This window comes from Schistosoma haematobium, chromosome ZW (genome assembly GCF_000699445.3).
Source record: "Schistosoma haematobium chromosome ZW, whole genome shotgun sequence".
NCBI classification, from domain to species: domain Eukaryota; kingdom Metazoa; phylum Platyhelminthes; class Trematoda; order Strigeidida; family Schistosomatidae; genus Schistosoma; species Schistosoma haematobium.
This window is the reverse complement of record NC_067195.1, coordinates 27113103-27174050: the sequence shown is the minus strand read 5'-3', so window position 1 is coordinate 27174050 and position 60948 is coordinate 27113103. Positions and strand designations below refer to the sequence as shown.

General features: G+C 33.9%; 2 protein-coding genes across 2 annotated transcripts; one reads left to right on the top strand and one right to left on the bottom strand.

The window, feature by feature from the left end:
- Positions 1-1345: 1345 nt before the first annotated feature.
- On the bottom strand, positions 1346-18585 carry MS3_00003155 (uncharacterized protein; the record flags this gene model as incomplete). Its single annotated transcript, XM_012942226.1, has 5 exons — positions 1346-1481; positions 3306-3400; positions 7179-7242; positions 11094-11133; positions 18537-18585. The coding sequence occupies 5 exons, from the start codon at positions 18583-18585 to the stop codon at positions 1346-1348; spliced, it is 384 nt and encodes a 127-aa protein (XP_012797680.1).
- Positions 7301-22464, top strand: RASD1 (Dexamethasone-induced Ras- protein 1). Its single transcript, XM_012942227.3, has 3 exons — positions 7301-9722; positions 13243-13835; positions 21002-22464. The coding sequence occupies exon 3, from the start codon at positions 21033-21035 to the stop codon at positions 22128-22130; it is 1098 nt and encodes a 365-aa protein (XP_012797681.1). The 5' UTR covers positions 7301-9722; positions 13243-13835; positions 21002-21032; the 3' UTR covers positions 22131-22464.
- Positions 22465-60948: the final 38484 nt, after the last annotated feature.

Sequence of the window (60948 nt, the reverse complement as noted above, 5' to 3'; positions counted from 1 at the left end):
ATACAAGCTCCACAAAGATAAAATTACAAAATATGGGTTTTGGGGATCTAACTTCCGCAACAATAGGTCTTAGGACCCTTAAACTTTCGTGTGTTTTTAGTTGTTAACTAGGGTAGCTACTCTGAGATGTTTTGTGTAATGTAGAGAAATCTATAATAAGAAGAGGTAACAGTGCAAATTTCAGTCCGAAGTGAAACTACTAATTATGCTTACTTTTAATTTCGAGCAGAAGTTTAATAACTCATTTAAGACTGCTTTTCTGACTACTATAAGTGACCTTGCGAAATTATACTAAGGTATTAACCTTTCAGAATATGCTGAAAGTAAATATAATGTAGAAAACTTAAGAAAGTGTCAGGTTTAGTTCTAGATTCGATGGATGCATTATAAGCATGAAGATGAATACTTGGGCAGTTCTTCGTTTCCTGACCTAAAGAACCTCTAATGTGCCTTGGGATGTTTACAAATCATATTAAAACATTATAAACATTTCAGTTCTGTTTTCTTTCTGTTGCTTCTCCTTTGAGAAGCTAATGACTTCCTTAAGTTCATTCTGTAACCGTTAAGATTTTCCTGTTACTTAGGCTTGTCATGTTTATCGACTTCAATTGCTCTCATAAGTGATTGGATATAAGCTATATGCCAACGTGTTTTGAATTTTACACGAAATCCCAAAACCCATTTTCTTGACTCCGATTCGTTCGTCAGTTTGACTTGAAAATTCACCATTATTTGTGCAAAATTACTATCATTTGTATCCACAGTTCAAGCATTACAGCTAAATATCTGCTGACGATACCACTCACCATTAACGCCTATTTGTGACTATAATATCGTCAAATAACACATTTAATGTGAGCATTTATGTTGTGAATTGTGCCATCACTGTCATTTAAAAATAGCCTGATCGGAATCCAGTCTTTTAGTCAGTAAGGTCTTATTTTGAAAAAACGTTTTGCTAGAAAGAAACAATAGAAATGTTTAAATTTGGGAAACGTTTGCTTCATAGTGTTTTTATATTATTCCGATTGTCAGCTTTCATTCGACTCACTAACTGCTGAGCAATCCTCTCCCTTTCATAAGTTACAATTAATCAACTATGAATTATCTTTGTATCACAAATGCCTTAGATATGTATCGACTTCGATCTATTACTCTATGGTTTTCGATTTACTAATCTATTGACTTAACTAATACAAGGTTTATAGGATAATTCGCCTGTCTTTTTAGTGTCTTGATTGGTAGATTAGGGAAACGTGAATTTCGACAGCCTAAACAGTAATTGAGTAGTGGACACATTTTTAGTGGGCGTAGGTAAAGTTCTCAACAATTTATTCAGTTACTGTCATGTATTAATAATCATTGTGAACCTAGATGTTCGATAATCTTTCCCATTTAAACTTTTGTGTTTTTGAATACAAATATTTGAAGATGTCATATTTTTCGGTGGGTGATCAGCGAATGTTGTAGGAGTCACTGGACTAGAAAGACATTTAAAATACATATTGAAAAGCAGTGGTAAGTTAAATAGCAAATAAAAATACATGTCTCATATTAGCAAGTAAGATTTCCAGAGTGTTGTTAACCACGTTATTCAATCACTGTTAATTCTAACATTTGCATCTATTAAGTGACAGTAATTGTGAATAAACCGGATATCAACTTCACCTACACACTATTTCTTAACATGCTTAAATTGAACGTCAACGAAGCCATCAGTCGCGTGAATTTTATTTATTTACTGTGAAATATATGCAAATTAAACCAAATGATTTATGTAATGAGACATCAAATTCTTATCGGATCTTAGTTTCACATTTTTTGAAATTGAATGAAAACATTGTTCTAATGATGAACATATAGGATTACGGATATTGATTTTTTAATTTGAAAATGAGAAATAACGTTGTACTGTAAGAAATAGGATTTCAGGTATCGTTTCAAAATGGTTGAATGAGAACGGTAAAAGCCAGCAATAATTGCTTTGAATGCATTTAGAGATACTAACATGACAAGGGGACATGGTTGTTTATTTGCTGTATATTCAAAACTGTAATTTCACTAATACTGGTAGGTCGACATTTTTTAATGATCATATTACTATTTTCGGTTTTAGTGTGTTGGGAACTGATGGGGTATCTTGAAATGACGGATTCGTTTTTCTTCCAAATATTGCCTTATCCAAAAATAAAAATACTCTTAGAGCTGTGTTGAACGAAATTGTGGTCAGAATAATGTCGGCGTAATGAACCACGTAGCTTGAAATACAGTAAAAGATTTATTTGATACAATCACAAGTTAATCAGTTCAAGATTGTTTTTAATTATGAAAACTTACTTAAATAATAACATATCTAAGTTCCGATTTCTTTAGACTAGGTACTTGGGTGTTCATATCATCTAAATATATTATCGATGGTTAGTGAAAACTAAATGATATTGTTATTTAGTGGTCAAGTATCATCTACGTTCCGTATATTTTAGCTAGTTAATCGGAATTTCAAGTAGTTCGCTAATATTACGTCTCATTACATCACGCGTAATCTTTACTAACCAACTAACAAGAATGATATAAAATCTAAGAAAACTAAGGTGTTAATAACATTTTTTCCGACACAAAAAGATTAAAATATGGGACTTTAACGAAAATGTCCTATGCAGCTCCGCAGTGGTAAATTCTGAAGCTAATATGGCGGTGATGTTTGATATAAAAATTCGACTACTGTAGCAAATCAGGATGGCGATCATTTCCTTCAGTTCAGTTGTTATGTGCTTTCATAGTAGAAACGGTAGTATTCAAATATTTGCGAATTTTCCATTTTCATGCACTTGGTTTACAAAATATTTTTCTGTATGAAATTCTGTTGTAAGATATATATTCGAATAAATCTTAAGATAATTCGAATTTTTGTTCGAGTAGGTGAAAAAAGTAAGAATATGAGGAAAGACCTTCAATTTTTAGTAAAATTAAAACTGCACAGATTAATAGAGTTTTGTTTTCCTAAAGAAAAGTGGTTATGAATTTATGTGATAATTGAATACCTAATATTCAGATGACCTTAAAATAAAATGATAATAAAAGATGACCATATTCTTTCATAATTGGCAATTATATATTGATGGACAACTTTTAAACTCATATGTCTAAAGTTATTTTAAGAAATTTCAATCATATCTTTTTTATGTGTTATATTAAATTCATTTCCAAATGAAAATTGGTCTTGGGTAAGAACATTCAGTATCGATATTCATTCATAATATTAGCAATATTTGTGTACAGTTACATACGTTCTCATACATACACACCTTTTACCTGGTGACCATAATATTAAAAGCAATGAGTTATTTCTTAATGAAATAGAATTTTTATCATTGCATTTCCATTCAGTTTGATTGGTTGTCTTTATTGTATCTGATAATAAACAAATGAGTCTTTTCGCCGAGTATGGACATGAAGTACTGACATGAAGCTTTTTCTAATACAAATGTTTAAGACTGTTATTGAACTCGAAAATTAAAATGAAAGCTACACTTTATGACACGATTTTTATGCCAGGCTTTTCACCACAGCGTTGATTTTCACCAGTTTCAAAGCTCTACCATTTTGATCTGTTATGTCCCGATATGAATAATGAATGGTAACTTAGGCGTCGCATTTATGGACCAATACTATACGTATATTTTTGTCGTATAATTGTTAAGTGTCTAAGCTATTCATATTCATGTTCCTCACTTGTTATATCCCAATGAGAATAAATGAGTGGTAACTGTTGGGGTCTATTTATGAAATAACATTATACATATATTTTTATCGTATAAATGTTAAATAACTAAGCCATTCATATTCGTATTCTTCTTATCATAAGCTTTATTTTGACGTATGAACTATTATTATACGATTTACTATTCTTAAGGTATACCCAGTCTATCAATTACTACCACCAACATTAACAGCCACTTTTGGCTAAATCTTGTACAAATGTTGTTTCCTATTTCATGGTACAATGTGGTCTACCTGGTTGGTATATAAATTCAGTATGTTTGAAATACATGATTCGTATTGCAGAGGCTGAGATTGGTGTTCTGGACTTAACAGACTGGGCTAGGTAGGAAGCAAGACCGACAAGTACTCTAGACTGCTCGCACGTGTTTTATGCGTCATTGCTTCGATCGAAAAATTACTGTTCTCTAATTGGCGGTATTATCACGTTATACATTGACAGCGCACACAGACCACAAGTTATAACACTTCTTTACTTTGAATCCCAAATATTATCTAATGAAGTTGACAAATTTCCGCAAAACCCTATGAACACAAGAGGAATAACGCTTTTGTACATGAAAAGACTAGTTTTTAGAAGCAATTGTACCTTCTGGTTTTTCGTTATAAGCTCTATGATTTGTAAAGGATTGTCTAATAGTATCCTAAAGTGTTTCTCATAATGATCTACACTTGTTGTTTGTTAATTTTTGTGCAATATCGAACTCAGGGGCTATCATGATCATATCTCATACATTGCAGTAAAATAACCAAGAAAAAAAAACTCGGTTGAAAGGTGCATGACTTTTTAATTAAGTATATAATAATTCTAATAGTAAAACTCTTATAACATACATAGCTTTTCCTTGTAAACCTGGTATCAAATAAACTGGAAAAAGAAAGTAACTACTGCTGTTTTGAAATTCTAGGCTTATGTAATAAACTATTTTTTTAGTATTAAATAACACCAGGTCCATTAAGTGTTAAAGTATACAATTTCCCTCTAAATCTCAATAACTTTAAAGACAGTAATTTGTAAAATCACTTAACGACTTTGTTTTGCAAACTCAGTTGATTGATAGCTTATAGATATTAGATCGAAAATCTAAAAATGCACCTGTTTATAGTACGATTTTATCGATATTTTTCAACTTAGACTGGTGAATATCCACCTCAATCTAGGTTTACGATGAATCGCATTCAGGTAGCATCAGTAACCTAGTGTCAACGAAATGCGATTTCTGTTTCTATTTAAGTGGAAAATGAACGATTTAAAAATTTTGATGGCAGTCGGTTTTATAAGGGATAAGTCCGTTTACTTTCAAATGAAGTCCATAGAGCGTTTTGGATAATAAACTAGATCGAATCCAGTAAGTTGTGACATCCATTTCTCCATGAATATCACTTTCAGTTATTAAATTACATCAAACAATATGCAAAATAATCACTCAATTATTGACATTAATAACTGGTGGTATCAGTGGGAATACATCATAGCTTTAAAAATTTTTTTCGATAAAGGTTGGCTATTATGACCAACTGAAGACATTAATAAATTACTGTTTTGAGCAATAAGTTTGTTCCAACGAAACTTCATATTGGTATGACGATAATGAAAACACAAAAAGACATACTGCAACTGTAATGCTACTCAAATAGTATTCATTGTAGAAAAAAGACGTAAGATACATGAGTATTTATGTGGTGAAAACTTAATGATTGATTTTCTTTTGCTTCAGTTAAGTGAGATCACTCAGTTGGAGACAACGAATTGTGTCACTTTCCAATGTATCCAATAAATATGGGGAATCGTGCTTCGTATTCAGTGATTTGTTGTGATTCATTAATTTATAAACGAATCTGAGACGAAAGTGGTACTATTCTAAATACAAATCACAAAATCTGAAGCTTGTACATTTTGGAAGTAAGTAAAAACATACAAAATGACTGGGTAATTTTCATATGGACAGTGTGTCAAATGTCGACTAGATTAGTTGATTAGAGTGACATTCATAAATATAAATGATATTTATCGACACAAAAATGAAGATGAGAACTAATGACAGATGGAAATTTGTTTTGCAGATATACCTACGTTGGCTGTTCATCAACAAAGTTTACACTGAGTTGGCACAAGCAAATGTTTCATTGAATTAAGGCATAGCCTCGCGCTTGACCCCTTTCTAACAGCGGTGAAAACTTATAGATTTTCTGAAGCCGATATTAATGTCGCGTACTTTATTAAACGTTCATTGGTTTTTGTGCTATACTATAAGTGTGATAGCGTTATTTAAAAACTTTTGATTTCCTTGGACACCGATGAATGTGCTAGCTCAACACTGAAGTATGGTAACTAGGTTTGTTTAGATTAGATATCATACCATATATTTCCGTTATTTTGTTTACACAGATAAAATACTTTTGATATTGCTAAAATGCGAAGGAAGAGTTAGGTCGTTAATGTTACGTCCTTGATATGTCTGCCCAGGGGAGATCTTGTCTCGATCCAGGTTCAGGCCTCGACACAGTAGGCTAAATGATTTAACCTTGGGCCTAGAAATTCATGAATCCGAATTCAAACTTATAGGCTTAGACAGAGAGATGAAAACACTACTCGATTTGTTTCTGATTCAACTTATTGTGAGATATATGAATAAATAGATGACTTACACGATCACAGTACACAAACTATTAGAAAAATGCAGTTGTGTGCAAACTGAGCATCAGAGTAGGAAAAATGGAGTACAAAAAGTTACTTCTAAATTACAATACCTTTGGAATAAAAAAGAGTATTTCAGTGAATGATGCATCGAATGAAAGCTTATGGTTTATAAAATAAACTAGGGACAAAACTAAGTGTTAGTTTCTTTTATATAATTTGAATTGAGTGAAATAATGCCCCCAAAACAGCTCATATTGTTCATCATGATTTCTTTATTCAAATCAGTTATTTAATATTACGTGTTGTCAAAGTTAATCTTTCACTTTGCACGACTAGAAAGCTGTTAACAATGGTTATGTGAATAAATCTTGATATAGATATCTCGAAACGACATAGTGACCAAAGTATTCTTCTCCAAACGATTAAAGAACTGAAGTTAATTTTATAGAGGCGAATTTTACTGAATTAAGAGAAGATAGAATTATTGTCGTTTGGTCTTATTTACACTATTGTAAGTTTTGTATGTGCGTATCGAGAATAAAAGCTATAAAAATTACCAACTAGATTTAAACCGACTTTAATTTAAAGTTTTTTTATACAAGGGGAAAATTCATACTGTTTTTTTGTTTCATACCAATATATGTAAAACAAATACCATGATCTTTCTCCGTTTGTATCCAACTCTTTCATAAGTGAAATGTTTTGAGTTACTGCATATGAATATCGTCAAGCACAAACTATTTTGGATATATATTACTGTTTTATTTTGTGATTGTTGTACATCACTGGTGGATTTTTTACATGGAATATAATTAATCAGCCTAAATTTTAAAAACGAAAAAAATTAATGACCGTAGAAATTATGCTGGAACACGCTTGGTCTTATACTGTAAATTCTTGAAGTTCTTCAGAGTTGTTATGATCCATTGATGTAAATCTTGACTTCCAAAAAACCTGTTTAATTTAAAAATAGTTTTAATCATTAAATGATGTCACAGGCAAAATGTCGTTTATAGGCAGTTATTTAGGTGATTTATTATGAGTAAATATTATGTAACAGACAACGATGTAACCAATGTTTTAACTAACTGACTTCCTGAAGATTATCAACATTGGAAAGTGGTCAAATTAAAAGTGATATAAGTGAAATGTTATTTCCGAAAGGTTTCTTAATTAAAGAGGGTTAAATGTGCAACTAGTTTCCCCAACGTAATATTTACAAAAAATAGCATACTTATTAACTAAGCAAAATTCGATTAGATTGTAAAGAAATCTAAAAGCTTAATTTTGTTTTGACTTAATTCGGTACCTGGATATCAAGGTTATTGAGATTGCTGATCGAAAATTTTTCATCTGTGTATGTAATATCGTTTATTAATCTTAGTTTTTTTTACTTCGTTTCCCTTAGTTTCAGTTTGTACAAGAAATTTCTTGTTTAGTAAAATCGATGTGAGTTAACATTAATATAACTATGATCACTTGGGTTGATGAGTTTGAGGTTCACTAAAAATATAAATAGCTCAAAACTTCACGTAAGCGTAGATGAAGTGAAATTGCCAAGGTGATTTTACTGGATATATTACAAATATATGACAATTATTCTTATACTACCATGATTGTATGTTCGTGTAATTATTCCGTTTACTAGTTGGATAGATACGATTGACATATTTTCAATGAAAGTATCACAAAGAGTACACTAAATATTCACATAATTTCCCAGATGTTACATCAATCGAAAGTCTGAGAACTTTTAAGTAATGTATATTGTTAGTTTTAATTAATTCTAATCAAATAATTTATTCCGATGATGAAGTTCACCAGAACTATGCGATATGTTGATGCAATCTATTTCGAACAATGTTATCACATTCTCACTTGTCAAGTTATTTGTATTTAAAAAATAACGGTTAAACTAGACAAATCGGGATATAACAGACAATCAAGTAACTATTAATCCAACTAATACTTTATTAACAATCAAAAACGTATAAACTCAATAAGACAAGAATCGTAGCTATATCGGGTTTGTATTCACATCACCAAGCAGATCCCTATGCAATGAATTAATAAATTGTGAAGGAACAAAATAAAATGTGTATTGAAATAAATAATAAATGTGTTTCCTGAATAGTTATTGTCCAGAGAATTAGCGTAATAAGATACTCCGATAGGCGTAAAAACAGTCACAGATATATAGATAAGACTTTGCATTTAAAACTGACTGACCTTTGTTAGACCATGACTGAAAGCTAAAAAACACTGAATAGACATTTCGCCTTAGTATGGGACTCCCCAGGAATCACGAACGCAAAGAGGACTCCAATCCTTATCTAAGTTCTATGATGTAAATTACAAAATTCAGGTCCCCACAAAGCTCCTATACTAATTATATAGCTAGGAATGTAGAACTAGTCGTACGAATGTGTACAAAGTATCCGACAGAACTACATCAGTTAGAGGTAAGAGGTCTGTAGAGAAGGGAACAAAAGAGAAGCAGATGGCTGTGATGGAAGTAAAGAACGGAAAAGTTACAAGTGATTAAGACTAGTAGAAGGAGAGGTTTACCAGTTTTTGTATATATAATTTGGTTCCTTCAAAAGCATATCAAGTGTTTCAGCAATATTAAGAAGACGGAAGATAACTGTCTTTGACAGCCTTCTACTTACGTTGTAGATAATTTAAAACCCTGAATGCGTTTTGATCGAATGGTCTTTGTTCACAAAGTGTTCGATTAATGAACTGCTTTTTGATTTAGATCATGAACAGATGAATGATAGACCACTGTTGAGAACCTGGAAGCACTAGATGTCCGTTTCGTCCTATTGTGGGACTCCTCAGCAGGGCTCATCCACGATCCAGCATGCAGGATTCAAATCTAGGACCTTCAGTCTCGCGCGCGAACTCTAGACCACAGTGTTAATGTCTGACTTCATCCAATCTAGGAAATTGCGCGACCATCTTACATTGTGTGAGGTAGTTACCTATCTCTACCTGTCACGGATTAGCTACATTGTTCACGGCTTCTCACTAGAATTCCGACAATTCCCTCATGAAGCTAGTCACTAGTGAATACATGGTGTTCTAACATTCATCCGTTCATTATCTTAATCAAAACTTAACAATCTCCACAACCCTTATTATTAAGCTATTTCAGCAGTTTTCCAGCCAAACTGAATAGTGTTTATCTTCTATCTTCTTAGCATTATTGAAGCACTTGCTATACATTGGAAAGAACCAGAAATATGTATGCAAAAAGAAACTCGTACAGTCTCTTCTTCTACTACAGTCTTAATCACTGGTAAGTCTTCTTACACAGTATATATTTGCGGTTGTACAGCTTTGAAAATAAAGTCAACGAAAAAAAGAGATCTCTGAACCAATCTTTCTCCCCAGTAATTACCATACTCAGTTTATTTCACAGAAAAAAAAATTGTGACACTAATCGTAATTAACTATATTGAAATCGATTTTCTTACGCAGTTCGCCAACAACATCCCCACAAAAACCACCAGATATTTCTTATTTAATAGCGGTCTGTTTTATTTATAAATCAGTTATTTACTGCTAATTACGAAATCTATTTGTTTCCTGAATGTATTTTCAATACACATCTTGTTTAAAAAAATTTGTTTGATTCTGCGTAATAAAAAATAATGAAAAATAATCAATTATCATGTTCGACATTATGTGAATATTGTTTTACGAAACTCTCGTTTAGTTTCACAGTTAAATGAGTTTCTTTTCTTACAGTTGTTTATTAAAACAAAATTTATCATGGAACTAGGTTAAATAACTTATAATCCAAAGGCTCAGACTGATAATTTAGAACCCTGTTTCGTTCATTCAGTATCCTGTTAATCCTATTCTGTTTTTTATGATATCATTCTGAAAGCTAGCAGCATTGATGCGTATCAGACAAAGAGGCTCAAGCTCAAAAGAACTTTGAGCTAATGAGAGTAACTGATTCAGTTTTATAAATCAAATAACAGATTAGTGTTTTTAATAAACAATAATGTATTACGGCAAGTCGCACTTTGTGCAAAATATTTTATGAAATGGCAATTCTTTATAATAATTTCTCTTTTACTACTCAATTTAACTCACTTTCAAAGTTGCTTCCAAATTCTATTTAAACCGTAGAAAAACTCACCACTGTATTTACTGATGGGCAATATGTGGTCATATTTTGTAACGGCTTAAATGAAAAGTCTGACATGTTATTGTACATAAGACCTAGAATAGTTATATTTGATCGTGTTATTATTTGTAGAGAAAATATAGTTAAATCAAATTGTTGAAAAGATTAACCCTCAACAGAATTTGAAAGGGATTCTTACTTATGAGTCTATATGATTCTTACGTACTTTTATAAAGACTTCATGGAAGCGAGCATCGAAAGCTATGTGCGATTAACATCTTTAAAGTCAGATGATTCAAAGTACTATTCAGATTATATAGGTATATAAAGATGAATCATACATAAATATCGTATTTGAGTTTGATCGAAAGTGCATGTGAATTGATGAAAACGGTAGAAGTTAACGCCTCTTTTATCTACTTAATACTTTACGGAAGAAAACTTGTTAAGTTTTTATTAACATTATATAATTAACTAATTGATATTCGGGAAGGTGACTATTCATTTGATATTTATCATCTGTTGACTTACTTGTAATAAAAAGCTAATGAAATTCGAGCAATTTTATTAACTAAAATGGGTGAAATTTGAAGTATCCATCAGCTGTCCAAATGAGAATTTGAGTTTTTGAAATTTTCTGTCGACGTTATCTCGAACATCTTGAAACGATCATGTATCTCAATATCACTTCCAATCAGATCAACGTATAGAAGTCTTTTCATGACTATCGTAGTGCTAATATCAATCAATAAGCACGTTGGCACTGTTACGTATAAAATTGCTCTCTGAATAACGAATCTCTTGCATTTTGTGACTATGATTCAGTTTATATTGCATCTGATAATATAATTCATAACCATTTGTACTCGTTAATAGAATACGCCTGCCATCATAATTTGGTTAATTTTAGCCCAAAACTCTAAACGAATGTCAAAGTACTTTTCTAATAGATGCTGCAACTAAGCATTTAGCTCCGCAACCGGTATTTTTGAAGGGGTAGATTGATTTCATAAGCCCAATACGAACTATTTAGTAATGTTAGACTGTCTTTTAAAATTATTAATAATACTGTTAATTTATTATCCTACAATACTGTTATTTTTAAGAAAACCCATTTGGAAAACGGTCAAGTTGTATACAATCGGGATCTTATAAGGTTTTTCGTTTTAAAAAGCTTTACAAAGTAAAAAGTGCTTGCCCTTTACACACATAGGTAAACAACCAAATAATAAGGACCACTTTTTGTCAGAAACTATGAGTTTTTAATTATTGTTACATTACAAGCATAGGTTGACAGGAAGATATTTGCAACGTTCCTCAAAACTTATTATTTTTCAGAGGATGCATTTGATTCATATTCAATATAACTTATAAACACATCAAGAATAGTAGGAAATAGTTTTATAGAAATTTAATATAGACTGTATATTAATTAGCCATGAGTTCAGTGAGAAATACCAATGCTGTAAAATATGAAAATATCCTTCAGCATTCACCACTATAAATAGAGTTGTACAGTTGGAGTAAATGATTTGTAACTGATCTACATGTAAAATAATTCAATTTCGTCAAAATAACGCATTTTAAATGTTTATATCAATACTCATATATATGATGACTGAGCAATGATTATTCAAATATACAAATATAATTTTCATTTTAAACGTATTCACAGTTTAACTGATTTTGCCTCCAAATGCTCTGGTATGGCAGAAAGTGGGGAGAGTCAGCTCTCCTTCAGCAAATGCTCTCACATGATCAATCTCATACAGCTATTACCAGGGAAGTGCTACTCACTGCCTTCTCGCGGCGGGAGTGTTGTTTACGAAATTGAGAGAACGAAAGGTGAGTGTCCGACGCTTTAACCGGCTTGGTGGACATGAAGGGTCCATCTAGAGGAGCTGGAAAACCCTTATTCTGAAACAATGGTGCACATGGGTTTCAGAATCCTTAGATAACCATTGGCGTATGAACCAGTTGTTGGTCACCGGCTACCATGGGACTGCATCTCCTGACGTTGCTCAACTGCCATGAGGATTAGACCTTTTTAGTCAAAGGCTTTGGGTGTGGCCCCCTAAGAAAACCATCTGCTTCGATCTGGGCAAGCGGGTAGTATCCTAACTCTCGCACAAATCGAATGATTTATGTGACTCATATATATTTTTGTGTCTCCTTGTAGCAATGTGTATGTGATCAAGGTAATAAATAAACGAAATTGACTGATTTTGTTTATGAGTTATTGTTTGTCATTCCACTCCTGACCTCACAATTAAATAAATGCCTTAAAAAGTACGTTTTTTTAAATGTAGTATGAGGAACTATCGTGTCTAACTCAGGCGTTACTAGTAAATACAAACAATTTTTGTTCGATGACTATCACATAGGTAGTATTTACAGAGTATATCGTACACCTTATGCTGATTTTACTTGAAAATGAATGTGAAACTTAATGACAGAGATGGTTCATAGGCTTTTAAGTTATTTTTTGTCACGCAATATGGAAGAAATATACACCTGAATGAGTCATAGCATTCATAATGCAAACTAGTTAAATATATCTTAATAAAGTTTAGTCCCCAAAATATTTCGTTTGTTTATGTAAATATTGTATGTTAAAATTAATATTTAAACAGTCTGGGTAGTGTTATTTATTATGTCCTTCATTTCACTGTTTTTCTAGGATTAAGAAAACGGAGCAAAAGCAGTGAGTCAGAAAACCCCTAAATAATCCCACATTTACAGTTCAAATTTAGGAAATATTAAACACTTTATTACATGCTAATTCATTGTAAAATAAAGAGAAGAAACCCTGAAGTATTCCAACTCATAGGACTCGTTCCATTTGGTGTTCCGAACGATAACTAACGTCTACAACCAACAATGCTATATTAGATGCTATTTCATTTCGATGAGAATGAAAACTATGTACACTAATCTTACTCGGATTCCGTTCTCTGTTGTGACTATTTCTTGGGGAAAATTAGCTATGAATAAATCCTTTTATGTTTGCAATAATTCTGTTGATGTGTTGTATGAAATGTCTGCATTAAATAACAGGACTCATATGATCGTAATAATATTGACAGAAGTGTAACATGATTGGCCGAATGTTGCTCAAATTTTCATTGGTCATATTGAAATATGTAATACAGACAACAGATATTTGCAGTATATATTTCACATTTTCTGCTTGAAAATACGTTCTTCAAACTGACTACGCTTTGTATTGTCAAAGCTGGATTAAATTAGGTGGAATTACAGCATGAATTCTAGGTTAGTTTTCAAAATGTTCTCACTACTATTCAGTTTTTTATCTTTTGTGAATTTATAAAACGCCCATTATTGAAAATAAACTGATTAGAACAATAGATAAGTTTAGAAAGTAACTAGTTGTATAGAAAATAGACTTTAAGTCATGAGTTGTTGATTTATCTTCGGTTGATTGACGCTAGCTGAGTGAAATATCTTAATAGCCATCCAACCTATTTTTTTCAATAGAACTAATAATATCACCGTACCATGTGTGTGTAAATAAGATATTTTTCCTTTCTCTAAAATATTCTGATGATAATGTGTAGAAGTAAGCATGCTTTTCGTTTGTTTCGTCGTAAACTGTTTCAACAAGCTGTTAATAACGATGACTTTTGATTAAGTAATTCATAGGGTCATAAGAAGTGCTTGTTCGAGAATTCATCGAGAGTGAGCAGTATGATTACATAGAGATTTTTGTTTACTGCATGTGACTTAGCGTTTTATATGTTCTGAAAAAGGTGTTCTTCTCAATCACCAATTTTACTGATTTTCAAAAAAAAATACTGGATGATTTTACTGATAAGCTACAGGCTAGGGGAAAATAAAGATCGAAATTGACTTTCATTTTTTAGATAAATCGGATTAATTTAGCACTGACGTTCCTGTTTCTTGAGACATGGTCACACAATGTAGGCTATTAGTATTTACTCATAATTATTATCAGCAAATGACCATGATATACTGGTCTCACAATTAACCATTAATAATATAAGTGTATAACACTGCTATTAATTATATCGTTACGGTTTACGATACTTCTTATTTGCTGATGTCTTCGATAATTAGTTCAGTAATCCTGTAATTGCTGCATTTTTTATTGAGATATCATTTTGATATGTGTCAGCTGGCAATTCATCAATGACTAGTATTTGTTTATTTATATTCAACGGTATATTAGGTAAAATCTCCTGAAGTTCTCAAGTCAGATCAACATGCATTTACCCTAATTTTTTCTAATTTCAATTTATTCACATCTCCTAACTTTAAATACAACACATTTTGCTATATGGTTAGTGTTAAACAAATTCTACCATTCAAATTAGCTGTGCGGTTACTAGGGTAAGTATTTTGTCTTCATGTCGAATAATAAACTGATGAAGGTAGCATCAGCAGTTAGATGGGATTTCCTACTTGCTATTGTTTAAAACATACAATTTATATACTCAGCTTGACAGATATTCTTTGGGTGACTAACTGATTATCATGTGATTTACACTTTTATATAACTTCATTATTTTTAGAACATAAGTCCACATGTGTTATAAATCATACGGATGTATCTTGAGTTTACAGTCTGGGAGTTCTGAAAATAAAATTTATACTAATTTGTCCTTAGTTAAGTGTGTTTAGATGGAATAAGAATAATTTATCCATGATATTTGAAATATATAGTGGTCAATACTAATTACTTATAGTTCGTGAAGTTTTATCGAAGACTGCGGCAATTGTAGTCGTACCATTCAAAACGTTTATAGAAATGCACTATCTACACGTTGTGTTTATAATGAATTTCATTTTTGTTATGGTGAAATTCACTTTTAAAGTTTAATAAATATCTATTCAGTGAAAATCAACAGATTAGAAAATAAAAAATATATTTATAATTTATCAAAGAAACGATATTATATCGAGCACTACAATCGGTTGTTGCAGTTGTTGAACAAACTCTTAGGCACATAAACCACAATTTATGTCATAGTTCCGACGTTTACAAACTAATGATAATTAAGATATGAAACTAATTGAATTCCGAAAATCGCTTTCACCTTTTGAAAGCAAAATGTCTTTTAAAATCCGATTTGTTCTGTACATCAGTTTGAAAGAAATTTTGTTTTATACCTGAAGTATGCTGAAACGGTAGCTTGTATTCGATAAGTTAAAAAATATATACGGGTCCCTTAATAATTATTTGTAGATATTTACCATATAGCGAAATTTTAGCATATCTTGATTGAACTGATAGCAGGGCTTCATCATCATAACTCAAAATTTAAATTTTCAGTGGCAATGCAGAAAAGGGAGTATTATAGTAACCATAAAACAAAGCTAGTAGCTAATATGAAGTATGACAGCAATTAAATTAATAAAATAAAGCATTTAATTAAACTATATTACGTCGCATTAAATTGCATGACAAGCGTTGACAAAATAAATTAATGAGCTTTTTTAATTAACTGTATCATATACAAAGTAAATGAAATTAATTTAAAATAACACTTATCAACAAATGGTACAATGTATTCAATTCATTGTAGTTTAAGGCTTAAAATGTAGACAATATTTATTATTTCAACAAATGGTTAATAGAAAGGTTCTAATATTTATGCATAAGAATATCGAATTTAGTTTTTTAAAGAACTGAATTCTTTATTTTTATTTACAAAAACAAACATGAAATAAGCAGCAATAAAAATAAAATTATTCCTTGTTTATACTGTAAAACTTATCATTAGTTGACATTATTCAGTATTTTTAATTTATACACATTGTGAAAAACAGAAAATTCTAATTGCATTGTTGTTACATAAAGGGAAATTAATAATCCGTTTGTTTTAAGTACTGTGATATTGAACTATGAATTAACCAGAAAAAATGTAGAAGAACAGAGATCAGTGTTATCTCTTCATCAATGCCAGATGAACTACATCCACTGCATAGTGATGTAGTGACTATGTAAATTACTTGATAATTTAGCAGTTCCTGTAAGTTAAACATAAGTAGCCATTATCAAATGATATGGTCCTTTACAATCTACCACATAATGTCGTTGCATAAATTTAAATTCTATGGACACCTATTGATTATCTTTCAGTTCATTCAGTTATGTCACATGAACTTACACCATAGATGATTAAAAAAGTCAGTTAATTTGAAAATTCAAAAAAACCTACAATTTTATTCATTTTTGAGTTCAGTTTTCTGTCAAACTGTAATTTATCAAGTGAATAAATGTATTAGTAAACTGCTTTAACTTAAGTTATTACAATTATCTAGATAGATTGTTTTACCATTTATCAGATCAGTACTTACGTTTGCAATGTAAATAGGTCCTAAATATCTTTATTTATTTATGTTTATCTAACTAGTTTCAATAATATACAGCTTCTCATTTCTGAATAATCTCTAATTCAGTAAGTGTCAAGGCGCTGATTGACAGAGTACTATATGTAATTACTTATCAACTAACCCATGCCTGTTATCCCTCGTGAAGGAGTATAGGCAGCAAACAAGCAGTCTCCAACAAACTCTGTGTTTGGCAATCCTTTACAGTTGTTTCCAGTCGCCATCCATTCTCTTCATGTCTGCTTCCAATTCCCGATACTGTGTGTCCTTTGCTCTTCCACTTTTCCGTTTCCATTCAAGATTTCAAGTAAGCACTTGCCTCGAGATGCAGTTTGATGATTTCCGCAATGTATGCCCTACCCACCTGCAGCGTCTTTTATCAATTTCCTCTTCAGCTGGAAGCTGATTTGTTCTCTGCCACAGTAGACTGTTGCTGATGATATCCAACCGACACAGTTGTTTAGAAATACTTGTACATTTTTGATGATGGTTGTGATAGTTCTCCACGTTTCATCTCCCTACAGTAGGACTGTCTTGACATTCGTATTGAAGATTGTGACTTTGATATTGGTTGACAGTTGTTTTGAGTTCCATATGTTCTGCAACTGTAGAAATGCTGTCCTTACTTTTTCAATCCTGCATTGACATCTGCATCTGATCCTTCTTGTTCATCGATGATGATGACCAGGTACGTGAAAGCTTTCACCTCTATCACACTTTCTCCATCACGTGTGATTGGGTTGGTGCTCTCTGTGTTGTATTTGGGGATCTTGCTTTTTCCCTTGTGTATGTTGAGGCCTGTTGATGAGGAGTCTACTGCTACACTGGTTGTGTTGACCTGTAATCGTTGGTATGTATGGGTTAGAAGGGTCGGGTCATCTGCGAAGTTCAAATCATCTGGTTGCATACAAGCTGTTCATTGAATTGTGTGTGTCGAGGTCTTCATGATCTAGTCAGTTACTAGGAGAAAGAGGGAGGATGAGAGGTGACAGCTTCGAGTTTGTCAGTATCTCGAAGGAAGGCTGTATTGATTCTTTGTAATGTTGTTTTCCCAATTATCCAGTGGTTCTCCAGCTCCAGTTTCATCTTGGCAACTCTCAGGTAATGGTCTGATGTTATGTCAACTCCTCTTTCAGTTTTAACGTCTCCCATCGAGCTTCTGGACTTTTAATTGATACGAATATGATTGATCTAGTTCTCTGTGATGTGGTCCCGTGAAATCCATGTAGCTTTGCATGTCAGTTTGTGGAGGAGTATTGTGCCGCCTATAGCCAGTTTGTTGCATGCTCATAGTTTATTAAACCTGTCGACATTCTCGTTCATTTCTTACATTCCATGTCGTCCCATGATATCTTTATATCCAGTGTTGTTCACCCAGACCTTGAAGTTAAGATCTCCCATCATGATAGTCAGCTTCTTTCCTGAGCACTTTGCTATGATCGATTGCAGCCTCTCATAAAAATGATCTTTATCGTCTTCATTGCTATCATTCGTGAGTCCATAGCTGCTTAACTTCCGTTCCTAATAAAATTTGTTCTGGTTCTTTTTCTCGTAAAGAGTTTTTATAACATAGAATCAACCTTCAATTTAAAAACACACCGATTAGTGTCGTAACAGGATCACGTTCTAGGTTTTTTTGTGTTATCATGAAAACAACCCATGAAGATGACTTTTAAAACTCCCCATTTCCTGTATTGAAAATTCACTATTGTGAGTAAAATATAAATCTTGATCTAACAATATCTTATATCTGAATGTTGTTTAATGGCAAAATCATAATGAAACCGGTTTCGTTTGTTATAATAATACAGAAGTATCATGTACCTATCAAAGTGTTGAAATATATGAGTAAATAGGAAACCTCTTTTGAAGTACATAGTTATTTGCTTTTAGTTTTACAGAAAATAAAGTCATCATTACATAACGCATTGTTTTGGGAAGAAATACAGAGATTTTCTTTGATAAATTAAAGTTGATTAAGAACCGCTCACTTTATTCTTCTAAAAAAAAAGATTTCTTTTAAATTCGCTTAAATAAATAGAATATGAAAATTTGTTTTTCAGTTTCTTTTGATTTGCAACAATCCTTGCTGTGATGCATTGATAATATATCAGATTTTGGTTTTGTTTAGATTACAATGTACTCTGAAAAATCAGCATTTTAAAGTTTAAAACATTAGTCACTGATTTCTATTATCATTTGTTTGTTTATAACACTTCACTAAGTGATAGTAAGTTGTTGAGATATAAATTAGAAACTTATTATAAAATTGATCTATGAGTCTTTTTGTGTAGTTCAATCATTTTCTTCGTAATCGCATTCTTAAATTAGAAATCCCGCCATGTTGAAGGACGGAAAATAATTTTATGTTAGTTTTCCGGCCTATCTCAATAAATGAATTTTTACTTGAAATCAGAATTTTAAACAATAACAATAGCATGGCTGTAATCTTTGAAAAAGTAAATTGATAAAAATTGTGAAAAGGTTTCAAAGTTCATTCACTAAAGTAATTTTCAATTAGTGTACTAAAATATACTAAAATTATCTATTACATTCACTTTAACGTGAATTAATCAAAAATAAGACATTTTCACGAACTCATAGATCTATTTAATAATGGTTAAAACCACATAATTGAAATTATGTGCCGTATGAATAGCCATAAATAATAAAACTTTGAAGATGAAATGACAAAGTAACAGATAACTGTAGTATATGTGAAGTATTTTAAGACATTTTTATTGTTTGTATACCACTAAATTCATTAACTCACAAACATCATTTAAATAGTACAGATATTTATGCACTTGAATAATGGTTAGAGGAAACGGTTTATTATTTTGAATGTAGTCATTCCAGAAAGTTTTAAGATAGTAAATTTAATAAAAACAACATTCATTTTACTGGTTATCTTCTCAATTATATTCGGACATTTTAAATTTTTAGATAAAATAGTTTAGAAAAACAACGAAAGTAAGATTATGGAATTCCTCCCTGAAATTAAAAATAGTTTATTCTTAGTCTCTACTTATAGTGAAGTTACAACTGTTGTTTATTATCTTTGAGGACTTTTGAGTGAAATGATTTGATATACCTTTGACCTCATCATGAACGTATAAGATCAGCTTTTACTTTGTGAACATCTTTCTTCAGGTAAATTTGCTTATCTTCGACTACTAGTATAGTCTGAAAGAGCATAACATTTCAGATCAGCCATTTTGGTCTAAACACAAATATGTACCAAGCTATGCAAATGTATACATTGCTTTTCTTAGTTTCATTTGAGTACACTGAGGTAAAATAAGGCTATGTTCGTCATGACGTTTTTCTACGTAGTGTTTCATAAAAATGTAAAAAAAGACGAATTAATGATCTTGTTCTTGTCAGTAACGAGCACAAGTTTCTTCTTGATATTCAGTTATGACATGAAATTTTTCATATAGACTTTTCAGAAGATATGTCCCACTTAAATAAGTGAATTAATGATAGTACATAAATGTTTTCTAATCTTACACTAAATTAAATAAGTTAAAGGTGGTTTTTTCATTCACTTCACTGGTTTAGACAAAAGTACTCCGAAAAAAGCCCAGAGATTAATAATCAATTTTATGGTAAATGAATCTGATAACTTGGTGATTTCATACATATCAAACCATAAATTTTATCTACAGTCAAACAATATTTATAATATCAAAGCGAACACTTATGGACACGATAAAATTAAGACAATAAATGATATAAATATTATGAACCTTACATGCTACACCTAGGGTCTTGGTATTCTTCTGTAATATCTGTCTATTAGGTTCACCCATTTGACACTTTCATGAATTTAAGGACTAGTGTCATATAGCCAATAAGTAATAATTGTATAGAGACAAATTATGCGCAAAAATTATTTCAATAAAATAATAATCATAGGTAAGCACTCTAGTAAATTCATTTAAGTACATGAAGATTACCGTAAATAACATGTTAATTAAAAATAAATACATTTTTATATTCTTTTTTAATGACTTTTGTGTCATCAGACAATACTTGAATAATAAACTACTTTTTTTCAGGAATATATTAAATGAAGAAAGATACTGAAAAATGAATTCATCTATATCACGCCATACTAAGCCTCCACAAATTCAAATGAAATTATCTGAAACAAAACAACAAGAAAATGTACCAGTAAATAATTCACCAACGATACCACAATGTACACCTACATCATCGACACAATCAGAAGCTGATGAAGAAGTACGAATAGTGTTTTTAGGTTCAGCTAAAGTTGGAAAGACTTCAATCATTCAACGTTTTCTCCATAACCATTTCGAAACAAAATATACACCAACCGTTGAGGACATTCACTTGAAAAAGTTCATAGTGCGTAATCACATAGTAAAACTTGTTTTAATAGACACAGCTGGCAGTTATGATTTTCCAGCTATGTTACGGTTATGCATAAGTAAAGCAAGTGCATTTGTTATTGTATTTGCTCATGATAGCCTTGATTCACTCGTACAAGCTGGTCAGCTATTATCACAAATTAAATCTCAACGTAAAGATTATGTCTCTCTAACTTCAAACTTATCGCATGAACAAAGTGGAGATTGTGTACCTAGCATGAACATGGCATCACCAATTACTGTTGTGTGCAATAAGTCCGATTTACCAAATTCATATTCACAAATCAGTGAAGGTGCCATAATGGAATGGTTGCTTACAAATGGTTTAAAGCCATCACAATTCGTATATGTCAGTGCTAAAACAAACGACTCAATTATGTCAATATTTGAATCACTATGGTTACAAAATGATGTGAGTAAGGCAATAACGTTAGTTAAATGGGATGGCACTAGACGAGCTAGTCTGAGTACTACCCAACAAGCCGGAATAGCTACTAGTACTGGCAGTAATACAATCAGTAATACATCGGGGAATATGTTGCCCACTGGAATAAAAGAAACAGATTTTTCTGCGCTCAGTGGTACTGTACCTAATAATACTGTCTCATCGAATGATAGTAATACCAGTCCTAATACTCTTAGTAATGAATTATCTGATGTGAGTATAACTGAACGAAAGCACTCAAAGTTTCGTCAAGGAATCTTTCGTAATAGTTTGCGTTTAAGTCGAAGATCTAGTGGAAAGACAAACAAATGTAAACCAGATTTAGTTTATCTAGATTGTACAATATCTTAATAGCAATTTAAATGCTTTATTAAGGAATACATAATTAACATTTTTTTGTGAAACTGTGTATCCAAAAAAAGTCTGGATAAAAAAATATCTATTTCCTAGTTCCCATCAAAAATAAGTTTAAAATTATTCCATCCTTCGTTCCTTATATAAATTATCATGTATTCTTCATTGTCGATATAAAATGTCTACAAAAATTCTTATATGGTGTCCTAGAAAATATGTTGTCTATATTAGTGCGTCTATTTCTTCTGTACATTCAGTGAAAATTTACTTATATGATATTTTTGTAAATCTCAAGTAATTATCGAACAGAAAAATAAAGAAAATTATCAAAACTCAATAAGTTTTCATTTTATTTTAATTATTTTCTGTTAACAATTCTTATAATGATACTAGTAAATTCACTTTCTGCACAATTTCATGTCGTTATTTTTTTTTAAGTAAATATGTTTCTAGGAATACAACAATGAAACAGTATGATGAAGATTTTACTTAACTAAATGTATGTAGCTTAAATTAGAAATTTGCAATTTCAAACATAATATAAATGATCATATTTACTCAGTGCTAGTAGTTTTTGACGATATAAATATATGTCCATTAAAACATAATTTTAGAAGAAAATTTGATCTTGTAATTTAAAACGGTAGACCAACTAGAACCATAATAAATTTTAGGCGGATATTTTGCATGTAATCTATTTTTCTAATAAGTCACTATTTCAACTTGAATGAAAAACATCATACATACAATATATCACTTGTATCTGCATTATTATACAAATATATATACAACAAGTCGGTAATTATAATAATTTCTAGTAAACTAAATAAATTGACGGAAAGAAGTTAAGTGTCAGTTTCCGGAACAGATATATTGATTCGATGTTTCTAAGTTAACTGGTGTTTACGATAAAATCATACGACGAAAATATCAATTGCCTACAGTGTTTGCTAAAATCACTCCAAACTTAAATGATGCCATACACAGAAGTTGATTTTTGTTAGTGTCCATTACCACAGTTATTCTAACAATTTCATTAATTTGAATACGGGTAAAGGAACTTCGATATTGCTTTAGCTAGCCTCTCATTCAGACATCATCGGTAAGTTAAATATGATAAAACACATAAATTGTAACTAGTCTCATTATTCTTAACATTACAAGAAAAAACGTCTTACTTCTTATCAACTTAGTTATCCAAGTATTTGCATTTTCTTATACCTTCATTAATTATTAATATTTCTATCACGAGTGTAGTGATCAATATTTTTCGGTAATTACTATGAATTCTATCATTTTGGGTACCCTTTACAGTAAGAATATGCATATGTTTCTTGTTCTAGATTACATCATGATCTCTCTCTCCTACTCTCATAGTCCATCAATTGAGCTTGTATGAATTTAGAGGGAACTTGTGATTATTCACTAGTAAACGTGGTATTTTGGGTGTTACACAAACTCACAATTACTTCAATATAGAAAGTAGGTCGAAATTTAGAAAAATAAACTGATGTTGTTGTTTATTTGGAAGATTTAGAGGATATAAATGACTGAATTCACCTCATCCCACTATCCTTTGTTCTTGATTTACATTGAATGTTTTACTTTTGAAATAAAGTACCCAGTAGACAAGAAACTATTAGCATGCCTTGTTCACTACTGTCAATTAACATTGGATGACTTCCTTTTACTATTCATTATCATTCAAAATAATTAAGTTGATAACCATCTTTCTGGAATATAGATTCAATTGGTGTTATCATGAATAACACAGATACCACGGTTCTCATGCACATTTATAATAATGACAAAATTAGTTAATTATGTCATAAACCTATCGTTCTATGAGAATTAACATTTAATTAAATTTTTTGTGAAAACCAATCATTCTTATTTGTTTGGAAGTCCTCTCAGATTTAAAATGACATTGTTTGGATTACAGATGTCATTATTTATACTGTAGTTTTGAACAATTACCTTATTTTTCTCTCATCGTAAAGGAAGTAGGTAAAAAGTACTCGGTTTTAAAGTAAATGTTATATGTAATTATGTTAACATATTAAAACATCTTGTACTTTTAAGGGTTTTGAAGCGAGATAAATTCAAACTTCAAGATCAGTATTGAAGTCTCAACACCTGACTTACTCTAAGGACGTAAAAGCGTCAGATCACTATGTCAAGCACCACCCACTAGTAGGCATTTTACCCAGCTTGGTTGGTTTTTATTGATGTTGAAGAAACACTGTGATCTACTATACAATAATACATAAGATTCTTTTCCTAACTAAAAAGCGAGATCTTTTATCATGTGCCTTATCTAACAATAAGTAGTAAGATGTTCGAGAACAGTGATTAATCCCCTAATCACTGAGTACTATCAAACCTAGCAAGCTGACGGTCTAAAAACAAATATGATGTATATTTATTCTTTGTTTATGGTAAACTAACTGTTTAATTAATTTATATGGGAATTTCATTGAACAATCTGTGAACCTTCAGGAAAAGATTACCGAAAAATACATCACTTTTATCTAATAACATTCTCCATGACATACATGCGTTGACTGGAAGAAGAGTGATAGGACAAGACATGATATCGTATAGTGAAGTCTCTGATTTGTGGTCAGTCAATAGTTAAAAATGATCGAACAGGCTGGGTCAACCTAGTATTATTTCATTTAAGACATTAGTTTAAATAGCTTCCATTATTTTCTGTGAAATGTTGAACTTTGTAGTTTAACACCATGGACTAATTTCAGCTAGACAACTATTGAAAAACAAGAGGCACTGGAGAGATGATTCGTCCCATCATTAAATTTCTCGTCGATGCTCTTCCACAACTCCATCAAAGATCGAATCCTGAACATTCAGTCCTCTTAAAAAGCGTTTAGCTTTCATACCAGTAAGTTGATATCGAATGGTTTGGATAAACAACTTCAATCAATCAACTGTTTTGTCTGACCATCACTCATTGCCACTGGTGCTGTTCGTCTGACTCCAGACATTTAAATCCTATCAATCAAAGTTTTTCAGAAGAATTTCGTATATTACCTTGTTGGGTAAACCTCCTAAGCTACACGCCATAAATAAATTTGATAAAGGGTATGGGATTCGGAAACTTAAATATTTATTACAGTTAATCAAATCAATGCAATTAAACGAAAAATCAAATGTAACTATCCAAAACTTATTACAGAATCACCGTTGTCTTAAAAAATAAATATTGATCAATCTGAAGAAAATATCTAAAGATTTATATTTGAAAATTTCCCAAATCTCAAACAATAATGTTCGTCATTGTTCAAAAATACGATTTTTTATTGGTTAAGTGAACTATATGATATTCAAAAGATATTACGTTTTCCAGGTATATAGAAAGTGGGAAAATTGAATGTGGTTGGTATATAAAAGTCTTCTTCAAGTTAATAATATAGTGAAAACATATTCTTTTGTAGTTTTATTATTACCCGAATCGGAGTTAGGTTGGTCTATCAAGAAATATATTTAGTATTGATAGGAAACTATTCTAATGAACAATCTTAATTGATTTAAACAGATGTAGGTCTCTTTGTATATAATGGTGACTGATACAGAAATATATTAAGAAATTAACACGATCGTCTTACAAAAACAGGTGCCATAGTGTATTCAAAACATAAATTCTTATTTATATTAATATACTTAACTACTTGATAATAAACTTTGTTTCACTACAGAACTAAACAAAACTAAATACATATTAAAAATCTATTATTTTCAGACTATATAACTAAAAACAAAGTTTTAAGAATTGTTGTTCACTTCGGATTTAAATTCATATTATGATATTTCCCGGCAAAATAAAAGCGGTTTTAATAAGTGACCAGACAAAAAGATCATTTAATGGAGAGAAAACAATCTAAATTACTAGGTTGAATAATAATACATCGACGTCGAATGAACAAAAGGCAATGTAAAACAGAAGAAATGCAAAAACTAACTGTGCAAATGATAAAAATATGAAACAGAAATGCTAAAAACAGTAGTAAGAATGAAAATAAGAAATTCCTAGAGGTTTCGTGTTAATTCAAAGTATATCGACATTGAAGAATCATAAAAACGTCTTGCAAAGCATAAAGTACGGAGATTGCAGCAGAGAATCTCATGCTTTATAGTCTAAAGAAGATTCAAATGTACACTTTTCTATAGTTTGTAAATATAATAAATTGAAAGAGTCTACACGTCTGCTTGTTCTACTTTAGCTGACCTTCAAACTGTTTATGTAATAATAAATTATTTGTCACTTTCATTAATTTTTAATATTTTGTGGTTACTTTTCATTTAAAGGTAATTCGTATAATATCGTAAAATACTATCGTGGTTAGGTAACATATTTTATCCAGTGTGATTATTTATTTTAATACTTTAGAGAGTATTTGGGTTCCCATGCATACGTTTGATTGGAAAACTTTAAGGCCCAAACCATTAAGTTCGTCGAAATTTATTAAAACAAGTTGTGAATCAATATAAAAGTTTGAATTTTTACTCATTGTATGCAGGTTACCGAAAACAATAAATCAGTGCTCATTTCAACCAGTTGATTTTAATCAACATTAAAACACTCTGTTCTTAAACGTCAATTAGACGATAAGCTAATTTGTTTACATACTACGAGAGACGTGTTAGAATTTGCAATTGCGTTTTTCTCAATATTTATGATAATCAGTTTCGCACAAAATAAAGCATCATTTATTTTATGTCCTTCCGAAGAATTTATTGGTAAAATTACAACTTATTTCTAATCGCAGAACAGAAATCACTGTGGTAAGTCGTAAAAATAAAAACTTCGTATCATTTTGAATCATTTTAAAAAAATGATAAGTGTAATAAAAGTATTTTCATTATTCAGCTATAAATTAACAGGACTTATTCTCTAGAATATACTAAGATTTAACTGTGCTAATTTCTTCACAAATGAGTGTTAATAAAAACAAACACATCGGGAAATGTTGAATGATTTTCTACTTATTTTAACTTTAACCAAAACTTTATGTCCTAGCAAATACCTAACAGCGTTTCCAGAATCAATTTTCATCTATTTGCAGAAACATCTATGAAAGAGATAACTAATTAATTTTCAGATTACTACCAAAAATTGATCTGAAAACCCTTTTTATTCACAAATATTATACCATCCATCATAACTTTCTGTTAACCTTTATTCAAAATCCCATATTATATTGAATGCCTAGTTATGATAGAATAGGTTTACTAAGAAAGGTTTTTGAATAAGCTGCCCATATTATTGTAAATATATGGTTTCTTAATTTATAAATTATTAAAAATTAATAGATTGACCATTTAAAACTTTTCAAATATGTTAGAATCAATCATACAGAGTAACGACAATGTTATACATTATAAGAGTGGGGTGTTATAAAAAGTATTTAATTCCCTAGGTAACAGTTATATTGTGTTTTGAGTAAACATGATGGAATGGTGAATATTAATGTAATTTGAATATTGTACCAAAATATAATATTGAATAAAGCCATTAGTAATAATAATAAAGCGAAAACAAAGAACATGGAAGAATAGTTTGAGTTCATTTATTCAGTGGATTCTTTCAAGTTACTTACAACCTAGAAATAATAGTAATAATTATTTAAAACCAACCAAAATACTTTATACCATATTATTGAAGGTTAGTAAGATGCAGCAATAAATATGGAAGGATTATAAGAATTTTTCAGTGGACGAATATTTTCATAATATTAACTAGTGTGAAAAGTCTAGAGGAAAAATTTTAGAAACACCTAAAGACACATTTCTACAGAATAAAAATTAATATCGAAAGTTGCGTAATAGCAACTGTGAAAGTGAAAAGGTTAACAGAGTAAAGGGAATAAAGCCTAAAATATAATACAAAAATGAAGAAAAAGAAGTCGTACATGAGAGTATGAAGTAAGATATTACACAATTAAATAACAAAGAATTGAAATAAATGATATTAACGTTAGATTTTTAGTTTTAAAGTTTCTATCCGACTTTGTCTATGTCAGCTTTGATGGTCTTAGTCTATGGGTTCATAACTTTATAGAAACTTATCTGTAATAATTACTAAGCACATAAAAAATATATTTAAAGTCTGTTGAATTTTTCAGAATTAGAAGCAAATGTAACAACATAAAATTAGAATTTTCGGGGATGATGATTGAACGTAACTGTTAGGATGTGCAGAAAAATATACCAATAATTGTCATGTTAAGTCTAATGGTGTCCTTGGACTTTAAATGGACATTTTCTATTGGTCAATATTTATTTCAATTGTCATATATTGTACAAATGTTGTTTCCTATTTCATGGTACGATGTGGTCTGGTTGATTGGTACATAAATAGAGTATGTCTGAAATATAATGATTGATATCTCAGAGGCTGAGACCTGCGTTCTGGACTCAACTGGCTGGGCTAGACAGGGGCGGGACCATTCGAGACTCTAGGCCGTCCGTACGTGTTTACGTGTGATTGAATCGATCGATAAATACTCTGCTCTCTAATCTTTCAGTCAAAGACACAACAATTGGCACGGGGTAAAAAGCGATCCAAGTTTAAAGCCACAACCGTAACACAATGTAACAACTTGGAAATAAGATGCACGAATTTAGTGTTGTACAGAGTAATTGTCGATGGTCATCACTACCACAGTCTCAACACTTTTTTCTTAAGAGGTGTCTTTAACGTGAATTTTCAAACAAATTTCAGTCGTGATCATTAGACTCCACAAACATCTTTAATTTGATAGTGACCAAATACTCACTAACTTTGAAATAACGTTTTTTAGTTTTAATAAGCGTGACTAGTGGAAATCTACCTTGTCATTATTTGATTGAAGCCAGAAGTATGGACCGTTAGATTTCAGTTTAATGTTCTTGAAGTGACAGGTCCAATAAGAAACTTCAACGTTCTGGATCCTCCTTTCGAAGAGGAGGTAGCTGAGCACTCTGGGCGAGTTCCATACAAGGAAAAAAATAGCTTTTCAATTTTCCTTGACTTTTAGAGTTCATCTTGGATGAAAAATTGCATTCAATTTGAATTGGTCTCCACAAACAACGTTTCTATTCTAAGAAGTATTACTTATCAGGTCCTACTTTAATTTAAAAAACTAATGAGTACATTTTCTCTATTCGAACTTTTTCTAGATTTCTCAATTTATAGTATATCATAGGTGTTAACTAAGCAAAAGATACATTGGTTTTTCACTTGACCAAGCATAAATCTAAATTCATGCTTGAGTGAACTACACATTATCACGGAATGCTTGTGAGATTAATTACATGATTGTTATTGGTTAATATTTTTTGAACATATTAATTCATTATTTGTATATTCCTACCAAAAAATATATGAGGATATTGACATTCCAAACCTACTTCCTTTAGTTGGCTTTCGAGTTTTATGCTTCACTTATTTATGCTCGCATGGTAGTTAGGTGATTAAACAACATTAATATGGTTATTAAAATGTATTATTTATCCAAAATTGGTGTTGGGATCGAAAGTTTTTAAAGAAATAACGTAAATCATTATACGACCTCTAGTTGTCCATGGGGTTATTGGCTACTCAAGTTCGCAGTAAAGGTCTACCTGTGTACCTTGTGTGATAAGATTACCTTGAAACTCTAACAGTCTGTAATATCCTTTTTGAGGACGATAATATCATTCGAGTAGTTCTCTAATGCAAGCCTACTTTATTCTTTTATTTACGAGCTGGGCTATTCAGTTTGGTGGTATATATATGTAACACAAATTAGGAAATGCATACTTTAAAGCTACGTTCATTAACAAAATATGTAGTAAAACAAAGGGTAAGAATATGGTGATTACATGCTGTTTAAAGTAAACACATATTAATGTAATCTTTTAATACCTCCATAATCATAATGCTGAAACAGTTCTTATTTTCAGTGGTCATGAATCTTTTTAAAAAATGTCTACAATATAATTAATCTTTTAAGGGGTAAACGACAATACTCATTTGGCAATTAAACAATAAAATTAGCTTCTGACTTGATAGATTGTCAAATAAAACGATATAAGCTTTCAGAGACAAAGGCGAGAAATCTGTAGAATAGGAGTAACTACTGAAAGAACATAGGCAATTTAATGTTACAGCCTATACGAAAGGACAGGTATAATGAACCTTACTGAGCGTTTTTATTCAAATTAATTTGTAATACAACTCCTTTAACTTGAATATCTAAACAGTTGATCGATTTTTTAATTAACTGCAATTTCACTCTACTACTTAGACCATAAGTACTTACGAGTCCAACTAATTGGAAAACAATTAATTCTATGAAATATTACCTAGAAAAGATACTAAATTGTATAAAAATGAAGTATTTTATTGCTATCTTTTGTAATTAACTTCGTGTTTTGTATATAGGCATACGGGATATCATACTATTATTTTACTTTCTATTTTTACTCTTTTACAAATACACATGTGTTAATGGTTCTACGCCTGATTAATCAAGAAGAGTTCTGAAGATCTGAAGAGAAGTTTTGTTTAGTTGTATTTCCAAATGCATCGATCTTCATGAACAGTGGATGCCGATTCGAACAAAGTCAATATCTAAAAACGTAAATTTCAAACTACCAGTAAAATGTCCTTTACCAATCAGCTGCTTTCAGCTTGGTCATTTTTAATCATATTTTCTCTTTACTGTTAAGTGATTATAACACATAATTTACTTGGCCAAAACATACTGTAACACTAATATCTGTATTGTGAAAAAACTGTGCATTAAAGATTCCTATTGTGGGAATATGGACAAAATATAAAAGAGAATATCATTATTCCCAATTAGGTTGTCCTCAGGCCTTACTCTACTATACATGAACATCCATGTGAGTATATGGAAATATTAACCCAGTTAAGGCAATTTATGAGCTAATAATCACAATGAAATAGACTACATAACAATACATAATAAGTAGTAAATATAAATTGATAAATCTCGGCAGACCTGACTGACAGTGTTCATGTAGTTGTTAAAATCAAATTATTTCGAACGTGCTATTGTATACCTTCATCGTTTTCCAATGGTGTTTGGTCCCGTCTTCTAAATACAGTAGAAGCTATAGAGATTCGAAAATAAAACTTTGTTTATGTGTTCAGAGTAAATCTGTAACACTTCTGTCTCTTTCTTGGTCGTATATAACTTAAACGAATTAATGTGTGTTTTCTTCATTCTTTGCTTCTATCCGTTTATATTCTTCACTATCTAATAATTTACACAAGCTTTATCACTTAATTTTAATGTTTTTTTATGACTATTATTTAAAGTCTTTGTTGAGTAAAGCCACTGTTGTTATTATTGTTCAAGTTTGACCTATTTCCAATTTTGAACTACTAATTAGGACTTATTATTTTTATTAGTAGGTCTGATGATGACTTAATTGAAAATATTGCTGTTCGCTTTTGTTTGCTGTTCTAAAACTGTACATTCTGGAAAAATATGTGCTTTTACCTAATTCAACAATATATAGAAATACCATCATGGGTGGTGGTATTACATTGGAAATGTGTCACATGATCAGTTGATTTTGTTCTTGTTCTCATGCTTTTATAGTAAGAGTCGTACGCACATTTCCACTTAAAAGAACGGCCTACGCAAATTGACTAAAAAATTACTTCGTTCTTCTGTCTGATCGGTAAAATATACATCTGAAGTATTTTGAAAACCAGTACTTGAATAGCCCTGAGCTTACTAACTGAATTTATACATGTCAGAGAATCTCAGATCTAAAAAGACCACTTTAACCAAGACTAAAATACTAAACGTTTACTATTTAATTGCAACTAACCTACAGTAGTCTATTTGCATACATTTCAGTTTTTGAAGAGGTAATAAGTACGATTCAATAAATGATCTTTTCCACAATATCAATTACTGAGGGTATACAAATGTATTAATACTGTTTTAACAGATATAGTAGTCTGTTGGAAAGAAAAACGAAGTTATATCATAAAATATAAGTAAATTTAAAATATAATATATATAACGTAAGGTTTTAAAGGTTCTAGAAAATTATTAAGACGAAAACAGTCTTCTAATCAGAAATATGAGAGATAATTCTCCACTTGGGGAATATGAAGTAGGTAAGTAAGAAATCACAGTATCTGGAGAGATAATAACAAATTATTAATAAGTGTAAAAGACTGACAGAGGTTTATAGCAAATAAGTAGCGGTTAGAAAAATATAGATGGGTTAATAATGATCATAGTACGATAAAAGATTGAAAATACTGATTTTAGGCACGGAGTCTAAGCATGAACTGGTAAATTGCTAAAGTTTTTGCAGTGCACATGTTTCTTGGTTTTGCTCTCATTATGACCGATAATTTTACCATTTAGATGATCAGGAAAAATATTTCTGGTAGGCACCATGACTACAGTAGATGAGATGTTCTTATATTGAGCTGTAATTTTACATTCGCCTTTTGAAAGCTACACATATTACTGCTTGAAGATGTGTCGAAAGAGACTTCAACTTATGCGACCAATGTTACCTTCTCAACCAAAGTAAGAGAAACTATAGGAATATGTTGATTAGGTACACCTCATGCGTTTACCCGAATTCATCTGCAAAAGAGAGATTATATAGAGATGACAATATGAAGTTTAACGAGATAATATGTTTTCCGTAGAGATTTCGAAGGTTAGTTTGACAGGGTTTCTGCTATAGTATCTCCAACAAGTTCAATAAACATCAAGAAAGTTTTATTTGTTAGTGTAGAAGATTCGGACTTTAGAAACTTCACCTTGAGTTCCTTGAAATAAACCTAGAAGGATAGTTAATTCTAATGAGTATTTGACGGAGTTTAAATAGTTTCATGTCTCTGTGCCATCAGTGTAAAATTATATTGGATAATAGTGAATAAATTAAGTTTGTCTTCATGCTCGACAGAACTCAGCTTTGAAAACTTGTTTAGGAGTAAGGAATACAGTCAGTTTAAAATGTTCAGAGATGTCAAAAAAAGATAATCAACGCATCTACCAAAATCTCTGTGTTAACTTTTACACAGCTTGTTATTTGGATCCCCTTCAGTAGTTTATTTGGAATACATTACTTACGTACTTACTTAATTAATTACGCCTGTTGCCTCTTGTGAAGGAGTATAGGCAGCAAACAAGCAGTCTCCAACAAACTCTGTGTTTGGCAATCCTTTACAGTTGTTTCCAGTCGCCATCCATTCTCTTCATGTCTGCTTCCAATTCCCGATACTGTGTGTCCTTTGCTCTTCCACTTTTCCGTTTCCATTCAAGATTTCAAGTAAGCACTTGCCTCGAGATGCAGTTTGATGATTTCCGCAATGTATGCCCTACCCACCTGCAGCGTCTTTTATCAATTTCCTCTTCAGCTGGAAGCTGATTTGTTCTCTGCCACAGTAGACTGTTGCTGATGATATCCAACCGACACAGTTGTTTAGAAATACTTGTACATTTTTGATGATGGTTGTGATAGTTCTCCACGTTTCATCTCCCTACAGTAGGACTGTCTTGACATTCGTATTGAAGATTGTGACTTTGATATTGGTTGACAGTTGTTTTGAGTTCCATATGTTCTGCAACTGTAGAAATGCTGTCCTTACTTTTTCAATCCTGCATTGACATCTGCATCTGATCCTTCTTGTTCATCGATGATGATGACCAGGTACGTGAAAGCTTTCACCTCTATCACACTTTCTCCATCACGTGTGATTGGGTTGGTGCTCTCTGTGTTGTATTTGGGGATCTTGCTTTTTCCCTTGTGTATGTTGAGGCCTGTTGATGAGGAGTCTACTGCTACACTGGTTGTGTTGACCTGTAATCGTTGGTATGTATGGGCTAGAAGGGTCGGGTCATCTGCGAAGTTCAAATCATCTGGTTGCATACAAGCTGTTCATTGAATTGTGTGCTTCCGCCGAGATGTCGAGGTCTTCATGATCTAGTCAGTTACTAGGAGAAAGAGGGAGGATGAGAGTAGACAGCCTTGTCTGACACCGGTCCTCGTTTTAAATGGATCTATGAGCTGTGTTCATCCACGCCTTCGCAGTGTAGTCTTGGTGTGATGTGCGCCTCGTTTATGAACGGACATAATTTATATATCTCGCTGCTTTTCTTTCGTGATGGGATGTACTTCTTTCCAGTCTGTCAATGGCACTTGTTCTTTCTCGCAAATCTTCCTGAATAGAACGTGGCGCGTGTTTGCAGTTAGTGACTTCAGTGCTTCAGCCGGTATGCTGTGATGTCCTATTTCTTGAGTTGTCAGAAGGCCCTCCTGATTTCTTCAATTGCTGACAGATTATTAAATATACGGAGGTCTGCGTGTGATGCTTCGATGGGCGGTGGATTCAATGATGATTGTCTGTTAAAGAGTTCCTCAAATTGTTCTACTCACATTTTGTTTATTCTTGAATTGGCTTTTTTTTATATTGTTGACTGGTCACTCCGGTTTACCATATTTCCTTGCTAGTCTTTTCATTATATAATATATATATGTTTCATATTTCCTTCGCTTGGTGCTTTTTCTTCTGTCGTTGCTAGGTCTTCCATGTACTTCTGCTTGTCACCTCTAATGCCCTTATGTTTTTTATCTAACAGTACGGAAACCATACAGTTTGGAAGATCCATGAGAATGATACAGGCGCCTTAATATAAATCAGTAATAAATCTTTAAATCTCAAAAGATCAAGTAATTAAGATTCATTTATTTCTGAATATAGTGGTCTACTTATTGACTTTGTAATTATATGTTAATTACAACAGTTTACATGATTTGTTTTGAGTTGTTCAAGATCCATCATATCTACCCGTGTTCTTTCTTTAAAAAATTAATCTTTCAAACTGAAATTTTATGTTGAGTTCATTGAGGATTATTGACAAGACACAAACCGTTTGGTCTATTGATAAACCTTATCTCTGAAAGATGGGAAATGAAACGCTAGAATAATTAAAGATGCTTTCCTTGGTCACGAAAAAGTGGATAACTCTGTTGGCTTTAAACTCTTCATAGCTTAATCCTAAAATGCACTCCAAATCGTTCCAACATTTTTTTCTGACTAGATGTTAGCACAGTGGTTCATTTTATAGAAAGAGTTTAAGCAACTTCCTGTTCAGTGATTTACCTCACTCCTTGTTTCCTACAAATCATAATCCCTTCGACTTTTTTAAGTATGTGATTACAAATATACGAGCTGGTTATTTTTGTCAGTTCTACAATACCATCTTTAATCAATACTCTGGACAATTATAAAATTTTAAAAACCAACAAACAGTCAAGAATAAACTGTCTACTGGAAGCTGATCAGAAAAGAAAAACATTTTGGTGAGAAACGTTTTAGAAATCAATGAAAATAAATAGCTTGCGTGTTTAAAGAAAAACAAAATTTAAAACTACAGTAACTTACTGTCTTAAATCTACTTGAATATTTTCAGCTTATATTTTATGATCTCGTTCCAGTTCAGAGTGAAAAAACACTTGGTAATCACTTGACCAGTTTTTTGTCAGTCTACTATGCTTGTGTTATCGAATTCTTAAATTAAACCAAGCATTTATATGACAATTTCTTGATTACAAGACTTTTTTACTGTCAAAATGAAACTACTCCAATCTTATTATCAATTTTAGCTACCGAGTAATTCTTTAATTAGTTTATTTTAGACACTAGGTGTATGGATCATATTTGAAATAAACCCAACTACTGAAGTTTAGTTTTTGCTTAGAAATATTCTCGTAGCTTCTTCAGAAATAAAATCACAGATGGGTAAGGTCTTAAATAAGTCTATCATAAACGTTTGTCTACCCATGATCAAATGTTAGTTTTATGAATAATTAGCGCCCAGATTCTGTCAGTCTGTTTCTTCGCAGTCTGACGGATAAATTTCTCTGCTTTAGATCTCTAGTAAAAATAATTACAAAAATTAGCATTTGTTTTTGGTATGAATATTTCCTATTTTTTAATTGAATTCTTAAATTAGATTCTAATGAAAGATCTCATAAAATTTGAAGGAGTATAAAGCATTAAAAGTTAAGGTATCTGTTGAGAATTTATTAATAGTATAACTTTGACATTGTCAATATAAGCATATGACAAAAAGTAGATTTTCAAGCATTTATCCTCTTTGTTTTGTGTAGTATTTATATGTAGTTTACATTATTCGGTTAGTCTTATTGATTGGCAGTAAAATGATGTAATTGTGCAGCTTACTTGAAAAGATCAAAAGTCCTAAGTCAAACCCTCTCTGTAAAGGATTCTCAGAAGAATCTATCAAACTACTGAAATCTTATGTAGAAGAGTAAGGTAGCGTATCTGTATAAAACCATTATTTTCTCTTGTTTCAATCAGATATTAACTTTTTTCACTTTGAAAATCATGTTATAGTGTACACGCTGGTTATGTAGATCCTATAGATGGAACTTAATTATGAGAATAATAAGCTTATCATTGCATTGTAATACAGGCTTTTTTCTATCGCATCATGGTTGCGAATCAGGATAAATATAGGTGAAATGTGAAGCGCTGGTAAACTTGTCATGAACTTATATCTGAATTTTCTTTGATAGGTTAAACACAAGTAGTCAATTATCATGTTAGTTACGTCGGAAAACGACTGAAAATGTTTAAGTAAATAACAGGGTCGTTTTAATTAGTATTTGCTCACTAATTAATTCTCTTGAATAAAATTTCAAATTAAGGTCGAATTACTGGCTTCAGAAGGTAACAAGTTTGGTTCATGCGGATTGCTTTTGAAGTTGGTGCTAACAATAAAGTATGCTGTTTAAGAAACCGATACTGCATTGAGTTTTTGTTTAGGCTATTTATCTATACTCTTTTTTGAGGATAATAGTTGTTACTGGATGACGCTCCGTCTTCCAGTTTACTAGATAGTCAATATTTGGGAAAATCAATGCATTAAGTGCCTAGTGTTGAAGCGGAATTATAGTTAAAATATGCTTAATCAGGGTAGAAAACCGTTTATTTATTCATTATTTATTTGAATTTAACATTTCTCACTTTCCGTATAATATAGACATTTGACGATTTGTCTTCAAAACTTGAATAGCTGTGAATATTTCATTTTAATTCAATGTTTTCCTTAGAAAGAACCACAGAATTTCTGATGGTGATAAACACAATTAAGCTACGCAATAACTAGTTAATTACACCTAAGCCTGAGTTTCGTGTTTATGTTCAGAGAAACTGGTAATTTAACAGTCGTTTAATTATTAAGTTTGTATTTAGGTTTTTATATTAAGATACTGCTCGGTTTTTGGATGAATAATACTTAGTCATTCGGTATATTATTTGAAACACTTTTTTATAACACAATCAAAAATAAGACATCTTCCACCTAAATGCAGATGAAACTGTCATTGCTAATTAATAACCTTATTTTAATAGAAATATCTAATGATTTCTAGTCACTTTCTCCAGTTATTTCCATCAAAAAGTCTATAAAACAGTGGGCACTACGAAGATCTTTCATCACTGAGTAATAAACATCATAAACAGCTGAATTCTTGGATTACTAAATATTCATACAATTTTTATGTATTTCAGCCACAACACTCAGTGATTTATAAAAATTGAGCATATATTGACAAGGTTGAATTGTGCATGATATGACTTACCATACCAGATTATTTTTAAAAAAGACAATATCGGTGTTTTATGAAGTAATGAATTTAGTATTTTAGTTAAAACCAACAAAATATTAATTATTGTAAACTCTTAATTGCAAGGTAACGAGGTACTCTTAAGGTAATCATTTTAATCTCTACGATGTTTTTGTAACGTAAAATAAATACTTTTGGGTGAACTAAAAAAAAACAGTATTGACAATAGATTTATTTATTGTTTCTGAAACGCTGTCATAATTCTATGGATTTGTGGTTTGCTCTTCACCAACGAAAAATGACAGCCTACCTTACATCGAAAGAGTAAGTGAAAATTCCAGAAAATCACAGGACTACGATAAGTTGACTCGACACTTGATAAAACAATATGTACAACAATTAGTACTATCTGTTAATTTCGATCATGTGATTGAAAGATATAGATGTTCTGTAAATAGTGACACATTCGAACAAAAAGCACTGTTTAAATGAAATTTGATTAAACCAGCGAATATTTTACCGAATAATACTACCATTTTCAATAACATGTATAAGTTTTGTACAGGAAAGGCAATAAGATTTGACAAACTTGTCAGTGAAAGTCATACTTTATAGGGAGTTTCACAAAAAAGTTAACTCAATGTGATTTTAATGACTGTTTAATTAAAAACCACCAGACCCATAAAATTCCAATAAAGTGACTCATAAACGTTATATTATTACCTCATACACGTTATAAATTTTTTTAAATAATAGACCTGGACGATCAGCTCACATTTTTGAGTGCATTAACTTGACAAATGAACTTAAATTTTGGATCACCATAAATCGTGTAACAAATTGAAATATAGAAAACAAGCTTATAATTAATTATTTACAGGACTAAATCTTTAATTCTCAGGAGATCAGTCGATTAATTATTTATTAGATTATTTTTTCGTTGGATATCTGACATGATTCAGAGTTAATAGCTCATTCCGTAACAAAAAATCATTTGTTGGGTATTATGAACTATCGCAAATAGGACACTTGCATGTTCAGACGAATAAGCTTTAAAGTGTAGGTTTGAAAATTTACATCTTATTTTCTTTCTGTTCTCTTTAAAAATGCTTTTTCACATTATTAAATACAACTAATAAATATCTCCACTTTCCACTGTCAAGTCTTTATATTGAAGTGACGAAATAAATTAAAATAATGATAACAAAAAGTAAAGTTTGGGGAGGATTTTTGTTCAAAAAGATGTATAATATATATATCACAACTTAGTTATAGAATGCACATTCAACAGGCTAATCACTAGATAGTTCAGTTTGAGTTTTTCATACCACTATTTTCCTCAAAATTAAATACTTTCCCTTGTTATTGTTTAGATCTGTAGTAATTCCAGAGATTATACAATTCTATTAATTTATTGAAGACAAATGAATTCAATGGAGTAGCAGTAATTTTGGTGTTGTTTTTGGACCATATTCGAAACAGTAATTTATTTCTTGAAGAGCAGCTATAGAAAAATGGTTTTTTTTCAATGCAACCAGGTGATAAAACATCTTTACGAACCATTATTTTCTTGGTAGGGAAACTCAAAGTCACCTTTATGAAAGAGTGCAATCAGCGAAGTCTAACTTCAATCAATCAGCGAAGTAATCCTATCCTATTCTAGCTTAGTTGTGGCGATTTATTAATTGTTTAGTTAATAATTGCTTAGAAATAAGTTCCATAAATAGAGGTCGTGAAATATCAATAAAATTATTGTTAAAATATTAAGTTAAAGAGAAATTTAGTAAACAGTTCCTCAAACTTCTAAAAATAACGATAATTAGCAAGAAAAAGTCCGACAAATGTCCAACATCATTTCAATATATGGAAATTAATTTGTGTAACTTCTGTATTAAAAAGCGTTACAATCAAAATTATCTAATCACTGAGAAGTGAGTTCATGATATTTTGAAATGGTTTTCAGTATTGTGGGTTTATTATCGTTGTTAATGTCCTAACTTGATGTTTATGTGTTCAGAATAGCGTCTCTTAAGTTTTAAGAGCTAAAAAAATCTTGTAATGATACGTACGAATATTCCTTTTGTTTTTTAAAGTTTACTTTCTACTCAACATTAATTTGAAAAAAACGTCCCGGTTATATTTCTTTTTAATTATAAGATAAAGATAAATAGGTATGGTTCTAGCAACTGATATCATTGAAGAAACTTATTACGAGATAATTTCAAGCATTTGGACATAGATTGCTCCATATAGTAATACTTTTAAAGTATCAAACTCCTTGGTAATTTTAGATTAGTTTTAAACTTTTAGAGCATTAATACGAGCTCATAGACGATTGTCCTTACTTTTACGAATTCAAACTGGATTTATTCACTTCAGCTCAGTGTAATCTTAGAAAATATTTAGAAGTAAAAGTTGCTATTCTTTCAATTACATTTACTTCATTCAATCTAATAGTTTGTTGGTGACATCTAATAAATTACTGACGATCTTTAAAATTTCTCCACATTTTGAAGACAAGGTATGAATTTTGTAAATATACTAACAAGTATTTATTTTCACATGAATATAGAAGTGTTTAAGTCTGTCCTACTCAATCTAGTATACGTTATGGTGACACAAGCGTTGTTTATGAATACTGCTTGGAATTACAGTTATATATATATATATATATAGCATTTATTGAGTGAATGCCACATACGTTACATTTTTACAAACTCCATCACACTTTTTATAATAATGGCAATACAAAATAAACAGAAAACTATTAAGTTTATTGTATTTAATAATCCAAACTGATAAGTGAATCTCTTCTCAAATTCGTCAGCTTGTAATTTAACACCTAACGCGTGAATACCCGTATAACACAATAATCTGTATCTTATGGAAGTTAGTAATCTAATTTTAAGGTGGCTTAAATTGTTTCTTACGGACCGATACCAAATGGAAAACAGAAACTTAATAATATTAATACTTCGACTAATAGCCAGTGGTGTTGCTCAGTGGAGTGTCCTTGACCCTCCACTTTCTACAATATATATCAGTAATATTGTCGTTTCAGATGGATAAAACTGAAACAACAGACAATTATTACGTTAAACACCCACCAATTGAGAATCATTTGATCTCAGATCGGTTATTATTATTAGAAATTTGTATTTAACGAGCAGTTATGAAATTACTTCTCTTTCATCAACATGATTATTCATATCACTCATTCATTTTTTTACGTCCCGTCTACTTTTAGATATAGGTACGGTATTATTCCCTTTGTAGCTGAATGCATTATTTCATATGTACACTCTTCTTACTCGGATTCCGTTCTCTGTTGTGACTATTTCTTGGGGAAAATTAGCTATGAATAAATCCTTTTATGTTTGCAATAATTCTGTTGATGTGTTGTATGAAATGTCTGCATTAAATAACAGGACTCATATGATCGTAATAATATTGACAGAAGTGTAACATGATTGGCCGAATGTTGCTCAAATTTTCATTGGTCATATTGAAATATGTAATACAGACAACAGATATTTGCAGTATATATTTCACATTTTCTGCTTGAAAATACGTTCTTCAAACTGACTACGCTTTGTATTGTCAAAGCTGGATTAAATTAGGTGGAATTACAGCATGAATTCTAGGTTAGTTTTCAAAATGTTCTCACTACTATTCAGTTTTTTATCTTTTGTGAATTTATAAAACGCCCATTATTGAAAATAAACTGATTAGAACAATAGATAAGTTTAGAAAGTAACTAGTTGTATAGAAAATAGACTTTAAGTCATGAGTTGTTGATTTATCTTCGGTTGATTGACGCTAGCTGAGTGAAATATCTTAATAGCCATCCAACCTATTTTTTTCAATAGAACTAATAATATCACCGTACCATGTGTGTGAAAACTTTGAGATCTATAAAGGAATTTAACCTAATATATATTCGTATCGTTACTGAACTGACCTTAACTTTGGACGCGTTTCTAAAAGTAAATGAATTAAGACTAATATAAAGTGAGTCAAAAATATTTATATGCATCAGATAACAGCAGCAGGAATATGAATATGCAAAATTTTAATTAGGAATTCACATGTTTATTATCCTTAGGAATTATGTAATACCAGATAATATGGTGATTTTCTAAAACGATCAGACATTTGATTTCTCAAATTTCTTTCTAAGTAGCTTGAGAATTCGGAAAGTTTCAAATGAAAAAGGGTTACTCTGGTAACCTGCCTAGAGAACTGAGATGCAATTAAATCTTTGGAAAATTCCAGTAAACAGTGAATATATAATAGCGTTTTAGTATCAGAATGGGAAGTTGTGGAGATTGTGCAAATTTTAACAGTTGAATTTATGAGTTGATCTAAGCTACACAAACATTAAAAACGTGAAATCACTGTGCGACCATTTTTTTCTAGCATGAGACCTCCAGCAATGCACATCCACCACCTCGCACGCGGGACTCGAACGCATATATATATATATTGGTTCCCGAAGGTACATATTTGGATTACATGATTGGTTTGTTGGTTCATTTGAACTCGACTAACCAAAGTTGACATTATCAAAACAAATTACTATAGAGTCCCTCAATAATTGGACATTTTATATGAGCAGAAAGCTTGATAACAAATTTCATTTTAGTTAATAAGCGGTGTTGAAAAAATTGACCTCATTTTAGCCTGATTTAAAAAGGCTAACACAAATGTGTTCCGGTAATTCTTCTTATCGACCACATGAAGTAGGTTTTTCTTTCTTCTCATAGTATTTAGTTCGTTTTGAACAACCTAGAATTTTTCGAACATGACCATCTTTGCATATAAAGTCCTAAATCTCCACAGTTAAACTGGGTAACGTTTTATACATTAATTATTACAAGTTGTATGAAGTGCTAAATATATTCGACGTGTAGTTGTTAGATTTCAGCTGACAGTTTACATTCAGTTATGAAACACTCATAAACAATGGTCATAGTTGCGATTAAGAAGTGAGAAAATAATAAAAGTGTGACAAGTATCAACTTTTCAGTTTTCATTCGTAGTAATCTCACACATCATTCTGGACAGAAACTATAGAACACAGGCGGATGCTAAAATGACTGCTCATAATCCATTCAATAGATGACATTTTGAACTTGTGAAATATTAAAGTATCTGAGTCATTTTTTACTTAAATGTATCCTCAGTTGAATAGATTAACAAAGACAAGACTATTTCTGTTGAAGAGCCTTTGAATCGATGTAAATCAACTCCAAAACAAATTTGATGCACATATCTTGAAAATTTACCTCAGTGACAATTGATCATATTTTGATTAATAAACCGGGGTTCCTAAATCTCAATTATTCTAGTATATATGTTTTTGAATTATAATGATGTATAAAAATGCTTGCGAATTCGTGAGGTAATCAAGATACATGTTATTATCTGAAAATTACATGTTATCCTTCACTTATTTTTCTTTTTGTGGTTTATTGTTAAGCATACGTTAAAAGAACTTGTCATCTTAGTATTGCGATTACTTAGTTTTTCCGTCAATCAACCATTCAGTCTAATTTCTTAACTTTATCATATTAATTATACTATAAAGCTATGCTTTGGGATTTTTTATCAGCGTCCCACAAGGAATTTAAACAGCAATAAGTTCAAGACGAGTCAGTTGTATCAGCCTAATTGAGACAGTTGAAATGTGCCTTTCTATTCTGTTCTGTGATTATTAATTATAGACATGTTGTATCCTGGACCCAACACTGTTGTAATTGGAGAAATGGATCTGTCAGTACTCTTGTAGTTGGATAGCGGACTGTTATATTTGGAATGTCACCGTTATGTACGTACCGACTTTTTTGATACTTCATTCTTACTGTCTTTATTTGACTATCGGGAACAACTGTAATTCCTCGATACTACTTCTTATTCTGGGAAACGCGAGCCACTACAATTTTCACGACGCAAAGTGGGGACACGAAAAACCGGTGCAATGAAGATTTATTGATTCCCCAATAAAACGTCACCAAACAAGTCCAAAAATCAATCACTTTATATTATTTTTTACACACACTTAATAGTACCACATTGGTGGGTGAATACGTACTGTAAAAGCACACAATAAATACAGAACAAAATTGTCACTCTAAACGAAATTTCACACTTCTTATATACAACAAAGTTTGCGCTGAATTCATACAAAATATTGACCTCAAAATCTTACAGAACAAAGTTCACAATGAACTGATACAAAAAATATTGACCTAAGTCATGTCATTTCCTCGTCCCGCCATATCAAGACATGATTTATAATAGCTATCCCTAAATCCTAAAATGAGCAGGTGCTGCAGAGATATATTAAATGTTTCGAGATTGGTATCCCAAAATATGAATTGTAAAATAAATTAATTTCTAATGAGTAGATTTATTTCTGCACAGTGTGATATCATATTACGATCAAAAACTGCCAGAAATCACACAAAAAAGTGTAACTCTAATATTTAGGTTCTCAAGGTCAAAATTCTACGCTCTAATTCGCTTAATTTAGCAGTGTTTCATAATCACACACTTAGCTATAATAATTGGTGTGGAAATCATACACATCTCATAGATTTACGGAAGAACTATGATATGGTATTCATGTATAAAGTTTCGAGAAAATAGAGGTCACTACTTGTCGCCACTCGTAAAGAAGCATAGGCCACCCAAAAGCATTCTCCATCAAATTCTGTCCCGGGCAATCCTTTTCAATTGCTATTCATTCTCTTCATTCCTGCTTCCAAATTTTAGGCTATGAAACGCATGTAGTCTTGACTGCTGAATGGAATAATTCTTGGTTTTCTGGATTTAAAAGTTGCTGAAATGTAACTATTCCTAGCTTCTTCGAATATGAGGGTATGGTCTTTGAGGTTAATAAAGGTTTTCGGTATTTTTCTTACAAATTCAGATGCTCAGAGCAGTTTTTCAGATTATTTTACATTAAAGGCTATTATTTTCCTCACGTATATACGACGTAGAAAATAACTTACTACAGAGATATAATTTAAACACTTAGTTTCATATTTAATCTAATGGCAAACTTCTTCTCCCTGATCAGAATTTTTACAACCAGTAATCCGGCCTGATTATAGGATTATGGTATCTTCCAGAGAAATAAATCCTCATCCAAATGCTAAAACACCATCAAACTTATTGAAAGACAACAGTCTTCGTATTTCAAATAACAAGGCCTTCAATTCTTTTGGCAGCACTGTGTACTTCCAACGTTGGAAGTGTTGTTAGAACAAACATGTGTCTGAAAATTTTTTTACATATTGAAGAGCTCTACTCAGAAAAATTTCAATCACAAGGAAAGCATATAGTCACCTATCCCTCATTGCTTCACACCACGAATGGAAAAGCGGCTTCTAATTCTACCCATTCTTCACCAACTCTGAGATCGATGACATTGTGCTCTGAAGATGACAAGTCTTGTTAATTTGAACGTTTTATTCGGTTGCTAAGCTATTCTGGTAACCCGCAAGCTAGAACTACGCAGCGACCTGAACTCAAGAGAGAAAGGCGCAAAAAAAGCGAAAAAGACTACTTCAAAGGTTCAATTTTGTACACAGGTATTTATAGACGTTAACATTTGTTAAATCAACATTATATTTTGGCCAATCCGCTAAGACATATTATGCTACTGACCAATAGTAGCACGCCACGTTGATATTATAGAAGCTCCATCATGCTCTGAATGGCTAGGACTCTTCGGCTCCTTTAGGGCCTCTGGAAGCTGCGTTGCAGTTCTCGGAAAGCCGACTCAAAACCTTCCACGGATAATATTTCTTTCTAGGATCCACTTGTAGCTTGACAATTGGGGTTGCGGAGGTGTCCCAATATTCTTGTCATCGTCCTTGTCTGAGGCTTCTTTTCAGTGTCCTTGTGCATATGTAGCGTTGTTGTGTCTAAGATTAACTCTAACGGAAAATCCGGCATGTTATTTCGAGTCTGCATCGTTCTTTCGTCCTTATGGATTTGATTCGCATGCCGTATACAAGTTCCAAAAGCTCCTCGGACTCTGTACAGAACGTTTCCCAATTTTTGTACAACTTTTCCCGGCTCCCATCGGTTTTTCCCTATGTAGGATTATATGAAAACTTCGTCGCGAACATTAAAGCTGAAGATATTTGGATTGTGACTGTGCACATCCACTAATTTGGATGGAAACATGGCGTTGAAAACGGTCCGAACATGTCTTTCGAATATGGCTCCAGCAGGAAACTTACCATCTGGAACATTTGAATTCGGAGTGGTTCTGTAGGATGTTAAAAATTTTGTGATTACCTGTCCAGCTGTCCCTTCGCCACCCCCTTTCAGTAATGCTCGTTTAAAGGTGTCCACAAAGCGTTCTGCTTGTTTGTCCGATTGCGGATGATAGAGCGGAGAACGAAGATGAGTTATTCCATTTGCGCTACAGAAATACTTAAATGGTCCTGCGATGAATTGAGAGCCATTATCAGTTATTAAGGTCTCTGGAACTCCGAAGCAGCTAAACAAGGTAGGTAACTTATGGATTGTTTCTGATGTTGTACGATTGGACATGGTATATACTTCTGGCCACTTATTAAATGCATCTTCGATAATTAGAAACATTTTGCTTCGTAATCGACTAGCAAAATATGCATGAAGTCTTACCCAGGGTCCTGTAGGCGTTGGTCAATACTGAGGTTCGCATATCAAAGGATTTTTAGCAGCTTGAATGCATGATGGACAGTTACGGCATTTATTCTCGATATCTTTGTCAATTGACGGCCAGTAAGCATAACTACGAGCCAACGATTTCATTTTATTGATTCCAGGATGACCGCTGTGAAACTGCTTGAGAAACTTGCGACGTAATAACTTCGGAATAACAATTCGATCACCGAACATAATGCACGAGTCAACAACCGTTAGTGAGTCCCGTCGACGAAAATAATGTAAAGGTTCTACGTCAAGGCGATTGTTTGGCCATTTGGTCGAGAGATAGCATTTAACTGTGCTCAATGTCTTGTCACTTTCAGTGATCCTCTTGATAGTTTCAAAGGTTACTGGGAGTCCATTGACTGAGTCGTCCAATACGCGATGAACTTCTTTCTCAGCTTTTATATTTGCTACAAGAGTCTCCTCTGGGGTTTTTGATTGGGAGCCTATTAATCTTGACAATGCGTCAGGCGGTAGTAAACTGATACTTGGTCTTGAAGTCGTAACCCATGAGTGTGGTTGCCCATTGAAGTAGTCGGTTAGCTGTATGATCAGGAATCCCTTTCTTTGACCCAAAAACTGCAAGTAGTGCCTTATAGTCTGTTATTAGGGTAAAATGTCGACCATATAACATGTTGTGGAACTTTTACACTGTAAAGATAATTGGTAGGGTTTCTTTCTCAATTTGACTATAGTTCTTTTCAGTCGTTGTCAAAGATCTAGCAGCGTGGGAGATAGCTTTTTCAGACCCATTAGGAAAAATGTGAGTGATGACTGCGCCCACACCATAGTTAGAAGCATCTGAAGCAACGACTATCGGTAGCGAAGGATTATAATGTGTCAATAAGAGATTAGAAGTTAGGAGTTGCTTTATTTTCTCGAAAGATGTTTGACAGTCCGCATACCAATTCCATCTTGTTTTCTTTTCTAGTAGGTGGTTTAGTGGAGCAAGTAGACGATGGAGATCGGGGAGGAAAGTACCATAACGGCTAACAAATCTTAAGAACGATCGTGGGGTAGTGATGTCCCTGGGTCTAGGCATTGTTCTCACAGCTTCAATGTCCTCTGGATCTGGTCATCTTCCGTCCTTATCTATTATGAACCCAAGGTACCGTACTTGCTGCATATAGAAGTCACACTTTTCTGCTCGGAGGCGAAAACCATAATCGGTTATGGGTTCTAGTACCTGATCCATTTTTTTCCGCAAGTCCATTCTGTCTGCTGCCATAATTATGATGCCGTCTAAATAAGCTGCTGCCCCTGGAATACCTTGTAACATGGTATCCATAATTTGCTGGAAAATAGAGGGCGCTGACTTCACCCCAAAAGGTAGTCGGTTATGCCGGAACAGACCTTTGTGTGTGTTGATCGTTAGGAGATCTTTGCTTTCATCAGATGCCGGGATTTGTAGATACGCGTCTGATAAGTCCAATTTCTCAAAAAACCTGCCACCGTTCAGCTTAACGTAAAGATCTTCCGGTAAGGTTAACGGATACCGGTGAGACTCTAGAGCTTCATTTAATCCGGTAGTGTAGTCTGCACATAGACGGACGCTTCCATTCGACTTCTTGGCCACTACTATTGGTGCAGCCCAGTTCGAGAAGTTCACAAGTCCGATAACACCCATTTCGTGAAGTTGCTGTAATTCTTGTACAACTATTGGAAGAGCAGCATAAGAAACAGGTCATTTAGGTCGAAAAACGGGAGTAGCTGCAGGTTTTAGGGTTAACAATGCTTTGGCCTTCGTACATTCCCCCAATACTTTTTTAAACACATTGTGGTGTTTTGGTGAGCCTCGATTATTTTTTTTTATATAGACATTTACTATATATATCTACATAATTTTTTATTATTATTGATTAGCACGACACCATTTCTTGTTTTTTGTCATTATGAACTCTCCGGGTAATCTTATTGATATTGATAGTTCACCGACCAACCTTCTAAACTCTCCACAACCAGAGGATAATGTTTTAAACTCAATCAACGCTATCTCAGAACTAAGATTACCAACGTACGGTGTTAATAATCCCAGGATCTGGTTTGCACAGGTTGAGGCATTATTTTTGTCGAGAGGTATACGCTCGCAAGCGACAAAATATGCATACATCGTTGGAGCATTACCCATAGAAGTGGCAGCAGAAGTCGGAGACCTGATAGATAACGTACCAGAAGCGGACCCATATGACAAAATAAAAGCCGCAGTAATCCACCGTACTTCGCAGTCTGATGAAAAACGCTTACAGCAACTACTCACCGCATGCGAGTTAGGGGACAAAAGACCTTCACAGTTGCTTAGACACATGAGACAACTAGCAGGCTCATACAAGTTAGATGAAGCATTACTTAAGCAGATGTGGTCACAAAGGTTACCTTATAGCGTCAGACAAATTCTCAGCGTATCAGGAGCCTCTGTCAGTCTTGATGATTTAGCAGACATGGCCGATAAGATAATAGAAATATATCCCGATAGTCGGGGAATTAACGCTGTACAACCCGCTAGTAGAGATGCTATGAACCCTACTCTTGACATGCAGCAACAAATGGCACACTTAACACGGCAGCTAGCATCACTGCAGGCGACTATCTCCACCATCCATTCTCGACGCCCCAGATCTAGGTCCAGAAGGAGATCAGTATCCAGACATCGTCTTAGGTCACCTAAGCGGGCAGCCGGAATTTGTTGGTATCATTCGAATTATGGTGAGAAAGCACGTCGTTGCACAAAACCGTGCAACTTCACGGCAAGCAAGCCAGACCATCAGGGAAACGAAGTGGCCAGATAGTAATAGCGGCAGCTGTTACTGGCCAACATGTCAGCCGCCTCTTCCACATCAGGGATCGTATTTCTGGCTCAGACTCTTTAGTCGATACTGGAGCAGAAATCAGCATCATCCCACTCCATCTCTCACGCAGACAACATACGACAAGCACTAAATTGTCCTTGGTAGCGGCTAACGAATCAGTTATCAAAACTTATGGAGAACAATCTCTTATATTAGATCTCGGGCTCCGTAGAAGATTCACATGGGTATTCATAGTTGCTCAAGTCAAACGACCCATCCTCGGGGCCGATTTTCTTAGTGCGTACAACCTGTTAGTTGATATGACCAACAAGAGATTAATCGACGTAAACACACGTTTACAGGTAAATGGTACACTCTCCAACGACAACGAGATCCATGGTGTTCGAATAATGAAACCTGTGAACAACAACTTCAACGACATTCTAACAGAATACCAGTGCATTACGAAATCAGATTACCAAAAGGAAGGTAACCCACAGCTGGTACAACACCATATCACTACCACCGGACCACCTATTAGCGCCAGGGCGAGGAGATTACCACCAAGCAAGTTGCAAGTAGCTAAAAGAGAATTCGAACATATGATGCAACTTGGTATTATCAGACCATCCAACAGCCCCTGGGCCTCGCCGTTACACATGGTACCAAAGAAGGACCAAGATTGGCGTCCGTGTGGTGACTATCGACGATTAAACAATCAAACCATCCCGGATAGGTATCCTATTCCACATATACATGACTTCGCGTTAAATTTACATGGTAAATGCATCTTCTCGAAGCTCGACCTAGTGCGAGCATATCACCAAATTCCAATGGCACCGGAAGACATTGAGAAAACAGCCATAATAACACCTTTTGGTTTGTTTGAGTTTCTAAAGATGCCATTCGGATTAAAAAACGCTGCGCAGACATTCCAACGCTTCATGGATAACGTAACAAGAGGCCTTGATTTCGTGTTTGCATACATCGACGATGTTCTCATTTCAAGCTCATCTTTAGAAGAGCATATCCAACATGTCCAGACCCTTTTTGATCGTTTTAAAAAACATGGCGTCGTCATCAATCCTTCGAAATGCATATTCGCAGTCCCAGCCTTAGAGTTTTTAGGACATTACATTGACTCTCAAGGCACCAAACCACTCCCAGAAAAGGTTGAAGCTATTACCAATTATCCCGAACCAACCTCGGTGAAGTCATTACGACGCTTCCTCGGTATGTGTAATTTTTACCGCCGTTTCTTACCACATTGTGCTGAAGTATTACAGCCATTAACCGATCTGTTGAAAGCCGACGAAAAAGGTACGAAGAGAGAGAAGAATCAAACATTCAACCTATCTCTTGATGCCAAAACAGCGTTTGAAAAAGCAAAGTCGATGATAGCTAATGCTACCATGCTACAATATCTAAATACTGACCCCACAACCCACTTAATTCTGTGTACCGATGCATCTTAAAAAGCCGTCGGGGCAGTATTACAACAACAGGTAAACAATATGACTACCCCCATAGCGTTTTTCTCCAAAAGATTGTCACCAGCCCAGGAACGCTATAGTACCTTTGGACGGGAGTTACTTGCTATCTACTTAGCCGTTAAACTCTTTAACTTTTTACTACAAGGACGAACTTTTACCATCATGACCGATCACAAACCTTTATGTTACTCATTCCACACATCGTACGACCGACATTCACCTCGCGAAGCACGACAACTGGATTACATCTCCCAGTTTACGACAGATATCCAATTTGTCAAAGGACACACCAACGTCGTAGCTGACGCATTGTCACGTAAGGACGTAAATACCCTGTTACGTAAACAACACATCGATCTAGAAACCATCGCAAAACTACAAGTAGACGATGCAGATTTGAAGGCCTGCCAGGAGAAGTCTAACTTGAACCTTAAACCAGTACCCATCCCTTTCTCAAATACATCTATCATTTGCGATGTTTCAACGGGTAACAATCGCCCTTTTGTACCTCTAGCATGTCGTCGACAGGTATTTCATCAACTGCATGACCTTTCTCACCCAGGAATCAGAGCCACAATCAAATTGGTTACTGAGCGTTTTGTGTGGCCAAAAATCAATTCAGATATAAAACGATGGACGCGAAGCTGCCTACAATGTCAACGCAGCAAGATTCAGAAGCACACGATCAGTCCAGTTGGCAAGTATCCCCTGCCGGAAAAACGTTTTCAGCATATCCACTTAGACATAGTTGGTCAATTGCCACCATCTAATTCATTCACTCATATACTCACTGCGGTGGACAGGTTCACAAGATGGGCCATAGCATGCCCTATTGCTGATACTTCTGCAGAAACAGTAGCCGGCGTATTCCTTGACCGTTGGATAGCAAATTACGGAGTACCTTCTATCGTCACTACCGACCGTGGTCCCCAGTTTCAGTCTATCTTATTTCAGGAATTCACAAGACTTCTGGGCGTGAACCACATCAAAACAACAGCCTACCACCCAGCAGCTAACGGCTTGGTCGAAAGATTTCACCGCCAATTGAAAAGCTCGCTGATGGCACAAGATGATACGACAAAATGGAGTGACGCATTACCACTTGTACTCCTGGGTATCCGTTCAACTATAAAGGAAGATATAGGTTGTACAGCCGCTGAGCTAGTTTACGGTACAACCCTTACATTACCGGGTCAACTAGTGGACCCAAACACTTTAACACCAACGGACCCAAGTCGTTTTGCTAGCCAACTGCTGCAAACCATGCAACGAATCAAAGCCATACTGCCTCGTGAACATAACAATCGAATACAACTCAACAGAAATCTAGAAACATGCAAGTTTGTCTTTGTTCGAGTTGATGCTGTTAAAAAGCCATTGAAACAACCTTATGAAGGACCATATCAAGTAATTAAAAGAACGACCAAACACTTCATAATCAACAAGTGTGGAAAGAAAGAGACTATCGCTATCGATAGAATAAAGCCTGCTTTCTACGAAGCACAACTTGACAAAGAACATACTATTTCACTGAACCAACCCCGTCCAGCAACCACCACTACAGCAGACAGGGAAGAAAAACTGAGTATCAAACCTACTTGTTTAACGCGCTCAGGCAGAGCCGTAAAAACACCCAAGCGCTATGCACATTTCGCCGAATAAAAAAATCTAAACAAACAATTACTGATGTACTATACGATTATACTCACCCGATTTTTCCCAACAAAATCCATGATTTTTTTTCCCTTTTTTTTTACAGTGTACATAATTAACCATTTTTTTTCCCACAATTATTCGTTTTGTCACTTTTTTTTCATAGAAAAAAATTTGTTACAATAATAAACGAGTAAACTCTATTTAAATTATTCATTTGTTGTACACACACACACTCAAAAAAAAGCAGTTCATTTTTTTTGGGGGGTCAGTAACAGTCTGCACATTATTACCATTGTTAGCAAACCAAGCTTTTAAATGACGGTATTCTCATTACTTTTGTTTGTCATGCTATGCCACATCACCGCTATTTTCACGCAATAACACACTGTATATTGTTAACGTACATGTCATACGCATCTCCACATTGTTAATTGGTTATTATTGTAAATATATTTTTTTGGTACAAAATTTTTATTATTGTTATTGTAACCAGTGTTACCTCCGGACACTCTGGGGGGAGCTATGTGGAGATAGACCTGACAACCTTATTTTGTAAATAGTTTTCAATGTTATTTCTATTTGTTTTGTCAATTTTTCACTGTATGTACATTTATCATTAAATGACTGTACGTGTTGTTTTAGTCAACGACCTTGAACACTTTTTCCGTTGTAATTCTAACATAGCGTGACACACATTTTCGGTTGTTCACAAATACACTATTACGCACATACCCATTGTTCTATTCTCGCTCGTTACCAAGTCAATTGCGTTCTAAACTGGATATTATCCTCATTTCAGACTGCAGTGTCATTCCCATTATATCCTACATCAAAGAAACTTATTGGCGTCATATTTACCTCTGTGGAATTATTATGCATTTATAATTGTGGATTTTTGAGACCAAAACTCAACAGAACACGCAACGACTAGCCGATTTAAGTAACGTCTCTAATTTGTTATTGCATTTGTAACTTTAACTTGTAAATATTAATAGTACTATTGATTGCTATTAACTTTGTTGATACTTTTGCGTTTATATATTGTTTGGTCCACCACAGTGTCTTTGTAGAACGGCATTTTTCTGGCTCCACTCTAAAATGTTGTCAGTTCTGATTCGTCTGCAGATGCTGTTAATAGAATGGTCTGCTAGTTTAAGTGTCTCTATAAGATCTAGCCCCATTAATTCGAGTGCTGGCTTTTTGCAAGATATACTGTTGCATTCGTTGTCACGGTACCTTTAGAAATAGTTAAGGGCACTTCTCCAACAATATTTAACTTCCCCCAGATACAGTGTTCGCCACTTGTGTTTTTCGGAGAACTGTGGGTTTCCCAAGGTTCCTCCAAGTTTCTGGGCTGGTTAGGGTAATATCAGAAGCTGTATCAAGCTGCAGGCGAGTACGGTGTTTATTAGCATCTAAAGCTACCTACTTTTTTGGCGCCAATATCGTGCTTGAGTATGTAATACCAATATTGTTGTTGTTAATGGGCCAGACCTGTTTTTCTTGAAGTAGGGTTTTGCAGAATATCGTTTATCGTTTATTTTACTGTAGCTGGTTTCTGTATGGCCCTTCCGATGACACTTACCACAACAATGACCAGAAACGCATTAACTAAAAGGACAGTTTCAGTTTAAGTTTGGAAAGGACAGGAGGCTCGATGGCCTATGTTAGTCCTGGCAATGGTGGTCTCTCAGTTGATCCAACTTTCTTTTAAAGAGTCGACGGATAAAGCCTCAACCACGTGCTGAGGTAGTGAATTCCACTCGTTGATGATTCAATGGGAAAGTCGATAGTCAGCTGACAAGTAATTTGTTCTCGGCTTATGAACTTTTTGGAGTGTCCTCGTAAATTCTCTGTTTTGAAAGACAAGAAAAATGAGGGCATATCAGGTGCAAATTTATCACTAAGCAATTTGTAGACTGTAATCAAGTCGCCTCTAGTTCTGCGATATGACAACGGAAAAGGTTCAGCTTGGCCAGTCGAGATTCATACGGAAGCTTCGCTATTCCGGGAATCAGCTTAGTCGCCGTTCTCTGAGCCTTTTCCAGAAGCTCACTGTCGTTTTTAAGCAGGGGCTAGCCGCTTGTATGCAGTACTCAAGTTTAGGACGAACGAACACTGTATACAAAGTCAAAAACGTTTTAGCGTGGATATGACTAAAAGCTCTACGTATTGACCATAAGGTTCTAAAACCTTTGGCGGCTATTGCACGGCAGTGTGCAGTAGTCTTTAAGTCTTGACTAACGATAACTCCTAAGTCATTATATGTCTGGACGACAGGTAGCTCAGTGTTATCCATCGTGTATGTATCTGTGCCTTGATGACCGATATGCATCACAACACACTTGGAAGTATTTATCGGCAACTGCCATGTTTGAGACCACTCAGATAACTTCTTCAGGTCATTTTGAAGTTCTAAGCTATCACTCTTACATCGTATCGTTTTCCATATCTTGACATCGTCAGCATATAGCAAGACCGATGATGATAGGAGACAAGGAAGGTCATTTACATACAAGAGGAATAGCACTGGCCCCAAAACTGTACCCTGGGGCACTCCACTAAGCACAGTTTCTCAGCTAGATAACTTTGAGTTCACCCTTACTTTTTGTTGACGCCCAACTAAGAAGTCTTTTATCCATATCAATAAATTGCCTCCAATCCCGACTTTTCTTAACTTATATAACAGCCGGTTGTACGGAACTTTGTCAAAAGCTTTACTGAAATCAATGAAGGCGACGTCTACAGGTAGCTTTTGGCCCTTAAGAGCGCACCAGCTTTCACGAGCCACTAATAAGTTAGTGAGACAAGAATAACTTATTCTGAAGCCGTGCTGCTTTTCCGAGAGGATCCGGTTTTTATCGAGATACTTAAACAGCTCCTTCCGAATAATCTTTTCTGAGATTTTAACAACCACACTAGTTAGGCTAACGGGGCGGTAGTTCTCAGGTTTGTCTTTCGTACCTGTTTTGAAGACAGGACTTACTATGGCGTTTTTCCAGTCTTTCGGTAAACGACCCTGCGTAACGGATAGGTTAAAGCACGTACTTAAAGGGCTTGCAACGAAGTTAGATAATTCCTTCAGTAGCCTAGGATGTAATTCATCGGGCCCCGTGGATTTACCTATGTCAAGCTTATTTAGCAGACCAAAGACATGGAGTTCTTTAATGGTCACGCTATCCAATGTGCTGATACTTCTGCAGAAACAGTAGCCGGCGTATTCCTTGACCGTTGGATAGCAAATTACGGAGTACCTTCTATCGTCACTACCGACCGTGGTCCCCAGTTTCAGTCTATCTTATTTCAGGAATTCACAAGACTTCTGGGCGTGAACCACATCAAAACAACAGCCTACCACCCAGCAGCTAACGGCTTGGTCGAAAGATTTCACCGCCAATTGAAAAGCTCGCTGATGGCACAAGATGATACGACAAAATGGAGTGACGCATTACCACTTGTACTCCTGGGTATCCGTTCAACTATAAAGGAAGATATAGGTTGTACAGCCGCTGAGCTAGTTTACGGTACAACCCTTACATTACCGGGTCAACTAGTGGACCCAAACACTTTAACACCAACGGACCCAAGTCGTTTTGCTAGCCAACTGCTGCAAACCATGCAACGAATCAAAGCCATACCGCCTCGTGAACATAACAATCGAATACAACTCAACAGAAATCTAGAAACATGCAAGTTTGTCTTTGTTCGAGTTGATGCTGTTAAAAAGCCATTGAAACAACCTTATGAAGGACCATATCAAGTAATTAAAAGAACGACCAAACACTTCATAATCAACAAGTGTGGAAAGAAAGAGACTATCGCTATCGATAGAATAAAGCCTGCTTTCTACGAAGCACAACTTGACAAAGAACATACTATTTCACTGAACCAACCCCGTCCAGCAACCACCACTACAGCAGACAGGGAAGAAAAACTGAGTATCAAACCTACTTGTTTAACGCGCTCAGGCAGAGCCGTAAAAACACCCAAGCGCTATGCACATTTCGCCGAATAAAAAAATCTAAACAAACAATTACTGATGTACTATACGATTATACTCACCCGATTTTTCCCAACAAAATCCATGATTTTTTTCCCTTTTTTTTACAGTGTACATAATTAACCATTTTTTTCCCACAATTATTCGTTTTGTCACTTTTTTTCATAGAAAAAATTTGTTACAATAATAAACGAGTAAACTCTATTTAAATTATTCATTTGTTGTACACACACACACTCAAAAAAAAAGCAGTTCATTTTTTTGGGGGGGTCAGTAACAGTCTGCACATTATTACCATTGTTAGCAAACCAAGCTTTTAAATGACGGTATTCTCATTACTTTTGTTTGTCATGCTATGCCACATCACCGCTATTTTCACGCAATAACACACTGTATATTGTTAACGTACATGTCATACGCATCTCCACATTGTTAATTGGTTATTATTGTAAATATATTTTTTTGGTACAAAATTTTTATTATTGTTATTGTAACCAGTGTTACCTCCGGACACTCTGGGGGGAGCTATGTGGAGATAGACCTGACAACCTTATTTTGTAAATAGTTTTCAATGTTATTTCTATTTGTTTTGTCAATTTTTCACTGTATGTACATTTATCATTAAATGACTGTACGTGTTGTTTTAGTCAACGACCTTGAACACTTTTTCCGTTGTAATTCTAACATAGCGTGACACACATTTTCGGTTGTTCACAAATACACTATTACGCACATACCCATTGTTCTATTCTCGCTCGTTACCAAGTCAATTGCGTTCTAAACTGGATATTATCCTCATTTCAGACTGCAGTGTCATTCCCATTATATCCTACATCAAAGAAACTTATTGGCGTCATATTTACCTCTGTGGAATTATTATGCATTTATAATTGTGGATTTTTGAGACCAAAACTCAACAGAACACGCAACGACTAGCCGATTTAAGTAACGTCTCTAATTTGTTATTGCATTTGTAACTTTAACTTGTAAATATTAATAGTACTATTGATTGCTATTAACTTTGTTGATACTTTTGCGTTTATATATTGTTTGGTCCACCACAGTGTCTTTGTAGAACGGCATTTTTCTGGCTCCACTCTAAAATGTTGTCAGTTCTGATTCGTCTGCAGATGCTGTTAATAGAATGGTCTGCTAGTTTAAGTGTCTCTATAAGATCTAGCCCCATTAATTCGAGTGCTGGCTTTTTGCAAGATATACTGTTGCATTCGTTGTCACGGTACCTTTAGAAATAGTTAAGGGCACTTCTCCAACAATATTTAACTTCCCCCAGATACAGTGTTCGCCACTTGTGTTTTTCGGAGAACTGTGGGTTTCCCAAGGTTCCTCCAAGTTTCTGGGCTGGTTAGGGTAATATCAGAAGCTGTATCAAGCTGCAGGCGAGTACGGTGTTTATTAGCATCTAAAGCTACCTACTTTTTTGGCGCCAATATCGTGCTTGAGTATGTAATACCAATATTGTTGTTGTTAATGGGCCAGACCTGTTTTTCTTGAAGTAGGGTTTTGCAGAATATCGTTTATCGTTTATTTTACTGTAGCTGGTTTCTGTATGGCCCTTCCGATGACACTTACCACAACAATGACCAGAAACGCATTAACTAAAAGGACAGTTTCAGTTTAAGTTTGGAAAGGACAGGAGGCTCGATGGCCTATGTTAGTCCTGGCAATGGTGGTCTCTCAGTTGATCCAACTTTCTTTTAAAGAGTCGACGGATAAAGCCTCAACCACGTGCTGAGGTAGTGAATTCCACTCGTTGATGATTCAATGGGAAAGTCGATAGTCAGCTGACAAGTAATTTGTTCTCGGCTTATGAACTTTTTGGAGTGTCCTCGTAAATTCTCTGTTTTGAAAGACAAGAAAAATGAGGGCATATCAGGTGCAAATTTATCACTAAGCAATTTGTAGACTGTAATCAAGTCGCCTCTAGTTCTGCGATATGACAACGGAAAAGGTTCAGCTTGGCCAGTCGAGATTCATACGGAAGCTTCGCTATTCCGGGAATCAGCTTAGTCGCCGTTCTCTGAGCCTTTTCCAGAAGCTCACTGTCGTTTTTAAGCAGGGGCTAGCCGCTTGTATGCAGTACTCAAGTTTAGGACGAACGAACACTGTATACAAAGTCAAAAACGTTTTAGCGTGGATATGACTAAAAGCTCTACGTATTGACCATAAGGTTCTAAAACCTTTGGCGGCTATTGCACGGCAGTGTGCAGTAGTCTTTAAGTCTTGACTAACGATAACTCCTAAGTCATTATATGTCTGGACGACAGGTAGCTCAGTGTTATCCATCGTGTATGTATCTGTGCCTTGATGACCGATATGCATCACAACACACTTGGAAGTATTTATCGGCAACTGCCATGTTTGGGACCACTCAGATAACTTCTTCAGGTCATTTTGAAGTTCTAAGCTATCACTCTTACATCGTATCGTTTTCCATATCTTGACATCGTCAGCATATAGCAAGACCGATGATGATAGGAGACAAGGAAGGTCATTTACATACAAGAGGAATAGCACTGGCCCCAAAACTGTACCCTGGGGCACTCCACTAAGCACAGTTTCTCAGCTAGATAACTTTGAGTTCACCCTTACTTTTGTTGACGCCCAACTAAGAAGTCTTTTATCCATATCAATAAATTGCCTCCAATCCCGACTTTTCTTAACTTATATAACAGCCGGTTGTACGGAACTTTGTCAAAAGCTTTACTGAAATCAATGAAGGCGACGTCTACAGGTAGCTTTTGGCCCTTAAGAGCGCACCAGCTTTCACGAGCCACTAATAAGTTAGTGAGACAAGAATAACTTATTCTGAAGCCGTGCTGCTTTTCCGAGAGGATCCGGTTTTTATCGAGATACTTAAACAGCTCCTTCCGAATAATCTTTTCTGAGATTTTAACAACCACACTAGTTAGGCTAACGGGGCGGTAGTTCTCAGGTTTGTCTTTCGTACCTGTTTTGAAGACAGGACTTACTATGGCGTTTTTCCAGTCTTTCGGTAAACGACCCTGCGTAACAGATAGGTTAAAGCACGTACTTAAAGGGCTTGCAACGAAGTTAGATAATTCCTTCAGTAGCCTAGGATGTAATTCATCGGGCCCCGTGGATTTACCTATGTCAAGCTTATTTAGCAGACCAAAGACATCGAGTTCTTTAATAGTCACGCTATCCAATGTATGTATGGGGGATCTGTATACGCTGACGGGAAGGGCGCTTCTATGGTATATACGTTGCTAAAGTAGTTCGAGAACACTTGAGCCTTAACAAAGTCGTCCTCCACTAATGATGAAGCAGTACTGTCTCCCATAGAGCAGGAATATTTCCTTTTCTCCTTGTCCTTTGGTTTATATAGGAATACAAGCGTTTAGGACATTCCATGGATTCCTTAACAAGTTTTCCTTCGTACAATTTTGTAGACTTACAGAGGGTCGAGGCACAAGTATTCCGAACCTATCGATACTGAGATTTTGACTCATCAGTCCCCAGTAACCTAAATCTATCCCACATTTTCCTTTTCTTACGGAGAAGGATACGAACCTCCCTTTTGAGCCATGGTGGTGAGTTTTTCGGCCCCTTTGGTATAGTCCAAGGGATGTGAGGTGTGGTAACTTTTAAGTATGAATTACGAAATGCGTCCCAGGCCGTTTCAATGGAGGACTCTGGGTCTATTGTCCAATCTATTAACGATGCTGAGTGCATGATGTCTGGTATGTTTGCTTTCCAGACGTTGGGTCTGGACTGGACTGACGCGTGCTTGTGACTGGCAGTTATATGGGAGTCGAAAGTTAAAACTGCGTGGTCACTTTTACCTAGGGGTGGCATATGATGGAGGTTCGCAACATCATCCTCATAGTGAGTCAGTATAAGATCTAATAAAGATGATTCAGTGTCCGGATCGTACCTTGTCGCTTCTTTCACATGTTGCACTAGAGCACATGTGATAACCCCATCAACTAGTTCCTGCTCTAAAGAATTCTCCGACGATTTAGTTCGCAGATTTTCCCAGTCTACCATAGGTGCATTGAAGTCCCCTAGGATCAGACATCGACCACTTTGGGACCAAGTATTGAGACTGCTTAGCAGGATTTCATTTACCTCACAGCTTGGACTGCGGTAGACCAAACCATTCAGCAGTTCTTGCCCCTTGTATTTCAAGCGGCAACTAACTAATTCACACGTCCCACTCTCATGGGATACACTATCGATAATGGCAAATGTAATAGTATTCCTAATGAATAGAGCTACTCCCCCTTTGCGCTTTTGTGTTCTGTCGGCCCTTACTAACGTAAAACCCTCGAAATCAAGTTCCATACTATCTATAGCCTGTGTCAGCCAGGTTTCTGTTACTGCGATTATGTCTGACTTTGTGGAGTCAATCTGTACACCTAGTTCCGATCGCTTATTAAGTAAGCTTCGTGCATTGGTGTAACAGATCCGAAGCCTGTTTAAGTGCCTTCGTGCTTCACCCAGAGTGGCTTCGGCATCATTCTCTGTCGAAGTCTTACAAC

Bases quoted from the DNA above. Each gene is read 5' to 3' on its own strand.
- RASD1 (XM_012942227.3), top strand. From the start codon at position 21,033: ATGAATTCATCTATATCACGCCATACTAAGCCTCCACAAATTCAAATG.